Here is a 72,089-nt window from a genome sequence, read left to right on the forward strand (position 1 = left end):
CTTGATAACTTTTTTTTAAAAAAGAACGCATAAAATTTGCAAAATCTCATCGGTTCTTTATTTGAAACGTTAGATTGGTCCATGACATTTACTTTTTGAAGATAATTTCATTTAAATGTTGACCGCGGCTGCGTCTTAGGTGGTCCATTCGGAAAGTCCAATTTTGGGCAACTTTTTCGAGCATTTCGGCCGGAATAGCCCGAATTTCTTCGGAAATGTTGTCTTCCAAAGCTGGAATAGTTGCTGGCTTATTTCTGTAGACTTTAGACTTGACGTAGCCCCACAAAAAATAGTCTAAAGGCGTCAAATCGCATGATCTTGGTGGCCAACTTACCGGTCCATTTCTTGAGATGAATTGTTCTCCGAAGTTTTCCCTCAAAATGGCCATAGAATCGCGAGCTGTGTGGCATGTAGCGCCATCTTGTTGAAACCACATGTCAACCAAGTTCAGTTCTTCCATTTTTGGCAACAAAAAGTTTGTTAGCATCGAACGATAGCGATCGCCATTCACCGTAACGTTGCGTCCAACAGCATCTTTGAAAAAATACGGTCCAATGATTCCACCAGCGTACAAACCACACCAAACAGTGCATTTTTCGGGATGGATGGGCAGTTCTTGAACGGCTTCTGGTTGCTCTTCACTCCAAATGCGGCAATTTTGCTTATTTACGTAGCCATTCAACCAGAAATGAGCCTCATCGCTGAACAAAATTTGTCGATAAAAAAGCGGATTTTCTGCCACTGATTTTGGTAATAAAATTCAATGATTTGCAAGCGTTGCTCGTTAGTAAGTCTATTCATGATGAAATGTCAAAGCATACTGAGCATCTTTCTCTTTGACACCATGTCTGAAATCCCACGTGATCTGTCAAATACTAATGCATGAAAATCCTAACCTCAAAAGAATCACCCTTTATAACTATAGACCGATATGGACCAATTTTGTTATGGTTGTTAGCGGCCATATACTAACACCACGTTCCAAATTTGAACCGGACCGGATGAATTTTGCTCTTCCAAGAGGCTCCGGAGGTCAAATCTGGAGAACGGTTTATATGGGGGCTATATATAATTGTGAACCGATGTGGACCAATTTATGCATGGTTGTTAGAGACCATATACTAACACACTGTTCCAAATTTCAACCGGATCGTATGAAATTTGCTTCTCTTAGAGGCTCCGCAAGCCAAATCTGAGGATCAGTTTATATGGGGGCTATATATAATTATGGACCGATATCGACCAATTTTTGCATGGTTAGTTGCAGCCACATAGTAACACCACGTACCAAATTTAAACCGGATCGGATGAAATATGCTTCTCTTAGAAGCTCCGCAAGCCAAATCTTTGGGTCCATTTATATGGGGACTATACGTAAAAGTAGTCCGATATGGCCCTTTTGCAATACCATCCGACCTACATCAATAGCAACTACTTATGCCAAGTTTCCAGTCGATAGCTTGTTTCGTTCAGAAGTTAGCGTGATTTCAACAGACGGACGGACGGACATGCTTAGATCGACTCAGACTTTCACCACGACCCAGGAGGGTATAAAAATGGTGAAGCCTCCAAGGTACTAAAGCCAATTCAGCTACGTTCTAGTTCATGAAATTTATTCTGTTTATAGTTAAGATTTCTCCAATATGAATATTGATATTAAGCATTTTTTGTGTGCGTTAGTAAAATGAACTAAAAAACGGAAAATTATAAACATATCAAATATAAAGATTTACTAAAATCCCACAAAATAATTCAGAAATGCGCCCATCGTAGGACGCTAAAGAAATTTCCCTCAGTTTGAATGCAAAAAAAATTTTTTTTTGATTCAATCACCAAGTTAATTTATCAAATAAATCTTTTAATTGAATTGAAGTTAATTGAAAGTCAATTAAAATTTTAATTGAACCAATTAAAAAATTAATTGATGCTAGTAATATTTGTGATTGATTTTTGTTTCAAATAAAAAGAATTGTTGAATCAATTAAATTTGTTATTGAATATTTTTTAAAAGTCAATTAAGACTTTAATTGGAAAATTTTTCGTGAAATTTTTTTCTGTGTATGTATTTGATTTCAGCAATTATGAAAATGTTTGCCGAGTAGAGGACATTTCAGAGACAAAAATGTTCTGTTCCCCGTTCAAAAAAAAAAAAAAAACAACAGTTTGCTGTGGAAACATTTTGGGGTGATCATACTCCTTCTCTGCGTGTGTTGCGCGAAATCACCATCCTCTCTTTAAACATATTAAACAAAAAATTTTCCCCAATTGCCACTTATTCATTAGCTCCATCTTATTATACCCTTCACCACTACTGTGGTACAGGGTATAATAAGTTTGTGCATTTGTATGTAACGCCAAGAAGGAAAAGTCTGAGACCCATCGTTTAGTATACCGATCGTCTTAGAATTAAATTCTGAGTTGATTTAGCGATGTCCGTCTGTCTGTCTGTCCGTCTGTCTGTTGATGTATTTTTGTGTGCAAAGTACAGCTCGCAGTTTTAGTCCGATTGTCCTAAAATTAGGTATAGGGTCCTGTTTCGGCTCAAAGACGATCCCTATTGATTTTGGAAAAAATCGGTTCAGATTTAGATATAGCTGCCATATATATTTTTCACCGATCTGGTCATAATTGGCGTGTATATCAACCGATCTTCTTCAAATTCCGTACATCCGAATATTTTATGAGTCTCGAAAAACTTGCAAAATATCAGCCAAATCGGTTCAGATTTAGATATAGCTCCCATATATATTTTTCGCCCGATTTACACTCATTTGCCCATAGAGGCCAAGTTTTTGCTCCGATTTAGTTGAAATTTTGCACAGAGAGTAGAATTAGCATTGTAGCTATGCGTGCCAAATTTGGTTGAAATCGGTTCAGATTTAGATATAGCTCCCATATATAGCTTTCGCCCGATTTACACTCAAATGACCACAGAGGCCAATATTATGCTCCGATTTAGTTGAAATTTTGCACAGGGAGTATAATTAGCATTGTAGCTATGCGTGCCAAATTTGGTTGAAATCGGTTCAGATTTAGGTATAGCTCCCATATATAGCTTTGGCCCGATTTACATTTATATGACCACAGAGGCCAATTTTTAACTCCGATTTAGTTGACATTTTGCACAGGGAGTAGAATTAGCATTGTAGTTATGCGTGCCAAATTTGGTTGAAATCGGTTCAGATTTAGATATAGCTCCCATATATAGTTTTCGCCCGATTTACACTCATATGACCACAGAGGCCAATTTTTAACTCCGATTTAGTTGAAATTTTGCACAGGGAGTAGAATTAGCATTGTTGCTATGCGTGCCAAATTTGGTTGAAATCGGTTCAGATTTAGATATAGCTCCCATATATATGTTTTTCTGATTTCGACAAAAATGGTCAAAATACCAATATTTTCCTTGTAAAATCGCCACTTCTTAGTCGAAAAGTTGTAAAAATGACTCTAATTTTCCCAAGTTTATAATACATATATATCGAGTGATAAATCATTAATAAATTTTTGCGAAGTTTCATTAAAATTGCTTCAGATTTAAATGTTTTCCATATTTTTATACCCACCACCATAGAATGGTGACGGGGTATAATAAGTTTGTCATTCCGTTTGTAACGCATCGAAATATCGATTTCCGACTATATAAAGTATATATATTCTTGATCAGGGAGAAATTCTAAGACGATATAAGCATGTCCGTCTGTCCGTCTGTCTGTCTGTCTGTCTGGCTGTCTGTTGTAATCACGCTACAGCATTCAATAATGGAGCTATCGTCCTGAAATTTGGCACAGAATCGTCTTTTGTCTGCGCGCAGGTCAAGTTCGAAGATGGGCTATATCGGGCCATGTTTTGGTATAGCCCCCATATAAACCGAACTCCCGATTTGGGGTCTTTCGCTTATAGAAACCGTAGTTTTCATCCAATTTGCGCGAAATTGAAAATCTAGAGATATTTTGGGACCTTGAAGAGGTGTGCCAAAAATGGTGAGTGTCGGTCCATGTTTTGGTATAGCCCCCATATAAACCGACCTCCCGATTTGGGGTCTTTCGCTTATAGAAACCGTAGTTTTCATCCAATTTGCGCGAAATTGAAAATCTAGAGGTATTTTGGGACCTTGAAGAGGTGTGCCAAAAATGGTGAGTGTCGGTCCATGTTTTGGTATAGAATCCGTAGTTTTTATCCAATTTGCCTCAATTTCAAATTCTAGAGGTATTTTAGAACCATAAAGAGGTGTGCCAAAAATGGTGAGTAGCGGTCCATGTTTTGGTATAGTCCCCATATAAACCGATCTCCCGATTTTTCTTTTTGGGCTTATAGAATTCGTAGTTTTTATCCAATTTGCCGGAAATTTAGAACTAAATCCAGAATCTGATATAGTCCTCATAGGTGAAATCTTTAAATTTATCATCGGGAAGTGTCCTCAAGTCCTCAAGCCCTCCTGAAATTTCAAAGGAAACCCTAATAATTGGTTCATGGTGGTGGGTATTTAAGATTCGGCCCGGCCGAACTTACTGCTGTATATACTTGTTTTTACTAACATTGTGTTCCATCCTAGTGCATTAGCAGACTTAAATTTTGAGTCTATAAATTTTGTAGAAGTCTATCAAATTCTGTCCAGATCGAGTGATATTTAAATGTACGTATTTGGGACAAACCTTTATATATAGACCCCAATACATTTGACGGATGTGATATGGTATCGACAATTTAGATCTACAGAGTGGTGCAGGGTATAATATAGTCGGCCCCGCCCGACTTTAGACTTTCCTTACTTGTTTAAATTGCAAATGTGAAAGCAAATGTTCCTTTTACTCATTGCGGAAATCCTTTTACTTTCAATTAATCATTGCCAGAACTCTACCAGCCAATTACTAGACAATTTGTTCAGATATTTCATCGCAATCCTTGAGTAATTTGGATTTATTGTATACAATTAACTACCTATTTGTTATCTATCTTCGTTGTCTATCTCTTTGGGGCGAGATAAGTCCCCATAATATTTCTATCCATTTGTTGAAGAGATATTCAACTAAACATCAAAATGTTCTGTGTTTTGTTGTTTTAAGTTAATTTGATATGATTTACCAAAATCATAATAATAAGAGCAACAACAACTGCAATGACTCAAAATTGTATAAACAGTAACATTTGTAAGTAAGGCAGCGTCGTCACAGTACTCTGTCTGCTATTCGGTTAAATATGTAGTGACACAGTAGGAAGAATTCAATCAAAAATAATTTATTTACAGAACAAAAACAAATATTAATCATTAAAAAACACTTTATTGTGTTTCAAAATATTACAAATTAAGATCTATACACCTTAACAAGGGTTTGAAACAATTGTCGAACCACTCTGATTGACGTATCTTCAAAACATGTATTCCGAACGCATCAAATTTTAGACACAATTCTTTTTTACACCCTCCACCATAGGATAGGGGGTATATTAACTTTGTCATTCCGTTTGTAACACATCGAAATATTGCTCTAAGACCCCATAAAATCTATATATTCTGGGTCGTGGTGAAATTCTGAGTCGATCTAAGCATGTCCGTCCGTCTGTTGAAATCACGCTAACTTCCGAACGAAACAAGCTATCGACTTGAAACTTGGCACAACTAGTTGTTATTGATGTAGGTCGGATCGTATTGCAAATTGGTCATATCGCTCGACTTTTACGTATAGCCCCATATAAACCGACGCTCAGATTTGGCTTGCGGAGCCTCTTGGAGGAGTAAAATTCCGATCCGGTTGAAATTTGGTACATGGTATTGATATATGGTCTCTAACAACCGTGCAAAAATTGGTCCACATCGGTCCATAATTATATATAGCCCCCATATAAACCGATCCCCCGATTTGGCTTTCGGAGCCCCTAAGAAAGCAAATTTCATCCGATCCAGCTAAAATTTGCTACTTGGTGTTAGTATATGGTCTGTAACAACCATGCAAAAATTGGTTCACATCGGTCTGAAGCAATTCGAAGCCCAATTCATGAATTTTTACACTTTTTTCTTCTTCATATGGGACGTGTTGCCGCGATTTCGACCTTCAAACGCTCCAATAACGCCAAACAATAGTCACTGTTGATGGTTTTTCCCTTCTCAAGATAATCGATAAAAATTATTCCATGCGCATCCCAAAAAACAGAGGCCATTACTTTGCCAGCGTACTTTTGAGTCTTTCCACACTTCGGAGACGGTTCACCGGTAACCACCTCTTTCAGGCGTCCTCTGCGTTCACCGTCCTCCGTGCTCATTTCACCACGCTTGAATTTTGCAGACCAATCAATTATTGCTGATTTCCCTGGTGCAGAGTCCGGAAACTCATTATCAAGCCAAGTTTTTGCTTCCACCGTATTTTTTCCCTTCAGAAAACAGTATTTTATCAAAACACGAAATTCCTTTTTTTCCATTTTTTTTTTCACAATAACAAAACACGCTCTATCTCACAAACTAATTGACTTACAGACGTCAAATTTTGACACGCATCATTTGAAGGTTGGGACTATATAAAAATAATATGCATTTAATACTAGCGACGCCGTCTATGTGTCAGACCGGGGACTTATCAGCCAACCTGTTATATATAGCCCCCATATAAACCGATCTCCAGATTTGACCACCGGAGTCCCTTGGAAGAGCAAATTTCACTCGATCTGGTTGAAATTTGGTACGTGGTGTTTGTATGTGGTCTCTAACAACCATGCAAAAATTGGTTCATACTGATCTTAATTATATATAACCCCCACATTTGACCTACGGAGCTATTGGAGGAGCAAAATTCATCCGACCCGGTTGAAATATGGTACGTGGTGAAATTTTGTACATTGCGCTAGTATATGGCCGCTAACAACCATCGTTCTATTGGTCCATAATTATATATAGCCCCCATATAAACTGATCCACCGATTTGGCTTGCGGAGCCTCTAAGAGAACCATCTGATCCGTCTGAAATTTGGTACATGGTGTTAGTATATGGTCTCTAACAGCCATGCCAAAATTGGTCCATATCGGTCCATAATTATATATAGCCCCCATATAAGCCGATCCCCAGATTTGGCTTGCGTAGCCTCTAAGAGAACCAAATTTCATCCAATCCGGCTGAAATTTGGTACATGGTGTTAGTATATGGTCTCTAATAACCATGCCAAAATTGGTCCATATCGGTCCATAATTATATATAGCCCCCATATAAGCCGATCCCCAGATTTGACCTCCGGAGCCTCTTAGAGGAGCAAAATTCATCCGATCCGGTTGAAATTTGGAACGTGGTGTTAGAATGTGGTCTCCAACAAACACGCAAGAATTGGTCCATATCGGTCCATAATTATATATAGCCCCCATATAAACCCTTCCCTAGATTTGATCCGGGAACCTCTTAGAGGAGCAAAATTCATCCGATCCGGTTGAAATTTGCAACGTGGTGTTAGTATAAGGCCGCTAATAACCATGCCAAATTGGTCCATATCGGTCTATAGTTATATATAGGCGATCCCCAATCACACAAAAATTGGTCCTTATCGGTTCATAATCATGGTTGGCACTCGAGCCAATAATGATCTACCAAATTTTTATTTTTATAGAAAACATTGTCAAAATGTTATATCTATAGAAAATATAGTCAAAATTTTATTTATATAGAAAACTTTGTCAAAATTTTATTTCTATAGAAAATTTTTTGTCAAAATATTATTTCTATAGAAAATTTTGTCAAAATTTTATTTCTATAGAAAATTTTATCCAAATTTTATTTCTATAGAAATTTTTTTTCCAAATTTTACTTCTATAGAAAATGTTGTCAAAATTTTGTTTTGTCAAAATTTTATTTCTATAGAAACTTTAAACTTAACTATATATATATGTGGTATATATTACGGTGTTAGGAAATTTTAAGATACCTTGCCATCCGCAAGTGTTACCGCAACCCAAGTAATTCGATTGTGGATGACAGTCTTCAGTAGAAGTTTCTACGCAATCCATGGTGCAGGGTACATAAGCTTCGGCCTGGCCGAACTTACGGCCGTATATACAATTGAGAAGACGGTGTTAAGAAGTTTTAAGATACCTTGCTATCGGCAAGTGTTACCGCAACCCAAGTAATTCGTGGATGAGTCTTGTTGAGATATTCATAACAGGCGGCCGAAAATTTTATCTGCCCAGTCCTTCAATACTGTCTTTAAGACATTTACCAGCAAAGATTCGCATTTATTTTTACCCCACGGGGGCCCTTCAGTTCTGGTGGCCAATCGATGGTGTAAATTTGCAGCTGACATCTTTGGCAAGTAAATCCGATAATTTTGTTTATTTACAAAATGCACAATTTATAATAGCATGCCGCTTGTGATTTTCCATCGAAGTATGCAATCGCCCTATCACGTTTGAATTCCATCACGAATAACTTTATTTCTGTATGTGGCCAAACTTAGTCCCCTTGGTGCATTGTCCGTCATGGATGCATCCCAGTTTCGATTAAGTACTAAATAAAATTTTCAGCGGTGGTTTATTTCCTCTCAGTAATGCTGGTGATTTTCCGAGTGTTTCCAAGTTACTCTGGGTGCTGTAAACGCAGCTTAAAACGCCGTTCGAGTTCAGCCATAAACGAAAGGTGCCCTGTCATTGAAATAAACATTCGAGTATACACTCAAAAGTGAACTCTCTATTTCACTAAAGCCAATTTAACTTTATTTTAGTTCATAGAATTATTATGTTTGGAGAAAGTTTTCTTTACTTTAATAATTTTTTGTGTACGTTAGTTAAATTAACTAAACCCGAGGAAAAACATATACTCAAATGAAGCATAAAGATTAACTAAATTCGTGTCTTCCACAAAATAGTTCAGAATTTCTTTAAATTTGTAAGTTTTACCAAAAATGCGTCCATCATGAACTTCATATGTCACTAAAGACATTCTTGCAATTTTAAACTCCAAGTTTTTCCTTCAAACTACAAAATGTTCTTTAACAAGTGACAAAATTTAGTTATGTCTAATAAATTTTTTTGAATTTGTCGAAAAATATTTACTTATTTTTATGACATCGGCGTGATGCCAACGTTTGTAATACTGTTTAGTTAAAATTTTCTACAAATATTCAAAATTTTCTAAAATTAACCGAAAGTTTTCCTCCTGGTGGGTTCGCTGGTTTTTCAGTGTAATCGGGCAGCATTGCCCAGCAAAAAAATTTGCAAGTTCTTCCAAGAGCACAACTTTAAAAGCACTTCCAGAAGATATACTCCCAATGATGTTCTTTATTTTAACTACACAGGAAGTTATTTTCATTCAAATTTTTATAAAATGTTTTTTTTTTTCATATTTTTAATGGGTAATTTTAACTTTTTTGTTTTAAATAGGTTAAAAACAGAGTAAGAATTCATAAAATGGTACAAATCATTTAAATTTTGTCGAAAAAATCCTAAATCCAATCTGAACAAATTGTGCATTTTTGAAAATATTTGAGTTCAAACGTTTCCGACATGCGTTAGAGTCCATTAAAAATTATAAAAAATTATAAAAATTGTTTATTTGACAAAATATCACAGAATTTTTAACTTACATCCAAAACATTGAATTCGGATCACACCTAAAGAAGTGATGCAAATTCAGTGCACCGGCTGTTGAAATGGAGGACTTCCATCCTATGACAAGCCCATGTTAAATTCATCGCTTCTGCGTCAATTTTGCACCACTTCCGGATCCAAAAAGAACATTTTCATTACTTTCTTGGCGACGCTTTTTTACTGGGTGATTGATAAGAGAGATATTAACGATAATAAGCGGAAAAGGTTAAATAAGTCTAAAATAAGAGGCTCCCATCTGTTTTATTTCAGTGCTCTATCTGCTATATTGATATTTTTTTCTCTAAAAGATTCCTTAGCATAACACACCGTTCGAGCCATCGTGGTTCAATAGTTACCATGCCCGCCTTGCTTACATGGGGTTTCGACCGAACACCAAAAATTTTGACAAAATTTTCTATAGAAATAAAATTTTGACAAAATTTTCTATAGAAATAAAATTTGGACAAAATTTTCTATAGAAATAAAATTTTGACAAAATTTTCTATAGAAATAAAATTTTGAGAAAATTTTCTATAAAAATAAAATTTTGACAAAATTTTGTATAGAAATAAAAGTCCTCTATAGAAATAAATTTAAAAAAAAAAGTTTTTCAGCGGTGGAATATGTCCTCTCAGTAATGCTAGTGATATTTCGGAGTGTTTCAAATCTTCTCTAAGTGGTTTCACCGCAATGTGGAACGCCGTTCGGACACAATTATAAAACGGAGGTCCCTTTTCATTCAGCTAAAGTCTCAGTGATAAGAGAGAAGTTCACCGCTGTGATATCAAAATGGACTAATGGTCTAAATGAGTCTGAAATATCGGGCTGCCTCTGTACCTAACCTAATATTTTCTCTTTGTGATCCAATAATTATTGTGATAATTGTAGTCGAATCGGCAAAAAGAAGATTTTTTACTTCGTGGATGTATCCTTTCCTTTGTATATCCCAAACGAAGAGATTAAATCTTCCCACTGTGCCAATTTTTTCTCCGTTTTCAAAAATTTTGAAAATCTTTAAAGACAGGCATTGTTTTTGCCCACTTATTGTAATTTATACAGTTTCAACAATCTTAGTCAGCTCTATTTCTAAGACTGACGTATAGACATAGCCAGACAGAGACGAAGTTATGGAGAATAATGAAAAGATGGACGGATAATCGTCACAGTAGAAAAAGTTTGCAAATAACGAAGACATGGAGAAGAGCAGCAAAAGGATACAAATTTGCCGTCTCGCATTCTTTAGAGTTAAGTCTAGTGAAACAATTTTGACAGGCGTTCATTGTTTTTCATTTATGAGATTTATGATATAATGATTGGTGTCTGTTTCATGGCAATTAGACTGCAACTGAATGGGGCAACTTAAATTTAAATAAGCTTTGGTAAATACCAGTGAAATTATTCGAAAATATTTAAAATATCGGTATCGTAATTTGCTTTGAAAAATTATTTTCACATTTGGAACCGAAATGTGATAAAATATATCTCATATCTAATTATCTAAAACCTAATGCGGTAGAAATAATTTGATGGACGGACATATGAATAGACATAGCCAGAATGGAATTTCATTCTAATATGGAATGGGGTCACTCTCTCTATAAAAATAAATAGTTCAATCCCACAATTAGCTCATATTAAAAATTTTAATGATATCTAAAATAATTAATTTGGACGAAAAATCAGCCTGCATTGATATCAGGCTAACATAAATATAAAAGCTGCACTGAAAAAAATATTATCGTGAGTCCAAAGATTTAATTTCCCTAAAATAGCAATACGAATTTTGCTTAGCACAGAAGATGCATTTCTTTGATATAAAATTTTGTTTCCTTGTCCAAAAGTCGATAAACCTTTCAACGAAGTCGTTTTGTCCTTATAGTTATGTGATTCGGCTTAAAATTGGCCAAGTAACTTTGGCTTTAGTAATTCAGAGACATTTTTTCGAAATTAATTAAATATATTTTAAATTTATTGCCTTTTTGACTATAACACAATAATTCGTTCAAAATTAGGAAATGTTTTTCAAAACTTTATTTTAAAGACGTATTTACTTGAAAAACAAGTATATACAGCACTAAGTTCGGCTGGGCCGAATCTTAAATACCCACCACCATGAACCAAATATTAGGGTTTCCTTGAGGACACTTCCCGAAGATAAATTTAAAGATTTCACCTATGAGGACTATATCAGATTCTGGATTTATAAGATCCATTTTTGTTTGAGTTTTAGAGGAATTATTAACAACTCTTGTAAGTGTGCAAGAAAATTGTAAAATAACGTCTTGATTTGAAATCTTAAATCTGTAGAAGTAAAATTTGGAAATTTTGCATTGAGTTTCAAACAATTTTCATGATCAGTGCGCCTTCTACACCCTCAAGAAGTGAAGTCGGTCTATATGGAGGCATTACCAAATGGACCGATAAAAACTTAATCAGATACACGTGTTTGTGAGCCTAAAATACCAGAATATTTACAATTTCAGACAAATCAGATAAAAACTACGGTTTCTAGAAACCCAAGGGGTTAAATCGGGAGATCGTTCTTATGGGGGCTATAGTAAAATATGGACCGATACTCACCGTTTTCGGCACACCTTTTTATGGTCCTAAAATAAGTCTAGATTTCCAATTTCAGACAAATTGGATAAAAACTACGGTTTCTATAAGCCCAAGACCCCAAATCGGGAGGTAGTTTTATATGGGGACCATACCAAAATATGGACCGATACACACCATTTTCGGCACACCTCTTTGTGGTCCTAAAATACCTCTAGATTTCCAATTTCAGACAAATTGGATAAAAACTACGGTTTCTATAAGCCCAAGACTCCAAATCGGGAGGTCGTTTTATATGGGGACCATACCAAAACATGGACCGATACTCACAATTTTTGGCACACGTATTTGTGGTCCTACAATACCTCTAGATTTTCAATTTCAGGTAAATTGAATAAAAACTGCGGTTTCTATAAGCCCAAGAAATAAAATCGGGAGATCGGTCTATATGGGGGCTATACCAAAATATGGACCGATACTCACCATTTTTGGCACACCTCTTTATGGTCATAAAATACCTCTAGATTTCAAATTTCAGGCAAAGTGGATAAAAACTTCGATTTCTATAAGCCCAAGACCCCAAATCGGGAGGTCGGTTTATATAGGGACTATATCAAAACCTGGACCGATATAGCCCATTTTCGAACTTGACCTGCCTCCAGACAAAGGACGAGTTTGTGCAAAATTTCAGCACGATTGCTTCATGATTGAAGACTGTAGCGTGATTACAACAGACAGACAGACGGACATCGTTATATCGTCTTAGCTTTCAATAATGACGCTATGGTCCTGAAATGTGGCCCGGATTCTTTCTTTGTTTGCAGGCAGATCAAGTTCGAAGATGGATATATCGGTCTAGGTTTTGATATAGTCGCCTTATAAAGCGAACTCCCGATTTCGTCTTGCAGAACCTTTAGTTTTTATCCACTTTTCCTGAAATTGGAAATCCAAAAGTATTTTAGGACCATAAAGAGGTGTGCCGAAAATGGTGTGTATCGGTCCATGTTTTGGTATAGCCCCCATAAACACCGATCACCCGACTTTACTTCATGAGCTGAAGGGCCATAAACAGGTGTGCATATGATATAGCCCCTTCAAAAACAGCCCTCCGATTTGGGGTCTAGATTCTGTAGGTTTTCAGAACCGCAATTAAGTGTGCTGAGCCACCGAGGAGCAATGGTAAGCATGCCCGCCTTGCATACACAAAGTCTTGGGTTCGATTCCTGCTTCGACCGAACACCAAAAGTTTTTCGGCGGTGGATTATCCCACCTCAGTAACTCTCGTGACATTTCTGAGTGTTTCAAAGCTTTTTTAATTGGTTTCATTGCAATGTGGATCGCTGTTCGGACTCGGCTATAAAAAGGAGGTCCCTTGTCATTGAGCTTAACATGGAATCGGACAGCACTCAGTGATAGGAGAGAAGTTAAACGCTGTGGTATCACAATGGACTGAACAGTCTAAGTGAGCCTGATACATCGGGCTGCCACCTAACCTAGATGTGCTGAATATGGTGTGTAACTGTCCCTGTTTTTAGCATAGCCCCCATATAGATCGATCTCCCGATTTAACTCTTTGGGATTCTAGAAACCGTATTTTTTCCGATTTGCCTGAAATTTTAAATATATTGGTAAGTAGAATCTTTCAATGTATATTCGGCAAGCGTACTGGTTGAACTGATCTGTTTGGAAGAATATCTGTCGTCAAACCCCCTGAAATTGTATATAATATTAGGTTAGGTTAAAGTGGCAGCCCGATTAAATTTCAGGCTCACTTAGACTATTCAGTCCATTTTGATACCACATTTAACTAAAAGTACCTACACGCAAAGAAAAAAAAAACGTTTGGAAAACGTGTACCGAAAACGTTTTTCTTTTGTTAGAGTTTTTTGAATTGCTTCGAAAATTTTAAACTTTTATCACCAAAAAAATCGTTTGTTACAAAATTTTTATTTTTTTCAATAAAAAAAGTTATTTTTGAAACAACAACACAGTCGATTTCGTTTATATCAAACACTGTTCTTTTCTGACTTTAGGTCTTTAATAAGACACATTTTACAGTTCAAATTTTAATATACTACAATGTAATGTTGAACATTTTTTCGGAATCTTCCGAACATATCTGGAATATATGTACAAAAAAAAAACTTTGGTCGAAGCAGGGATCGAACCCACGACCCTTGGCATGCAAGTCGGACGTAGCAACCACTGCTCCACGGTGCCAAACTAAATATTTGTTTTTGTTAAATAAACTTTGTTTATTCGGTTCATGGGCGCCGCAAGCTATGCTATATAAATATAACTTATATGGATATTTATCTATTGATGACCATAACAGGTACATAGCTCAGTGGTTAGTGTGTTGGCTTACAAAGTGCATGGTCCGCGGTTCGATTCTTCGTCCAGGCGAAAGGTAAAAAAAATTTAAAAATTTTTAAAATCGTATAATTTCTTCTACATTGTTGGTATTACAGGAAAAGGTGTTAAGAACTAAAAAACCTCGTGGATGTGAGAAAGATGTGAGGGAAAATTAAATTAGCAAGAAAACAATGTTTTTTTTGAGTTAGTCTCTATGATATTGTTTTTACATCCTGGAAAAGAATAAACGTTTATCACAAAAGGTATATACTTTTCTTCCAAATACACTTCCTTACAGCGAAAAGCAAATGAGAAACGAACTTTGTTTGTCTAAAATTTCGTTTGGGAGGAAAGAATTATTTTTTTGCGTGTATTACATATGGGCACTTCTAGTCTTAACCACTGAACCTTCTCTATTATTTACTTTTGTGGAACCAACCAGATTGCTCCAAAAACATTAACAAACTGCTTAAGTTAACGTTTTCCAGGTCAGCCAGTAATCTAAAGCTAAAGGGTGATTCTTTTGAGGTTAGGATTTTCATGCATTAGTATTTGACAGATCACGTGGGATTTCAGACATGGTGTCAAAGAGAAAGATGCTCAGTATGCTTTGACATTTCATCATGAATAGACTTACTAACGAGCAACGCTTGCAAATCATTGAATTTTATTACCAAAATCAGTGTTCGGTTCGAAATGTGTTTCGCGCTTTACGTCCGATTTATGGTCTACATAATCGACCAAGTGAGCAAACAATTAATGCGATTGTGACCAAGTTTCGCACTCAGTTTACTTTATTGGACATTAAACCAACCACACGAATGCGTACAGTGCGTACAGAAGAGAATATTGCGTCTGTTTCTGAGAGTGTTGCTGAAGACCGTGAAATGTCGATTCGTCGCCGTTCGCAGCAATTGGGTTTGTGTTATTCGACCACATGGAAGATTTTACGCAAAGATCTTGGTGTAAAACCGTATAAAATACAGCTCGTGCAAGAACTGAAGCCGAACGATCTGCCACAACGTCGAATTTTCAGTGAATGGGCCCTAGAAAAGTTGGCAGAAAATCCGCTTTTTTATCGACAAATTTTGTTCAGCGATGAGGCTCATTTCTGGTTGAATGGCTACGTAAATAAGCAAAATTGCCGCATTTGGAGTGAAGAGCAACCAGAAGCCGTTCAAGAACTGCCCATGCATCCCGAAAAATGCACTGTTTGGTGTGGTTTGTACGCTGGTGGAATCATTGGACCGTATTTTTTCAAAGATGCTGTTGGACGCAACGTTACGGTGAATGGCGATCGCTATCGTTCGATGCTAACAAACTTTTTGTTGCCAAAAATGGAAGAACTGAACTTGGTTGACATGTGGTTTCAACAAGATGGCGCTACATGCCACACAGCTCGCGATTCTATGGCCATTTTGAGGGAAAACTTCGGAGAACAATTCATCTCAAGAAATGGACCGGTAAGTTGGCCACCAAGATCATGCGATTTGACGCCTTTAGACTATTTTTTGTGGGGCTACGTCAAGTCTAAAGTCTACAGAAATAAGCCAGCAACTATTCCAGCTTTGGAAGACAACATTTCCGAAGAAATTCGGGCTATTCCGGCCGAAATGCTCGAAAAAGTTGCCCAAAATTGGACTTTCCGAATGGACCACCTAAGACGCAGCCGCGGTCAACATTTAAATGAAATTATCTTCAAAAAGTAAATGTCATGGACCAATCTAACGTTTCAAATAAAGAACCGATGAGATTTTGCAAATTTTATGCGTTTTTTTTTTAAAAAAAGTTATCAAGCTCTTAACAAATCACCCTTTATATGCTCCTAAAATTCGCTTACGCCTTACACAAAAAGCCGGACACTCACACAAGATGTGTTTAATTGATTCCTTTTCCTCCACATCATGACAGCTTATACAACAGTCATTATACTTCGCACCTATAGTTTTTGCAAATTCGCCTATCAGGCAGCGACCCGTTATAACAGATATCAGGAGTGCTATCTGACGCCTTTGGAACACTAGCATATCTAGTGTGCGGTTTAAGTTTAAATGGGGCCATATTTGCTTGGTGTCGTTACAACCCTTGCAATTCTCCCATCGAATATTGGCCATCATAACAGCCTTCTCACGCAGTAAGAGCTTGCAGGTGGCCAGAGGCATACCAACAGATTCTAGTTCCCCTGGAATATGTAAGGTAGTTCCTAGCCTTGCTAACACATCTGCTTCGCAGTTCCCCGGTATGTTCCTATGGCCAGGCACCCATATTAGGTGAATATTGTACTGCTCAGCCATCTCGTTGAGCGATTTGCGGCAGTCTATGGCCGTTTTCGAGTTAAGGAACACAGAGTCCAAGGATTTTATTGCAGGTTGACTGTCTGAGTATATATTAATGCCAATATTCGTTGAAACATTACTTCTCAGCCAATTCACCACCTCTCTTATTGCCAATATTTCAGCCTGAAAAACACTACAGTGATTAGGTAATCTTTTCGCTATTCGAATTTCCAGATCTTTAGAATATACTCCGAACCCCACTTGTCCATTCAATTTGGAGCCATCAGTATAGAAATCTATATATCTTTTATTCCCCGGGGTCTGTGTACACCACGCCTCACTGTTGGGAATTAGAGTTTCAAATTTTTTGTCGAAAAGTGGTTTTGCCAGGGTGTAATCCACTACGTTAGGCACATCTGGCATTACTTTGAGGTCCGAACTATGACCGTACATATATTAAGTAAGCCGTATATATAATATTAAGTAAGCCGCTACGGAGATAAGTTTTCAGAAGAGACTAAGATTCGGCCAGGCCGAACTTACTGCTGTATATACTTGGTTTTACTGGAAGTCGAGTCTGAGTTTGCAAATTTAAGTCGTCGTTAACACTTAGACTAAAAAGACGAATAAATTAAAAATTATTTCCTAAAATCAATTTAAATGAGAATTGAGTCTTAAATGTGTCTTACTTCAATTCTCCGCTTCTTTGGCTCGGAATCAATACCAAAATAATTAGTGTAAAGGAACTGTGAACTGATATCTTTCAACAGCAATAGGATTCTATTCTGACCCCACACACATCCTTGTGCCATATTCAATTGGACTAAAACTACGACCTAGACTTGAATTACAAAATTGTGTTCACAGATGGACGGACATGGTTAGATCGACACAGGGGTCACCCCTGAGCATTATTGCCAAAGACACATGTGTCCATTTTGGTCTCCTTCTGGGATTCGATTAGTAGGAGATAATTCCCACTTAATTTCTCCACTAGAAGGCATTTACTGTTCAATGACCTAATTCATTTAGCTCGAATAATAAATAAAATAAAAGTTTTCCAAATATTTTATATTTTGAGTATATTAGCAAATTCTTATTCATTATTTTTACACAAATAACCGCATTTACAATTTTAATCTTTCGAACTTTTGGCTCAATACCCAATATTCGGAGAAAAAATATGGTTACTTTCCCCCACAGATTCCACTCAAAACTAACACAAACATTACATCTCTTCAACTTTCTCTTGCAGCTACATTCTAAAACCACAAAGCCTAGGTAATTGACTGGAAACGTGATCAGATTTCAATATTCATTGTCAACTTTAATGGCTTAAGTCTGGAAACAAATCTCATCTCATCACTGCTTTTTTTGTGTAAACTTGAACTGATGCCGCAATAACAAAACCCCACAAATGTACTAACAAAGGCTATGGTTTCGGAAAAAATAACAGCGACCGCCAAGTAATATCAGACAAAATAAAGCAAAAAAGGGCATAGCCATAGCAGGCAAAAAAATCAATAACTCGAAAAAAATGAAGAAAAAAACTCAACACAGCCTGACTACCATCTTGGAGCCCTTGTTCGATGGGAAGTGGAAATGAAATCAATGCATTCACAGGAAGCAACTGCAGGAGCAAACCAAAAAAAACTGAGGCGACAATAATACCCGAGAAATGATACCACCGAAAAGGAAGCCACTGGTGATGGAGACGACCAAATGGAGAGCAATGATGATGGCAATGTCGTATTGCCACATTGCTGCGATGACGGTATATCATTGCCCCTCTGCTAAATGTATTACTTATTGGGGTATTATCTGTGTTCTTTGTTTGCCTTTCTATTGCTAAATTCATGAGGAATTGTGATTGAATTTCCGTTTCGTATTTGGCATTGAAGTTCAATTGCTGTTTTATAGCGAGGAGGAACGTTAGTTCAGTTCTAGAAACATGCAGAAAGAAATAAGAGGACATTTTACTAAAACGTGACGAAAGACTACGAGAAAACTAAGCCAACTAAGGTTTGGGTCTCGATTACTGAGCTGCACGATGGCACCCAAACAGGTGGCTAATATACCAAGAAAATTATACATTTATTTCTGTAGAAAATTTTGTCAAAATCTTGTTTTTATATAAAATTTTAACAAAATTTTATTTCTACCAAAAATTTATTCAAAATTTTATTTCTCTGGAAATTTTTGTCAAAATTTTATTGCTATAGAAAATTTTGTTAAAATTTGATTTCCATAGACAATTTTGTCAAAATTTTACTCCTACCGAAAATTTTGTCAAACTTTTACTTCTATAGAAAATTTTGTTAAAATTTTATCAAAATTTTACTTCTATAGATTTTTTTTAAATTTGATTTCTATTGAAAATTTTGTCAAAATTTTATTTCTAAATTTTTTTTTTCAAAATTTTATTCCCATCCAAAATTTTGTCAAAATTTTATTTCTATAGAAAATTTTTTCAAAATTCTATTTTTATAGAAAATTTTGTTAAAATTTTACTTCTATAGAAAATTTTGTTAAAATTTTATTTCTATTGAAAATTTTGTCAAAATTTTATTTCTAAAATTTTTTTTTCAAAATTTTTTTCCCATCCAAAATTTTGTCAAAATTTTATTTCTGTAGAAAATTTTGTCAAAATTTTATTTCTTTAGAAAATTTTGTCAAAATTTTATCGCTGTAGAAAATTTAGTCAAAATTTTATTTCTATAGAATATTTTGTCAAATTTTTATTTCTATAGAAAATTTTGTCAAAATTTTATTTTCATAGAAAAATTTTTGTCAAAACTTTATTTCTCTAGAAAATTTTGTCAAAATTTTATTTCTACAGAAAATTCTGTCAAAATTTTATTTCTATAGAAAGTTTTATCAAAATTCTATAGCAAATTTTGTCAACATAGAATATTCTGTCAAAAGTTTTGTCAAAATGTATTTATATAGAAAATTTTTCCAAAAATTTTATATCTATAGAAAATTTTGCCAAAATTTTATTTCTATAGAAAATTTTGTCAAAATTTTATTTCTATAGATAATTTTTGTCAAATTTTTATTTTGAGAGAAAATTTTTGTCAAAATTTTATTTCTATAGAAAATTTTTGTCAAAATTTTATTTCTATAGACAATTTTTGTCAAAATTTTATTTCTGTAGGAAATTTTGTCAAAATTTTATTTCTGTAGGAAATTTTGTCAAAATATTATTTCTATTGAAAATGTTGTCCAAATTTTATTTCTATAGAAAATTTTGTAAATTTTTTTTTCTATAGAAAATTTTGTCAAAATTTTATTTCTATAGAATATTTTGTCAAAATTATATTTTTATAGAAAATTTTGTCAAAATTTTATCTGTATAGAAAATTTTGTCAAAATTTTATCTCTATAGAATATTTTGTCAAAATTGTATTTCTATGGAAAATGTTGTCACAATTATATTTCTACAGAAAATTTTGTAAAGATTGTATTTCTATAGAAAATTTTTGTCAAAATTTTATTTCTATAGAAAAATTTGTCAAAATTTTATTTCTATAGAAAATGTTTTTCAAAATCATATTTTCCTAGAAAATGTTGTCGGAACTTTATTTCTATAGAAAATTTTGCCAGAATTTTATTCCTATAGAAAATTTTGCCAGAATTTTATTTCTATGGAAAATGTTGTCAAAATTTTATTTCTATAGAAAATTTTGCCAACATTTTATATCTATAGAAAATTTTGCCAAAATGTTATTCCTACAGAAAATTTTTGTCAAAATTTTATTTCAATAGAAAATTTTTGTCAAAATTTTATATCTATAGAAAAGTTGGTCATAATTTTATTTCTATAGAAAATTTTTGTCAAAATTTTATTTCAATAGAAAATTTTTGTCAAAATTTTATATCTATAGAAAATTTGGTCATAATTTTATTTCTATAGAAAATTTGGTCAAAATTTTATTTCTATAGAAAATTTTGTCAGAATTGTATTTCTATAGAAAATTTTGTCAAAATTTTATTTCTGTAGGAAATTTTGTCAAAAATTTATTTCTATTGAAAATTTTGTCCAAATTTTATTTCTATTGAAAATGTTGTCCAAATTTTATTTCTATAGAAATTTTTTCAAAATTTTATTTCTATTGAAAATTTTGTCACAATTTTATTTCTACTAGAAATTTTGTCAAAATTTCATTCTTATAGAAAATTTTGTCAAAATTTTATTTTATTAGAAAACTATGTCAATATTTTATTTCTATAGAAAATTTTGTCAAAATTTTATTTTTGTAGAATTTTTTTTCAATCATTTTATTTCTATAGAAAATTTTGTCAAAAATTTTATTTCTATAGAAAATTTAATCAATATTTTTTTTCTACATAAAATTTTGTCAAAATTTTATTTCTATAGAAAATTTTGTCAAAATTTTATTTCTATAGAAAATGTTGTTAAAATTTTATTTTTATAGAAGACGTTGTCAAAATGTTATTTCTATAGAAAATTTTGTCAAAATTTTATTTCTGTTGAAAATTTTACTTTCGTAGAAAATCTCTCTTTTCCTTTGCCACCATCAAATCATCGATTTGAATGAAGTTGGCTGGGTTTTATTTTGAGCGTGCTTCCTCTTCTTTCTTTCATTCGTTTTGTTTTGTTATTGTTGGTTTTTGTTCTTTAATCATTGTTGTTGTATTTTTGATTTCAGCTTAAAACCATACATTGACTAAACTACAAGTGTAGCTTAACCAACAGAGGAAAATAATGTTTGTCAAATTTATTTGGGCAAAGCCCTATAGACTGCAAGATGGTTGGATGGACGCACGATTCGGAATTACGACATTCCTCATCAGCATCCTCTACTTGCAGCAAAACTATCAACCAATTATCAGAATAAATTCAGGCAGTTCATTAAACCCAACAATAAACCACACTTGAACCCTCCGAAAAAAGGTTTTATATTGATAGCCGGCTATCAATCAGAAACCAACAATAACAAAACAAAACGAATGAAAAAAATTTTATTTCTATAGAAAATTTTATTATTTATTGTCAAAATTTTATTTCTATAGAAAATTTTGTCAAAATTGTTATTTCTATCGAAAATTTTGTAAAAAATTTATTTCTTTAGAAAATTTTGTCAACATTTTATTTCTATTAAAAATGTTGTCAAAGTTATATTTTTATAGAAAATTTTGTCACAATTTTATTTCTACTGAAAATTTTGTCAATTTTTTGTTTATAAAGAAAATTTTGTCAACATTTTATTTCTGTAGAAAATTGTGTACAAATTTTATTTCTATAGAAAATTTTGCCAGAATTTTATTGCTAGGAAAATTTTGTCAAAATTTTATTTCTATAGAAAATTTTCCCCAAATTTTATTTCCATTAAAAAATGTTGCCAAAATTTTATTTCCTTAGAAAATTTTTTCAAAATTTTATTTCTATAGAAAATTTTGTCTAAATTTTATTTCTATAGAAATTTTTTGTCAAAATTTTTATCCTATAGAAATTTTTTGTCAAAATTTTATTTCTATAGAAAATTTTTGTCAAAATTGTATATCAATAGAAAATTGTATAAAAATTTTATTTCTACAGAGAAGTTTGCCAACATTTTATGTCTATAGCAAATTTTGTAAAAATGTTATTTCTATAGAAAATTTAGTCAAAATTTTTTTTCTTTAGAAAATTTTCTTTCTATAGAAAAATCGTGATAATTTTATTTCTATAGAAAATTTTTTAAATACCCCTTAGGTGGAGAGGAATATTTTGGAAAATTTACCAAGATATATAAAATTCTACCAAATAGTATAAAATCGACAATTTTTTGTAGAATTCTACCAACTGTGACCATCGTGATTGTGATGGTCTATGGATAAAACTTGAAAGAAACACCCAGCGAAAGTGTTGGTAACAAGACTACGATACATTATGATGGGAAAAAATCGAGCAAGGGGGAGTGTACATCGTCCATATCTTGGTATAGCCCAAATATAGACCGATCTCCAGATTTGACATCTTGGGCTTCTACAAGTACATACTATTTTGGAATTGTCTCAGTACCATATTTAATTGCGAGGGTCAAGATATAAATGTAATTTCGCTATACCTACCTCATACACATAGTGATTGCAATAATTTTGTTATGGTATTTCTTTTCAAAGAAATCTTTTATAACTTTCATAGAATTTTTGCAAAAATTTTTGTTTGCACAATATCGTGGTTGTCTATTTTTTTGTGTGTGACATTTGTGTGGTATGGCCATGTGTTGTTATTCCTTCTGCCATGGCAGTGTTACATTTTGAAAGTGCCTCAATTTTAGAAATTTACTACACAAATTGTTGGCAAAATCTACCTCCCAGACTAAATTCAATAACGTCGTGGTTCAACTTCAAGAGGGATGCTCAAACGGTGGTGGTGGCTTTCACAATAATTGTATGTCGCTATTGTGTTCGAGTCTATGCAATACCTTAGTTGTTGCTATTGCAGAGAAACGTGGACGAAATGAAACAATTGTGGTGTTTTTGCAATGGTGCTTTTTTCCCGAAACTGACTGTTGGAAATGTTTCGGTGTCTGGGGCGGCCACATTTCATTATAGAAATTGAAAGTTAAAGTTCAAGATAATAAAATGTACTGTTTTGTTCTCCGTTGGCTTCCTATTGGGGACACAAATGTGCCATATGTCCATGGGTTATGACAAAATAACTTTTTCCTTGCTACGCCAAAGTGTCAAAATATTGTTTGTCTTTCGTTGAGACTTTCAAGGGAATGCAGTAATTTTCCGATTGCTGAGTAAGATAAACTTTACGTGAAATATAAAAAAGTGTTTACTTTAATCAAGAGCATCTATGGCATATGAAAAGTGTTTCTTATTTGGAATAATGAAAATTGAAAATAAGAGGTTACCAACTTGGGTGAGCTAGGAGGGATATATCATAAGAGGGTGCTTAATGGCGAGATGAGAACTCGGCTATGAATTCACAAACCCGAAATAAATCCCAATACTAAAAATAAGATATAGCCCATTATGCCTACAGGGAACAATAACGAATTTTGGAGAGTTATCCCTATTGGAAGCGCAAATTTCATCTGATCCGGTTGGTATTTGGTACATGAATTCAATCGGATTTAGATATACATCCAGTATATCTAAATCTGGAATGTAATGTAACAATATAAAGCGCAAAGGTATTATACCCTCCACAATATGATGGGGGGTTGGGTATATAATTCTATTTGTAACACATTGAAATATTGGTCGCAGATATTGGTCGTGGTGAAATTCTGAGTCGATCTAACGAATGTCCTTCTATTGGAATAACGCTAACTTCCGAACGAAACACGCCGCCGACGCGAAACTTGGCACAATTTGTTATGTAGGTCGGATGGTATTCAAATTGACCAAATCAGACCACTCTTAAGCGTAGCCCAAGAGGCATGCGGAGCCTTTTGTTTTTGGAAAACTAAAGTTTTGAAAATGTCCAATCCAAATATGGCAAAAAGCCATATCTAAAGTAGTCTAAATCATTTTTAGCCATGTTCCATTATCACTATTTTGAACTCGTACATTTTTAGCCATGTTCTATTGCCACTATTGTGAATTCGTACATACTAAAAACAATCTACAATAACAATAATAATCTAGAATACGGTTTCTGAGAAATTAAAAAAAAAAAAAAAAACAAGTATATACAGCAGTAAGTTCGGCCGGACCGAATCTTAAATACCCACCACCATGAATCAAATATAATAGTTTCCTTTGAAAATTTCAGGCGGGTTTGATGACAGATATTTTCCCAAGCAGATTAGTTCAACCAGTACGCTTCCCACAGATAAATGTAAAGATTTTACCTATAAAGACTAGATCAGATTCTGATTTTATAAGAACCCTTTTTATACCCTCCACCATAGGGAGGTATATCAGGTTAGGTTAGGTGGCAGCCCGATGTATCAAGCTCACTTGGACTATTCAGTCCATTGTGAGACCACATTGGTGAACTTCTCTCTTATCACTGAGTGCTGCCCTCCTTGCAGTGAAACCACTTAGAGAAGCTTTCAAAACCCTCAGAAATGTCACCAGCATTACTGAGGTGGGATAATCCACCGCTGAAAAACTGTTTGGTGTTCGGTCGAAGCAGGAATCGAACCCACCACCTTGTGTATGCAAGGCGGGCATTCTAACCATTGCACCACGGTGGCTCCCATGGGCGGTATATTAACTTTGTCATTCCGTTTGTAACACATCGAAATATTGCTCTAAGACCCCATAAAGTATATATATTCTGAGTCGTGGTGAAATTCTGAGTCGATCTGAGCATGTCCGTCCGTTTGTTGAAATCACGCTAACTTCCGAACGAAACAAGCTATCGACTTGAAACTTGGCACAAGTAGTTGTTATTGATGTAGGTCAGATGGTTTGCAAATGGGCCATATCGGTCCACGGTCCACGTATAGCCCCCATATAAACGGACCCCCAAATTTGGCTTGTGATTGCTCAAAAAGAAGCAAATTTCATCCGATCCGGCTGAAATTTGGTACATGGTGTTAGTATATGGTCTCTAACAACCCTGCAAAACTTGGTCGACATCGGTCCATAATTATATATAGCCCCCATATAAACCGATCACCAGATTTGACCTCCGGAGCCTCTTAGAGGAGCAAAAGTCACCCGATCCGATTGAAATTTGGTACGTGGTGTTAGTATATTGTCTCCAACAACCATACCAAAATTGGTCCATATCGGTCCATAATTATATATAGCCCCCATATAAGCCGATCCCCATATTTGATCTCCGGAGCCTCTTAGAGGAGCAAAATTCATCCGATCCGGTTGAAATTTAGTACGTGGTGTTAGTATATGGTCTCTAACAACCATGCAAGAATTGGTCCATATCGGTCCATAATAATATATAGCCCCCATATAAATCGATCCCCAGATTTGTCCTCCGGAGCCTCTTGGAGGAGCAAAATTCATCCGATCCGGTTGAAATTTGGAACACGGTGTTAGAATGTTGTCTCTAAGAAACACGCAAGAACTGTTCCATTTCGGTCCATAATTATTTATAGCCCCCATATAAACCGTTCCCCAGATGTGATCTCCGGAGCCTCTTGGAGGAGCAAAATTCATCCGATCCGGTTGAAATTTGGAACACGGTGTTAGAATGTGGTCTCTAAGAAACACGCAAGAATTGGTCCATATCGGTCCATAATTATATATAGCCTTCATATAAACCGTTCCCCAGATTTGATCTCCGGAGCCTTTTGGAGGAGCAATATTCATCCGATCCGGTTGAAATTTGGAACACGATGTTAGAATGTGGTCTCTAAGAAACACGCAAGAATTGGTCCATAATTATATATAGCCCCCATATAAGCCGATCCCCACATTTGACCTCCGGAGCCTCTTAGAGGAGCAAAAGTCACCCGATACGATTGAAATTTGGTACGTAGTGTTAGTATATGGTCTCTAACAACCATGCAAGAATTGGTCCATATCGGTCGATAATTATATATAGCCCCCATATAAGCCGATCTCCATATTTGACCTCCGGAGCCTCTTAGAAGAGCAAAAGTCCGATTGAAATTTGGTACGTGGTGTTAGTATATTGTCTCCAACAACCATACCAAAATTGGTCCATATCGGTTAATAATTATATATAGCCATCATATAAGCCGATCCCCATATTTGACCTCCGGAGCCTCTTGCAATATTCATCCGATCCGGTTGAAATTTGGTACGTGGTGTTAGTATATGGTATCTAACAACCATGCAAGAATTGGTCCATATCGGTCCATAATTATATATAGCCCCCATATAAATCGATCCCCAGATTTGTCCTCCGGAGCCTCTTCGAGGAGCAAAATTCATCCGATCCGGTTGAAATTTGGAACACGGTGTTAGAATGTGGTCTCTAAGAAACACGCAAGAATTGGTCCATATTGGTCCATAATTATATATAGCCCCCATATAAATCGATCCCCAGATTTGATCTCCGGAGCCTCTTGGAGGAGCAAAATTCATCCGATCCGGTTGAAATTTGCAACGTGGTGTTAGTATAAGGCCGCTAATAACCATGCCAAAATTGGACCATATCGGTATATAGTTATATATAGCCGATCCCCAATCACACAAAAATTGGTCCATATCGGTTCATAATCATGGTTGCCACTCGAGCCAAAAATAATTTACCAAAATTTTATTTTTAGAGAAAACATTGTCAAAATGTTATTCTATAGGAAATTTTGTCAAAATTTTATTTCTATAGAAAATTTTGTCAAAATTTTATTTCTATAGAATTTTTTTCCAAATTTTATTTCTATAGAAAATTTTTTCCAAATTTTACTTCTATAGAAAATGTTGTCAAAATTTTATTTCTATAGAAACTTTAAACTTAATTATATACGTATTTAATCGGCCTTTTTAGTTTAACATATACCACGTATGGACTATGTGGTATATATTACGGTGTTAGCAAGTTTTAAGATACCTTGCCACCGGCAAGTGTTACCGCAACCCAAGTAATTCGATTGTGAATGACAGTCTTCAGTAGAAGTTTCTACGCAATCCATGGTGGAGGGTACATAAGCTTCGGCCTGGCCGAACTTACGGCCGTATATACTTGTTTAGTTTTAGAGGCAATTACAATTTTTAAAAACCATAGGACTTCAACCGGGAGTTCGGTGTAATGGGGGCTATACCAAAACATGGAAGGATACACACAGTATTCAGGACATCTAATTGTAGTTCTAGAATCTAGACCCCCCAAATCGGAGGGCCGGTTTATAAGGGGGCTATATCAAAAACTGTACCGATACACAATATATTCGGCACACTTTTTATGGTCATGGAATACCTCTAGATTTCCAATATTAAACAAATTGGGTAAAAACTACGGATTCTAGAAGCCCAAGAAGTAAAATCGGGAGATCGGTCTATATGGGGCTATATCAAAACATGGACCGATACACCCCATTTTCTACACACCTCTTTATGGTCTATAATACCTCTAGATTTCCAATTTTAGGCAAATGGGATAGAAAATATACTTTCTAGACGCCCAAGAAGAAAAATCGGGAAATCGGTCCATATGGAGCTATACCAAAACATGGACTAATAGGCACCATTTTCAGTACACTTTTTGATGGTCCAAAATAACTCTAGATTTCCAATTTCAGGCAAATTGGATAAAAACTACAGTTATTATAAGCCCAAGACCCCAAATCGGGAAGTTGGTTTATATGGGGACTATATCAAACCTTGGACCGATATAGCCCATCTTCGCACTTGACCTGCCTGCAAACAAAAGACGAATCTGGGCCAAATTTCATGACGATAGCTCCATTATTGAAGGCTGTAGCGTGATTACAACAGACAGACAGACGGACAGACGGACATGCTTATATCGTCTTAGAATTTCTCCCTGATCAAGAATATATATATATATATATATATATATATATATATATATATATATATATATATATATATATATATATATATATATATATATATATATATATATATATATATATATATATATATATATATATATATATATATATATATATATATATATATATATATATATATATATATATATATATATATATATATATATATATATATATATACTTTATGTAGTCGGAAATCGATATTTCGATGTGTTACGAACGGAATGACAAACTTATTATACCCCGTCACCATTCTATGGTTGTGGGTATAAAAAATGGTGAACTTGTTTCCTATAAAATTCACTTTTTATACTTAGCGTACTTACTTGTACTTGGAGAAATCGATATGTTGTATATTCACTCCAACAACCATCCAAAAATTGGTCCATAATTATATATATCGTCCATACATGATAACTTCTGTGACCTCTTGGAGGAGTACTCATGCCATCGGCAAAAGTTACCATAATCTAATTAATGAGATTGTGGATGACAGCCGCTAGTAGAATGTTATATGCAACTCATGGTGGAGATTTGGCCTGATCGCTCAAAAGCACAAAATGTTAGAAATAACATAAAATTTTAGAATCAGTATAGAATCAGAACCAGAACCATTTTTCAAATATCTGGATCCGGTTTTTGGAAAATAATCCTACAACGATGTTAGATATCCAATTTGAGCTAAAAATGTCTGTTGGTTTGGCTGTGGCGACGGATTCTTTTTTGATTTTTGTCAAATATTTGCCCAGTGTGACCATAGCATAAGTGAGCCTGATACATCGGGCTGCCACCTAACCTAACCTAGTGCCAATCTTACTCTCCACAATTACCACAGGCGCAAAATTCAACGGATTGAGATACGGAGATTTTGTTGGCTATTGAGAGGAAGAAATGAAAGCGGGAAACTTCGTTTTAAGTCCATGATCTACGACCGAAATGTTTGCTTGCCCGATCCATAATTTGGGATTGCTTCTGATTGGAGAAACCCAACTTCTGAACTGCAAGCGATGAGCTCTTGCACTTTTTGCAACTTGAATGACTTTAGCCAAAGTGGCAGCCCTATTAAGATTCAGGCTCACTTAGAATATTCAGTCCATTGTGATAAGGTTAGGTTAGGTTAAAGTGGCAGCCCGAAACTCAGTTTGTATTGCATCCGGTTTTAGATGAAATCTGGCCTTCAATTTTCGGATAATTTCTGGTGTGCTTACCGTACTTGTCGTTGTTGTTGTAATAGTTTTTAATGTAGTTTCATCCATTTTGTTCTATGCTTAGGTAGTTCAATTAGTAGCCAGATCAAGGAACTCTGCGAAAAGGATGGGGTGTGTCCACAGTGATCTGGTGGTGAGACGGGTAGGCTTAGCTGGACAATCGAAAAGGTGACGAGTGTCATGTGACCCTTGATTACATATGGGACACACGTCAGCTACGCTGCTATCAATAACTGATAGGTAGGAATTGAGGCGGCTGCACTTGCCAGATCTTAGTTGGGCCAAAACTACCCTGGTCTGCCGTGGTAGGTCTCACTCCTCCGATAATATGGGCGGTGGTTGGACTCCGAGAACATACGGATTAACCTTGTAGCTTCTCACGGCTTCAGCTACAGTATCCTCATGAATACTGTTCAGACCTGTTCAGACAGTCTGGTATGCTGCCTGATCTAGAGGCTCTCTTTTATAACGCTCTAAAAGGTGAAAATCAACCCTTACAGTCCTGGGTTGAGTATGTCAATCCACAAGATGGTGATTTGGATAACTGCTTCGATAGCAACCCAAGAAATACTGTTTTGACAATATGGATAAAATTTGCTTCTCTTAGAGGCTCCGCAAGCCAAATCGGGGGATCGGTTTATATGGGGGCTATATATAATTATGGACCGATGTGGACCAATTTTTGCACGGTTGTTAGAGATCATATGGTGACACCATGTATCAAATTTCAGCCGGATCGGATGAAATTTTCTTCTCTTAGAGGCTCCGCAAGCCAAATCTGGGGATCGGTTTATATGGGGGCTATATATAATTATATACCGATGTTGACCAATTTTGCATGGTTGTTAGAAACCATATACTAACACCATGTACCAAATTTCAGCCGGATCGGATGAAATTTGTTTCTCTTAAGGGCTCCGCAAACCAAATCGGGGGATCGGTTTATATGAGGTGTTATGAACCAATTTTTGCATGGTTGTTAGAGACCATATACTAACACTACGTACTAAATTTCAGCCCGATCGGATGAGTTAGCGTGACGGACGGACATGCTCAGATCGACACAGAATTTCACCACGACCCAGAATATATACTTTATGGGGTCTTAGAGCAATATTTCGATGTGTTACAAACGGAATGACAAAGTTAATATAGCCCCATCCTATGATGGAGCGTATAAAAATGTTCAGAATTTCTTCTATTCTAAATTAGGTTTTCAACAGTAGGTTTACGACTTTTGCGACATACGTATTATACCGTCGCAAAAGTCACAGTTTGTGACAGGCCAACCCTGCGTATTATACAATCTCGAAGACGTGGGGGTGGAATCGAGGACAGGTAAAGATTAAACAGTACGGGAGATATCATCCCACTCTGAGGAACTCCTTGTTTATCTCTACGGGGTTTTGATTTCTTGTCCCTGAATTCCACGTACGACTGGCGTCCGCACAGATAATTCAGAACCCAACGCTTGGTTCCTGCCGGTAAGGACGTATTCTGGATGTCCTCGAATAGTGTGACATGGTTGACCGTCCTATGACACGGTTTGGGCTGATTGAGTCTCATATTAATATGTGCTGAAATGGCATGCAAGGCAGTCGTCGTACTATGTATGTTACCTTACGTAGTCCATGTTGATGGTGGGCAACTGAAAGATTATCCACAAGTCTGGGGAGGAGTAGTGCCTCAAGTGTCTTGGCTACTGGCGAGAGAAGGGATATCGGTCTGTACGTTCCCCTTTACTCGAATCTTTGCCTGGTAGTTGAATCACTCTACCCATCTTCCAGGTATAATGAGTGATTCCACGGACAAATTGAGGAGTATGGTCAGGTACTCAACTCCCAGTATTCCCAGATGCTTCCGCATTAACTTTGAAATTCCGTCGGGGCCCAGCGCCTTGGATGGTTTTGCGCTGTTGATGACATTGGTAACTTCGGCAGTAGTAAATTGTGGTGTGTCCGAGCCGGACCACGTATGCGACGAGTGGCGTTCCTTTTCGCTCTATTACTCTCAGAATGCTCGACAAACTGTCGGTTGAAAAATCTGGCGCATCCCTTCGGATCAGTCACTGTCATGCCGCCAAAGGTGACAGCGATCCCGTACTGGTCGTCCACTTTTTAGATGTCATGGTAACTGCCAGTATAACGTTAATGACGCTGTTGATGACATTGGTAACTTCGGCAGTGGTAAATTGAGGTGTGTCATCGGCTCGGAGACCACGTATGCGACGAGTGGCGTTCCTTTTCGCTCTATTACTTTCAGAATGCTCGACAAACTGTCGGTTGAAAAATCTGGCGCATCCCTTCGGATCAGTCACTGTCATGCCGCCAAAGGTGACTGCGATCCCGTACTGGTCGTCCACTTTTTAGATGTCATGGTAACTGCCAATATAACGTTAATGAGTAATGGTACGAAAAACAAACGATTTATTCACATTTAACTGGCTGGAGGGTTCTAACGGTATCCTTTTCAAACCAAATATAAAGCAATCGCACTATGACGTTTGAAATACATCACAAATAACTTTATTTCTGATTGAAATAAATCAACATGCCTTTCTACGCTTGAAAAATCAATGGGATCAATCTGTTAGCTGTCAGACCAGAATTTTAGAAATGATATTGACTAGCATTTCATATAAGCCACATTGTAAATAGCTTGTCCCTCCATCCAATATTTTTTATTTCGAGAACTTTCGTCCTGATGTAAGAGAGTTAGGTTAGGCTCAGTGGCAGCCAGTTAGTTAGGTTCACTTAACCTATTCAGTCTATTGTTATACTACAGGTGGTACACTTCTCTCTTATGAATGAGTGCTTCCCTATATTTAAGCTCAATGACAAAGGACCTCCTTGTTATAGTCCGAACGGCGTTTAAAATTATGGCGAGGCCACTTAGAGAAGTTGTCAAATACACAGAAATGTAACCAACATTACTGAGAGAGGGTTTTCTACCGCGGAGAGGCCTTCCGATGTTCGGTCGAAACTAGAATGGAACCTATGAACCTTCGTATATGTTAACATACAAGGTGGGCATGATAACCATTGAACCAAGGTGGCTCCCAATGGATAGATTTGTGTTATGGAATTTCTGAAAAATATTGCGACCTTGCAAAGCGAACATCATCTCTTATCACTGAGTGCTGCCCGATTCCATGTTAATCTCAATGACAAGGAACCTCCGTTTTATAGCCGAGTCCGAACGGCGTTCCACATTGCAGTGAAACTACTTAGAGAAGCTTTGAAACCCTCAGAAATGTCACCAGCATTATGGAGGTGGGAAATATCCACCGCTGAAAAACTTTTTGGTGTTCGGTCGAAGCAGGAATCAAACCCACGACCTTGTGTTTGCAAGGCGGGCATGCTAACCATTGCACCACGGTGGCTCCCAAAGGAAGGGCTAGATCGTCTGAGAAAAAATTCCTGTTACCAACACTTTTGGTTATCTGAGAATTATAATCAAAAACAAAAGGTATACAGTTCTGTACGGTCTAAGACCCTCAAAAATAATAATTTAAAAGCTGACTTTGCTCATATTGGACGCAATTTAACAGGTTGGCTGATAAGTCCCCGGTCTGACACATAGATGGCGTCGCTAGTATTAAATGTATATTATTTTTATATAGTACCAACCTTCAAATGATTCGTTTCAAAATTTGACGTCTGTAAGTCAATTAGTTTGTGAGATAGAGCGTCTTTTGTGAAGCAACTTTTGTTATTGTGAAAAAAATGGAAAAAAAAGAATTTCATGTTTTGATAAAATATTGTTTTCTGAAGGGAAAAAAATACGCTGGAAGCAAAAACTTGGCTTGATAATGAGTTTCCGGACTCTGCCCCAGGGAAATCAACAATAATTGATTGATATGCAAAATTCAAGCGTGGTGAAATGAGCAGGGAGGACGGTGAACGCAGTGGACGCCCGAAAGAGGTAGTTACCGACGAAAACATAAAAAAAAAACACAAAATGATTTTGATTGACCGTAAATGAAGTTGATCGTGTTGATGTATCTGAGCGGTGTTTGCAGCTGTTAACTCGTAATACACCCGAGTTTTTCCGTCGATATGTGACAATGGATGAAACATGGCTCCATCACTACACTCCTGAGTCCAATCGACAGTCGGCTGAGTAGACAGCGACTGGTGAACCGTCTCCAAAGCGTGGACAGAATCAAAAGTCCGCTGGCAAAGTAATGACCTCTGTTTTTTGGGATGCGCATGGAGTAATTTTTATCGATTATCAACAATGACTATTATATGGCGTTATTGGAGCGTTCGAAATCGCGGCAAAACGTCCCCATATGAGGAAGAAAAAAGTGCTGTTCCACCAAGACAACGCACCGTGCCACACGTCATAGAGAACGATGGCATAAATTCATGAATTGGGCTTCAAATTGCCCAGCGACTTTTTCTTGTTCTCAGACCTCAAAAAGATGCTCGCAGGGAAAAATTTGGCTGCAATGAAGAGGTGATCGCCGAAATTGAGGCCTATTTTGAGGCAAACCCGAAGGAGTACTACCAAAATGGTATCAAAAAATTGGAAGGTCGTTATAATCGTTGTATCGCTCTTGAAGGGAACTATGTTGAATAATAAAAACGAATTTTGACAAAAAAAATGTGTTTTTCTTTGTTAGACCGGGGACTTATCAGCCAACCTGTTATTTTCTCAGAGATTATCTTTAGTCTGGCTAAGCAATGGGCATATCCGTTCAAATTCATAGATAGAACACCACCAAATTGTTTTATAAACCAATCGATTTTTAGTCACTTTATGCCTAACAATCTTGGGCCCCCTTTTTCTCGAATTACAAAACGGGTTGAGAGTCATTTACTGTCAGTGTTCCATTTCTGGAGGTTATTTTTCTGCCTCATTGTTGTTGTTGTTCGTGTTTTTTTCTGTTTGCCAACTCTAAACCAAACTAAACAATAATGATGCTGTTGACTTTGTTGGAGTTTTCGTTCGTTGTTTTACCATATTCTATTTTCATTACATGACCTATGTATCGGTTTGCTGCATTTTCATGCACCGTTGACTAACGTCCATACTTTAATGCTGATGTCGATGGAGATGATGATGACGTTGATCCTGTACTGCATTACAGGCCAACACTGAACTCCAACGATGACAATAAGAACAATGACGAAAAAAAAACAACTGAATTGCCTTTGGAGTTGGATTCGGATATACACTTCAATCGTTGTTGTTTGAATTATTTTTTTGTGTCCATTTTATTTTCACATCTACCTGAACCTTTTGTGCGCTTTTAATTTTCCTGTTTTATTTCCGCTTTCACGATTCCGATCTCAAACAGATTGGAATGAGTTGTTTGTACACAGATAATTGTTACATGGAGTCATGCTCTGATAGACCTCTGAGAAGGATGTTGGGTGTTGGGCTTTAGGCTGATGATGACGATGACTTCGTCTCGTGAGTGAATGAATGAATGAATGAATGGTGAAGTCTCTGCCGCCAAGTTATCATTGACACGAGAAAAAAAACTCTGAACAATACAAACAGGAGTATATATTGAGGCATATGTATGATGGTTGCTGCACAATGGAGAAGTATAGAATGCGGAGTGTATTAACATTACCAATATATTGGTTTCTCGTCAAATGACTAAAGTTATTACCAGTCGGAAGGACTCGGATAAAAATGTGATAACCAACCCAGTTCCAAAGATGTTGCCTTTCGTTTCATTATACCCTTCAACACTACTGTGGTACAGGGTATAATAAGTTTGTGCATTTGTTTGTAACGTCAAGAAGGTCATCGTTTAGTATACCGATCGTCTTAGAAATGAATTCTGAGTCGATTTAGCTATGGCCGTCCGTCTGTCTGTCTGTTCATGTATTTTGTGTGCAAAGTACAGGTCGCAGTTTAAGTCCGATCGTCTTCAAATTTAGCACATGGTCTTTTTACTTGACAAAGACAATCGATTCAGATTTAGATATAGCTGTCATATATATTTATCACCGATGTGGCTATAATTGGCGTGTTTATCAACCGATCTTCTTCAAATTCCGTACATCCGAATATTTTAAGAGTCTCGAAATACTTGCAAAATATCAGCCAAATCGGTTCAGATTTAGATATAGTTCCCATATATATCTTTCGCCCAATGTAGACACATATGACCGAAGTTTAACACCGATTTACGTGAAATTTTGCACAAGGAATAGAATTCACATTCTAATATTGCGTGTTAAATTTGGTTGGAATCGGTTCAGTTTTAGATATAGCTCCCATATATATCTTTCGTCCGATTTAGACTCATATGAACACAGAGGCCAAAGTTTACTGCCGATTTACGTGAAATTTTGCACAAAGAGTAGAATTGACATTCTACCAATACTTGCAAAATTTGGTTCAAATCGTTTCAGATTTAGATATAGCTCCTATATATATCTTTCGCCCGATTTAGACTCATATTAAAGTAGAGGCTACATTTTAACACCTGTTCACGTAAAATTTTGCACAGAGAGTCAAATTGATATTCTACCAATCCGTGCAAAATTTGGTAGAATTTGGTACAGATTTAGATATAGGCCCCATATCTATCTTTCGCCCGATTTAGACTCATATGACCATAGAGGCCAAAGTTTTACTCTTATTTATGTGAGTCTATGCACAGGGAGTAGAATTAATATTTTAGCTATCTATGCCAAATTTGGTTAAAACAGTTCAGATTTAGATACAGCTCTCCCGATATGGATTTAATTGGACCTGGAGGCCATATATATGTTTCTCCCGATGTAGATTCATATAACAACCGGAGACCAAATTTTCATTTCGATTTACTTGAACATTTTACCTGAGAGTAGAATTATGATTTTAGCTTTGTGTACCAAATTTAGTTCAAATTGGTATAGATGTGGACATAGCTCCCATATAGTATAGTTGGGAAAATATGGTAAAAAATGCCTATTTTAATGCATTACGTTTTATTGTACACAGAAGAAAGATTCTATTTAACTGTGTCGAATTTTATCCACATCGGTTCAGATTTACATAAAGCCAACGTGGTGCAATGGTTAGCATACCCGCCTTGCATACACAAGGTCGTGGGTTCGATTCCTGCTTCGATCGAACACCAAAAAGTTTTCCAGCGGTGGATTATCCCACCTCAGTAATGCTGGTGACATTTCTGAGGGTTTCAAATCTTCTCTAAGTGGTTTCACTGCAATGTGGAACGCCGTTCGGAGTCGGATATAAAAAGAAGGTCCCTTGTCATTGAGCTTAACATGGAATCGTCAACACTCAGTGATAAGAGAGAAGTTCATCAATATGGTATCACCACTGCTAAGGAGCAAAAACAAAAATTCCTTAAATTGTCCTCTAAATGGTGATACGGTCAAAATTTGGTCAAGGGAAAACGCGTGTAAATCGGTGAAATCGTTTATTTAAAAAATCAAATTAAATTTCTTTTTCAAGTTCAATTAGTATAAAATTCAGGAAAAATATTCAGTTAGGCTTTCGCTTTTCCAAATCCGAATTGCCGGGCCTCACGCTTGACACCTGCCATCAGATTTTTTACAGCCACCTTGTCCACCTTCTTCGCCGCAGAAAGCCAGTTTGCCTTGAACTGCTGCTCGTCCTTAGCAGTTTTTTGGTCTTCTTTAGGTTTCGCTTGACAATAGCCCAGTATTTCTCAATTGGGCGGAGCTCTGGCGTGTTGGGAGGGTTCTTGTCCTTGGGAACCACCTGCACGTTGTTGGCGGCGTACCACTCCATGGCCTTTTTACCGTAATGGCAAGATGCCAAATCCGGCCAAAACAGTACGGAACAACCGTGTTTCTTCAGGAAAGGCAGCAGACGTTTATTCAAACACTCTTTCACGTAAATTTCTTGGTTGACAGTCTCGCAAGCTATGAAAATGCTGCTTTTCAAGCCACAGGTACAGATGGCTTGCCAAACCAGATATTTCTTTGCGAACTTTGACAGTTTTATGTGCTTGAAAATATCTGCTACCTTTCCCCTTCCTTTTGCTGTATAAAACTCCTGTCCCGGAAGCTGGTTGTAGTCGGCTTTGACGTAGGTTTCGTCGTCCATTACCACGCAGTCAAACTTCGTCAGCATCGTCGTGTACAGCCTCCGGGATCGTGCTTTGGCCGTCGTATTTTGTTTATCATCGCGATTTGGAGTCACTACCTTCTTGTAAGTCGATAGTCCGGCTCGTTTTTTGGCTCGATGCACGGTTGTAGACGATACACCCAGCTTATTTGCGGCATCTCTGAGAGAGAGGTTAGGGTTTCGCTTGAAACTACCGGCAACTCTCTTTGTCGTCTCAGCGGCTTCCGGTTTTCGATTTCCCCCCGATCTAGACTTCCTGACTGTCGACAAACGTTCCCCAAACACTTTAATTACATTTGTAACGGTTGATTTGGCAACTTTTAGCGATTTTGCCAGCTTTGCGTGCGAGTAGCTCGGATTTTCGCGATGCGCGAGCAAAATTTTGATACGCTGCTCTTCTTGCTTGGACGGCATTTTGAAAACTGAAGAGTGAATTCCAAAATCAAAATAGGAGCAACATTCTACACACACACCTTCAAAATGAGGGGTGTTCAGGTTTTTAAATGCAAAATTGAAAGAAATACGTCAAGTTTATATTGACCAAATTTTGACCTATCACCCTTTAATAACGCTACAGCCTTCAATAATGGCGCTATCGTCCTGAAATTTGGCACAGCTTCGTCTTTTGGTTGCAGGCAGGTCAAGTTCGAGAGGGCTATATCGGTCCAAGTTTTGATATAGTCCCCATATAAACCGATTTCTCGATTTGGGATCTTGGGCTTATAAAAACCGTAGTTATTATCCAATTTGCCTGAAATTGAAAATCTATAGGTACTTGAGGACCATAAAAAGGTGTGCCGAAAATGGTGCTCATCAGTCCATGTTTTGGTATAGCCCCCATATAGACCGATCTCCCGATTTTACTTCTTGGGCGTCTAGAAACTGTATTTTCTCGCCGATGTGCCTGAAATTGAAAATCTAGAGGTACTTTAGTACCAAACATTGGAGTAGCGAAAATGGCGCATATTGGTCCGTCTTTTGGTATAGCCCCCATATAGACCGATCTACCGATTTTACTTCTTGGGCGTCTAGAAACTGTATTTACTATCCCATTTGCCTGAAATTGAAAATCTAGAGGTATTTTGGGACCACAAATAGGTGTGTCGCAAATGGGGTGTATCGGTCGATGTTTTGGTGTAGCCCTCATATAGACCGATCTCCCGACTTTACGTCTTTTTAAATCCGTAGTTTTTATTCAATTTGCCTGAAGTTGGAGAGGTATATTGGGACCATCAAAAGGTATGCCGAAAATGGTGCTTATTGGTCCATGTTTGGATATAGCCCCCCCCCCCATTCTCGACTATACTTCTTGGGCTTTTTACCCAATTGGTCTGAAATTGGAATTGTAGAGGTATTTGAGGACTATTAAGAGGTGTGTCGAAAATGGTGAGTATTATTCCATGTTTTGGTGTAGCCTCCATATAGACCTAATTCTCAAATTTATTTCTTGTGCAGCTAGAATATGTAGTTTTCATCCACTTTGCCTGAAATTGGAAACCCAGAAGTATTTTAGAACCACAAATATTTCAGCCGAATATGGTGTGTCGCGAGCCATGTTTTGATATACCCTCGATCTACCTCATTGGGCTTCTAGATTTGCCCGAAAATATATCTTAGAGCTTCAAAAGTCTGTATCGCATTTATTTTTACCGGTCCAGTTGGTAAGGCATTAATATAGACCGATTTCACTTCTTGAGGGTATAGCAGGCGCACTGATCATAAAAATTGCATCAAACTGAAAGTAAAAGTTCCAGATTTTACTCCTCGTAATCATTTAAATAATGGCGCTACAAAATCTACAAATTTAAGATTTTAAAATAGAGGCTTTCTTTCATCAGTTATACGACATGTTTATGTTTTCTCTAAAACTCACAACAAAATTGGTTCTTATAAATCCAGAATCTGGTCTAGGTGGAATCTTTAAATTTATCTTCGGGAAGCGTGCTGCTTGAACTTATCTGCTTGGGAGAATATCTGTCATCAAAGCCCCTGAAATTCTATATATTATCAAGTAACCCGCCACGACTAAGAGTTTTCAAAGTTAACTATTATATTTGATCAATGGCGGTGGGTATTTAAGATTCGGCCCGGCCGAACTTACTACTGTATATACTTGTTTTTTTTTTGATAACCCATACCCATTGTGCATGAGAGACCACATTTTGCATGGGGCCATATTAAAATCATTTATATTTTGTTTTGTATTCGCACTCTATGTAGTTGGTTTTATTTTCATTTTGTAGCATTTGAACTGCAATGCCAAAACACATATTGCAAAAAAAAAAAAAAAACATAAACCAACATTGAATCCTAAGGACTTATGCATCAACGTATATACCTTAAATGTCAATAATGGTGGATTTTTGCTTTAAGCAGCCTCAAAAATCTTTTTCTATTCAATTTTGCCTGTTTTCAGTCATGAAAAGCTGTACCGTCTATAAGCTTTAAATGGGAATATTCTTTCTTGGACATTAGCCATTAAGATAAGCTTTAGACATAGAGATTTTCTTTTTTTATATGGATGATGAGAAGGTGGGCAGGTTTGTCGATTATACCTCTTAAGATCTAAAGGATGTTTTGAGGTATATTTTATGTTTCTTTTTTGCTTCCTGATTTCTGTTCTATGTTCTCACTGAGATGATTTTTTTGTGCAAGGCCCTTTTTTGTCTAGTATTCTATTAAAGTTTGCCTTTGTATGTTGTAGCTGGGGTAGTAAATATTTGCATAAAAAGGTCAGTAGCACCTTGTACGAGAGGTGGAGTTTTTCTTATTTTTTTTTTTTTTTGATTCAACCATGCCAAGATGTTGTTTCTGCTCTTAAGTGTTTGTCATATAAAAGTTGTGGTGAATATTGGAATTCATGTGTGAGAATTTTTCCCCTGGGTTTCTATCTTTAATCTTATGAAAGGATTTGTTTTAAAGAATTTTCAATCCTTTTTATTGCTTCATTTAAAAAGCATGTTTCTTCTTTTTAATATAAATTCTTGAATCATGTACCCCAGTAGAATTAACAAGTAAATGTAAAAATTAGGGAGAAGAAACCAATAGGTCTACAATGCCAAATATGAAATTTGAATGCGACTGGAATTTGGAATAATGGAATTTCCAAACATATTCAATTAAAAATTTAATTCATTAAATTCAAAGTTCTACTAAAGGCTACTGTTCTGGCAAGATATCTTAAAACTTGTAAAATTGTAAGTTAGACAACATGCAGTATTGTCTAAATAGACATCACATCAAGTATAACAAAAAAAAAAATAATTTTTGGATTCAATCACGATATTAATTGATCCTATTAATTTTTAATTGCAATGCAATTAATTTTAGTTGCAAATTATAGATCCAATATATCCAACCATTTTTTGTGTAGAATATTATATTGCCAGTTGAGGTCGATTGTGTCATTTCTTCCTTTTATTATACCCTACAACATAGGATGGGGGGTATATTAACATTGTCATTCCGTTTGTAACACATCGAAATATTGTTCTTAGACCCCATAAAGAATATATATATTCTAGGTCGTGGTGAAATTCTGAGTCGATCTAAGCACGTCCGTCCGTCAGTTGAAATCACGCTAACCTCCGCATGAAACACGCTATCGAATTGAAACTTGGCATAAGTAGTTGTTATTGATGTAAGTCGGATAGTATTGCAAATGGGCCATATTGGACCACTTTTACGTATAGCACCCATATAAACCGACCGCCAGATTTGACTTGCGGATCCTCTTAGAGAAGCAAATTTCATCCGATCCGGTTAATATTTGGTACGTTATGTTAGTATATGGTCTCCAACAATCATGCAAAAATTGGTCCATATCGGTCCATAATTATATATAGCCCCCATATATACCGATCCCCAGATTTGACTTGCGAAGCCTCTTAGAGAAGAAAATTTCATCCGATCCGGTTGAAATTTGGTACGTGGTGTTAGTATACGGTCTCTAAAAACCATGAAAAGTTGGTCCATATCATTCATCCGATCCGGTTGAAATTTAGTACGAGCTCTAAGTATATGGTATCTATCTACCATGCAAAAATTGGTTCATATCGATCCATAATTATATATAGCCCACATAAAACCGATCCCCAAATTTGACCTCCGGAACCTCTTGGAGGAGCAAAATTCATCCGATTCGGTTGAAATTTGGCACATTAAGCTAGTATATGGCCGCTAACAACCATGCCAAAATTGGTCCATATCGTTCTATAGTTATATATAGCTTATCCCCAATTACACAAAAATTGGTTCATATCGCCAAAAATAAACTACCAACATTTTATTTCTATATTATTTGTCAAGATTTTATTTCTATAGAAAATTTTGTCAAACTGAATTATAAACGTATTTAATCGGCCCTTTTTTTAATATGTACTCCGTATGGACTAACTTACAATTTAAGAAGATTTAAGATACCTTGCCATCGGCAAGTGTTACCGCAATCCAATTAATTCGATTGTGGATGACAGTCTGTAGTAGAAGTTTCTACGCAATCCATGGTGGAGGATACATAAGATACGGCCTGGCCGAACTTACGACCGTTTTTTCATAGTTGTTTTTTTCATAGTTACTAGAGGTTATAGATTAACAGCATGAACTAAATTTCAATCAGATCAAATGAAATGTGTACATCCATAAAGCTCCGGATCAAGTTTTGCATGGTTGTTATCCGGTTTCAACCAGATAAGATGAAAATTGATCTACCAAAAGGTACCGCAAGCCAAGTCTGGGTTTCGGAATGACAAAGTTAATATACCCCCATCCTACACTGAAAAAAAGCATGCCCGGTTCTAAAGATTTTGTCCTTAGTTTAACAATTTTGGTATTGATTCCGAGCCAAAGAAGCAGAGAATTCAAGTAAGGATACTTTTAAGACACAATTTTCTTTTAAATTTGGGTTTTGTGTACTTGCTTCTAGGAAGCAAATTTTAATTTTTCGATTTTTCAGATTTTTTCCTTCATATGCTATGAAAGTCCTTTAAAATTAAGTTAACGACAACTTTATTTTCCAAATTCAGAGTCGACTTCTAGTAGAAATTATGCTATAATTCAAGTAAAAAACTTCTTTAAAATAAAGTGTTGAAAACCATGTCCTATTTTTTTAACGATTTTTTGCTTTGTAGTCAAGATGCAAAAAGACAAGAAATTTAAAGACAATTTCATTAATTTTAAAGAATTTTTCTGAATTATGAAAGTCAAGTTGACCTTAGCCCAATTTTTTTTTTCTTTCACGTTATGATTTAAGTCAAATCACTTTTCTATAAGGACAATACTACTTCATTGAAAATTTTATCGACTTTTGGACAAGGAAAGAAACTTTAGATTAGAGAAATGCGTCTTCTATGCTGAGCAAAATTTGCATTTGTATTTTAAGGACATGCAATCTTTGGCCTCACGACAATATTTTTTTCAGTGTTTGATCGATGGTATAATTAATTTGATCAATTAATTCCTGATTGAAGGCAAAGAAGTATTTAACCAAATTGTTGAACCAACCAAATCTTAGAATTTTCCCCTCAGCGAAATCTAATGAAAATTTTGGGCGAATAGTGTCTTTTTTATTTACCTTTAAGAAGGAACCCGGTAGTCTCTATATAAGGACTATTAAACCAGGGACCCATATAAACAAAATTGGTCATACTATCCATCTGTAATTCTGAGAAATAAAATCCATTTGTAATTCAAATTTCAGATAAAACAAGTATATAAGGCCGTAAGTTCGGCCCGGCCGAAGCTTATGTACCCTCCACCATGGATTGCGTAGAAACTTCTACTGAAGCCAATGGCAATGTATCTTAAAACTTCCTAACACCGTAAACTAAAAAAGGACGATTAAATACGCATATAATTAAGTTTAAAGTTTCTATAGAAATAAAATTTTGACAAAATAAAATTTTGACAACATTTTCTATAGAAGTAAAATTTTGACAAAATTTTCTATAGAAATAAAATTTTCATAAAATTTTCTATAGAAATAAAATTTTCATAAAATTTTCTATAGAAATAAAATTTTGACAAAATTTTCTATAGAAATAAAATTTTGACAATGTTTTCTATAAAAATAAAATTTTGGTAGATTATTTTTGGCTCGAGTGGCAACCATGATTATGAACCGATATGGACCAATTTTTGTGTGATTGGGGATCGGCTATATATAACTATAGACCGATATGGACCAATTTTGGCATGGTTATTGGCGGCCTTATACTAACACCACGTTGCAAATTTTAACCGGATCGGATGAATTTTGCCCCTCCAAGAGGCTCCGGAGATCAAATCTGGGGAACGGTTTATATGGGGGCTATATATAATTATGGACCGATATGGACCAATTCTTGCGCGTTTGTTAGAGACCACATTCTAACACCATGTTCCAAATTTCAACCGGATCGGATGAATTTTGCTCCTCCAAGAGGCTCCGGAAGTCAAATCTGAGGATCGATTTATATGGGGGCAATATATAATTATGGACCGATATGGACCAATTCTTGCATGGTTGTAGAGACCATATACTAACACCACGTACCAAAATTCAAACGGATCGGATGAATTTTGCTCCTCTAAGAGGCTCCGGAGGTCAAATGTGGGGATCGGCTTATATGAGGGCTATATATAATTATGGGCCGATGTGGACAAATTTTTGCATGGTTGTTAAAGACCATATACTTACACCATGTAATAAATTTCAGCCGGATCGGATGAAATCTGGTTCTCTTAGAGGCTCCGCAAGCCAAATCGGGGGATCGGTTTATATGGGGGCTATATGTAATTATGGACCAATATGGACCAATTTTTTAGAGATCATATACTAACACCATGCACCAAATTTCAGCCGGGTCGGATGAAATTTGCTTCTCTTAGAGCAATCGCAAGCCAAATTTGGGGGTCCGTTTCTATGGAGGCTATACGTAAAAGTGGACCGATATGGCCCATTTGCAATACCATCCGACCTACATCAATAACAACTACTTGTTTCGTTCGGAAGTTAGCGTGATTTCAACAGACGGACGGACATGCTCAGATCGACTCAGAATTTCACCATATTTCACAATATTTCGATGTGTTACAAACGGAATGACAAAGTTAATATACCTCCATCCAATGGTTGAGGGTATAAAAATGCGACAATTATATTGGTATGGTGATGTGGGTATAATAAGTGTGCTATACAGATTTTAACATATCGCAATATCGATTCACGACTATACAAAGTGGTTGACATGTATGCACAGGTTGTTATTATTTATAATCCGCTTGCCTGAAAGCTGACAGATTTATTCCAGTGAAAGTTAATTTTATTGTTTACAAATTTACAAAAGCATTTTGATCCACTACATTCAGAAATAAAGTTGTCCGTGATGTAATTAAAGCGTGATAGTGTCATTGCTTTATATTCGCCTGGAAAACCAAAAGTGAATACCGTGATACTGGCCGTGTTGCATCGCGTTCAAAAAGTAGAGGAACATACATAAGAGAAGGAGGCATACACAAGGTCGTGGGTTCGATTCCTGCTTCGACCGAACACCAAAAAGTTTTTCAGAGGTGGATTATCCCACCTCAGTAATGCTGGTGACATTTCTGAGGGTTTCAAAGCTTCTCTAAGTGGTTTCACTGCAAGTCCCTTGTCATTGAGCTTAACATGGAATCGGGCAGCACTCAGTGATAAGAGAGAAGTTCACCAATGTGGTATCACAATGGACTGAATAGTCTAAGTGAGCCTGATACATCGGGCTGCCAACTAACCTAACCTAACCTAACCTAAGAGAAGTCAAAAGTCGAGCGAAGCCGACTATATTGTACACTGTTCGTTGAATCTCAAGGGGTAAAATGTGGGTATTCTACCCATATTTCCCAAACGAACGAACATATGTGTATATGGGTATTTAAATCTGCACAAAATTGACCAAATTTTACTAAAACATTAAGTGTACTCGTACTCTCTGTGCCAAAATTCAAAAAATTTTCGGAGTACAATTTTCGCAACCGTGGGCAAAGTTGTCAAAATCGGACAAAAAATATATATGGGAGCTATGTCTAAATCTGAATCTTTAAAATTTCACACAAATCGAAGTAAAACTATGGCCTCTGTGGTCACATGAGTGTAAATCGGGCGAATGATGTATATGGGAACTATGTCTAAATCTGAACCGACTACAACCAAATTTGCGACACTCCTTGTGGAAAACTTAAATCAAATCAGGGTAAAACACTGACATCTGGGGCCATATAAGTATATATCGGGAAATTATATATATGGAAGCTTTATCTAAATCTGAATCGATTTCTTCCAAAAGGGTTCTATTCTGGCCCAAAACACATACTTGTGTCAAGTTAAGTCGATTCGACTAAAACTATGACCTTTATTCACAGACAGATAGACAGACAGACGGATATAGTTATATGGTTAGATCGACTCAGGGGCCGGCCCTGAAAAGGATTGTCAAAGACACCGTGTGTCTATCTCGTCTCCTTCTGGGTGCTACAAACACCCAAACTTATTATGCCCTGTTCCACAGTTTGGCCCAGGGTATAGTAATTGTATGCGTTCCATACTGGTGGGTATTTAAGATTCGACCGTATATACCGGGTATATATAAATGCTTTTTAAATAAATCCACATTCACACCACCAAACAGCTCTATCAAATGTCCACTTTATTGTTGTTTGTCTGTATCGAACAAGTGAGTCATTAAGGATGTCAACACATGACATTTATTGCTGTCACCATTTGATATTTATTAACCTTCTTCTTCATTCTCTGGTACGTGATTGAGTTATAATTTCAAGGGTGTCATCAATTTTTTTTTGTTTGTTTGCTATCCTTGATGGTGTTATTTAATGTGGTCGATTTGTATGGACCACTAAATAGCCAAGACCATTGTCATAGGAACGAACCTCCTCCAACTGTCACATTTAAATATGCCTTCAGAATATTCAAACCCACAAAAACTCCCTCTCATATAGCGGAAGCTCTCTAACACGTACACAAACATAAACATACATACAGTGACCAAGAGCAACAATAACTACTAATTTGCGGGCAAATGTCAAACGATTAGTGTCAATTGTTTTAACAAATCTATTTATTTTGTTGTGGGAGTGTGGATAGAGGTCTGTCTTTGTGAGTGTGCGGTTACGTGTGAACAAGATTGTTCACCCCCTTGTACATTCGTTTTGACCAACACCGTGGTTTAGGATATGGGCGATGGGTTATATTCAATTGGTCCTACTGTCATTGACCACTTAATTTGGTGTGTCCGTCTGCCTCAAATATTTGATTTCAGTTACAGAGAATACCTAATGCTTGATATTATGTGGTTTTTCCTTATGCTCCATCTCTCTCTCTCTCTATCTATCTATGTTACGAATATGTGGGAGAGTTGTGGGTAAGTTGGATTGTGTATACAAGAATGTGAGCGGGGTTTCTCATTTGTTGGCATGCCCCTATAATGTCAATTAATTTATGATGTTTTCACGTGGTCACTCCTAATGAGACATTTATATATTTCAGTCAAATTTATTTATAAAGCTATAGGTTAGGTTAGGTTAGGTTATGTGGCAGCCCGATGTATCAGGCTCACTTAGACTATTCAGTCCATTGTGATACCACAGTGGTGAACTTCTCTCTCTATACGTGGGATATCTTTACGCTAAGCTTTACGTGTTAAATGAAGCCGTATGGACACAAATATATATGGTTTTAAATTTAGCAGATCAGAATATCTTTTTTAAATTGTTTTAATTATGAAGACTTATCATCTAAACCAACCGGAATGAATAAGAGGTGGGTGACTCATTTGTGAAATATAATATATAACAAGTATATACGGTCGTAAGTTCGGTCTGGCCGAATCTTATGTACCCTTCATCATGGATTGCATAGAAACTTGTCCTAAAGACTGTCATCCACAATCGAATTACTTGGATTGGGGTAACACTTGCCGATGGCAAGGTGTCTTAAAACTTCTTAATACCGTCTTCTAAATTGTAAGTTAGTCCATACGGGGTACATATTAAACAAAAAAAAACAAGTATATACGGCCGTAAGTTCGGCCAGGCCGAAGCTTATGTACCCTCCATAATGGATTGCGTAGAAACTTCTTCTAAACACTGCCATCCACAATCGAATTACTTAAGTTGCGGTAACGCTTGCCGATGCAAGTATCTTAAAACCTCCTAACACCATCTTCTAAATTGTATGTAAGTCCATACGTGGTATATATTAAATCAAAAAAGATCGATCCAATACGTATATAATTCAGTTTGACATAGTAGACATAAAATTTTGACAAAATTTTCTACAGAAATAAAATTTTAACAACATTTTCTACAGAAATAAAATTTTCACAAAATTTTCTATAGAAATAAAAATTTTGACAAAATTTTCTATAGAAAAAAATTTAGACAAAAATTTCTACAGAAATAAAATATTAACAAAATTTTCTATAGAAATAAACTTTTGACAAAATATTCTATAGAAATAAAATCTTGGTAGATTATTTTTGGCTCGAGTGGCAACCATGATTATGAACCGAATAAAATTTGAACAAAATTATCTATAGAAATAAAATTTTGACAAAATTTTCTATAGAAATAAAATTTTGACAAAATTTTCTGTAGAAATAAAATTTTGACAAAATTTTCTATATAAATAAAATTTTGGTAGATTATTTTTGGCTCTAGTGGCAACCACGATTATGAATCGATATGGACCAATTTTTGTGTGATTGGACCAATTTTGTTATGGTCGTTAGCGACCATATACTAAAACCACGTTCCTAATTTGAACCGGATCGGATGAATTTTGCTCCTCCAAGATGCTCCGGAGGTCAAATCTGGAGAACGTTTTATATGGGGGCTATATATAATTATGGACCGATATGGACCAATTCTGGCACGGTTGTTATTGATCATATACTAACACCATGTTCAAAATTACAACCGGATTGGATGAAATTTGCTTCTTTTGGAGACTTCGCAAGCAAAATCTGGGGATCGGCTTATATGGGGGCTATATATAACTATGAACCGATGTGGACCAATTTCTGCATGGTTATTAGAGACCATATAACAATATCATGTACCAAATTTCAGGCGGATCGGATGAAATTTGCTTCTCTTTGAGGCTCCGCAACCCAAATCCGGGGATCGGTTTACATGGGCGCTATATATAATTATGGACCGATGTGGACCAATTTTTGCACGGTTTTTAGATACCATATACCAATACCATGTACCAAATTTCAGCCGGATCGGATGCAATTTGCTTCTCTATGAGGCTTCGCAAGCCAAATCTGGAGATCGGTTTATATGGGGTCTATATATAATTATGGACCGATGTGGACCAATTTTTGCATGGTTGTTAGAGACCGTATACAAACATCATGTACCAAATTTCAGCCGGATCGGATGAAATTTGCTTCTCTTTGAGGCTCCGCAAGCCAAATCTGGGGATCGGTTTATATGGGGGCTATATATAATTATGGACCGATGTGGACCAATTTCTGCATGATTGTTAGAGACCATTTACCAACACCATGTACCAAATTTCAGCCGGATCGGATGAAATATGCTTCTCTTAGAGGCTCCACAAGCCAAATCTGGGGATCGGTTTATATGGGGGCTATATATAATTATGGACCGATGTGAACCAATTTTTGCATGGTTGTTAGAGACCATATACGAACACCATGTACCAAATTTCAGCCGGATCGGATGAAATAGGCTTCTGTTAGAGGCTCCACAAGCCAAATCTGAGGGTCCCTTTATATGGGGGCTATATATAATTATGGACCGATGTGGACCAATTTTTGCATGGTTGTTAGAGACCGTATACCAACAACGTATACCAAATTTCAGCCGGATCGGATAAAATATGCTTCTTTTAGAGGCTCCACAAGCCAAATCTGAGGGTCCCTTTATATGGGGGCTATACGTAAAAGTGGACCGATATGGTCCATTTTCAATACCACCTGACCTACAGCGATAACAACTACTTGTGCCAAGTTTCAAGACGATGGCTTGTTTCGTTCGGAAGTTAGCGTGATTTCAACAGACGGACGGACGGACGGACATGCTTAGATCGACTCAGAATTTCACCACGACCCAGAATATATATACTTTATGGGGTCTTAGAGCAATATTTCGATGTGTTACAAACGGAATGACAAAGTTAATATACCCCCATCCTATGATGGAGGGTATAAAAAACCCGATTAAATACATATAAAATTTGACAAAATTTTCTATATAGTATATACGGCCGTAAGTTCGGCCAGGCCGAATCTTATGTACCCTCCACCATGGATTGCGTAGAAACTTCTACGATAGACTGTCATCCAAAAATTTCAACTCACTCGGATGAAATTTGCTCCTCCAAGAGGCTCCAAAACCAAATCTCGGGATCGGTTTATATGGGGGCTATAAATGATTATGGACTGATTTGGACCACTTTTGGCATGGTTGTTAAATATCATATACTACCACCACGAACCAAATTTCAACCAGATCGGATGAATTTTGCTTCTCCAAAAGACACCGGAGGTCAAATCTGGGGATCGGTTTATATGGGGCCTATATATAATTATGGACCGATATCGACCAATTTTTGCATGGGTGTTTGAGGCTAAATATTAACATCACGTACCAAATTTCAACTGAATCAGATGAATTTTGGTCTTCCGAGAGGCTCCGGAGGTCAAATCTGGTGATCGGTTTATATGGGGGATATATGTAATTATGGACCGATATGGACCAATTTTCGCATGGTCATTAGAGACCATATACTAACACCATATACCAAATTTCAGCCGGATCGGATAAAATTTGCTTCTCTTAGAGGCTCCGCAAGCCAAATCGGGGGATCGGTTTATATGGGGGCTATATATAATTGTGGACCGATGTGAACCAATTTTTGCATGGTTGTTAGAAACCATATACTAACACCATGTACCAAATTTCAGCCGGATCGGACGAAATTTGCTTCTCTTAGATGCCTCGCAAGCCAAATTTGTGGGTCCGTTTATATGGGGGCTATATGTAAAAGTGGACCGATATGGTCCATTTGCAATACCATCCGACCTACATCAATAATAACTACTTGTGCCAAGTTTCAAGTCGATAGTTTGCTTCGTTCGGAAGTTACCGTGATTTCAACAGACGGACGGACGGACATGCTTAGATCGACTCAGAATTTCACCACGACCCAGAATATATATGTTTTATGGGGTCTAAGATCAATATTTCAATATACACAGCGTCATCTCTGATGCAACTCCAGAACGCACTATCCAATTTCCACGGTTTTGCATTCGTTAGAAATGTCTTGGGCTCTGTGAGGTTTATAACATAGCAAAGAAAATTCAAGAAAAGTTTGAACGGAAAAGCGGGAATTTTTTTTTTTACATTCAGCGCATATTACAAACATTTATAATTTGAATTCATCGCAGGGTAATCATGTGAAAATTAGGGTGAAATAGGGTACCTCATTTTCTGATATCTGATGGCAGAAGGGGACATCCACCTTGCCCGAATTTTTCAAAATTGGTCCAAAATTCTACGATTTGGGTTAAATTTCCAAGGTTAGGGGTGATGTCTAGACAAAGACCCGATACTTTATTTTTCGATATTTGGTCGCGGAGGTGGACCACCCCTTTATACGATTTTTGTTTAAAATACATAAATTCTCTGATTTCCTTGAGATTTACAATAGAACACGCCGTGAGGTTATGAATTTATTATGGGATACCTGATTTTTTAATATTTGGAAGAGAAGGGGGAACTTCCCCTTGCCGGACTTTTTGAAAATTGGAACAAAATTATCCGATTTGCTTGAAATTTTCATGGAAGGTTGAAGGATACATCTAGACATAGAACAGATACTTTATTTTTCGATATTTAGTTGAGGTGGGGGCCTCTTCTTCGTCCGACTTTTTTTAAAGCACAGTGAAAAAACTAAAATTTGTCGACTTTTGCTATGGTCACACTGGGCAAATATTTGACAGGAATCGAAAAAGAATCCTTCGTCACAGCCAATCCTGCAATCAATTTGAGCTCATATTGGATATATAACATCATGGCAGGATTATTTTCCAAAAACCGTGTCCATATGTTTGGAAAATGTTTCTGGAAAAATGTTTGATACTCATTTTGGTCAAATATTTGCCTAGTGTGACCATAGCCTTACTGAAATTATACGGAGAATTTGGGGGAGGTTATGAAATTTATATGAGGTGTATGATTTTTTAATATTTGGTCGGGAAAATATAAAAGGGCACTGGGAGACCTAATTTTTCCTCAAGTACATACCGTGAAACAATTAAACTTTTCCAATTTACTTGAAATTTACAGAGGATGTGGGGTAGGTTATATTATTACAATGGATATCTGATTTTGTGATTTTCGGAAGGGAAGAGCGGCCTCCCCATCTACACAATATACGCTATATCATTTTTCCACATTGGGACGGAGAGGAAGATCTCCTCTAAAACTGAAAAAAAACTAGAATTCTCAAGTTTACTTGAAATTTGCGAAAGCCGTAGGGGAAGGTTATGAAATCAATATGGTGTACTTGATTTTTGGGTATTTGGACGGGAATCTTTTTCTTGCCACACACTATGAAACATGAAGTTAAGTTTACAAATTTTCCTGGAATTTGCGGAGAAAGTAAAGTATCTTTACAAAAAATATTGGACGGTATGTTGAGGAGAAGTATACCTCCCCTTGACAAACCACGCCTCAAATTCACAGATTGTCCAACGATTTGAATATAGAACAATTAAAAAAACAAAAAAAATTGGTTGAAAAGGGACATCCCCTACCCGACGGTCTGTTTTACATCTACTCAAGCGCCCTATTTCTATATAAAAAGGGTGATACGGTCAAAATTTGTTCAAGGGAAAACGCGTGTAAATCGGTGAAATCGTTTATTTAAAAAATCAAATTAAATTTCTTTTTCAAGTTCAATTAGTATAAAATTCAGGAAAAATATTCAGTTAGGCTTTCGCTTTTCCAAATCCGAATTGGCGGGCCTCACGCTTGACACCTGCCATCAGATTTTGTACAGCCACCTTGTCCACCTTCTTCGCCGCAGAAAGCCAGTTTGCCTTGAACTGCTGCTCGTCCTTAGCATTTTTTTTTTGGTCTTCTTTAGGTTCCGCTTGACAATCGCCCAGTATTTCTCAATTGGGCGGAGCTCTGGCGTGTTGGGAGGGTTCTTGTCCTTGGGAACCACCTGCACGTTGTTGGCGGCGTACCACTCCATGGCCTTTTTACCGTAATGGCAAGATGCCAAATCTGGCCAAAACAGTACGGAACAACCGTGTTTCTTCAGGAAAGGCAGCAGACGTTTATTCAAACACTCTTTCACGTAAATTTCTTGGTTGACAGTCCCGGAAGCTATGAAAATGCTGCTTTTCAAGCCACAGGTACAGATGGCTTGCCAAACCAGATATTTCTTTGCGAACTTTGACAGTTTTATGTGCTTGAAAATATCTGCTACCTTTCCCCTTCCTTTTGCCGTATAAAACTCCTGTCCCGGAAGCTGCTTGTAGTCGGCTTTGACGTAGGTTTCGTCGTCCATTACCACGCAGTCAAACTTCATCAGCATCGTCGTGTGCAGCCTCCGGGATCGCGCTTTGGCCGTCGTATTTTTTTTATCATCGCGATTTGGAGTCACTACCTTCTTGTAAGTCGATAGTTCGGCTCGTTTTTTGGCTCGATGCACGGTAGTAGACGATACACCCAGCTTATTTGCGGCATCTCGGAGAGAGAGGTTAGGGTTTCGCTTGAAACTACCGGCAACTCTCTTTGTCGTCTCAGCGGCTTCCGGTTTTCGATTTCCCCCCGATCCAGACTTCCTGGCTGTCGACAAACGTTCCCCAAACACTTTAATTACATTTGTAACGGTTGATTTGGCAACTTTTAGCGATTTTGCCAGCTTTGCGTGCGAGTAGCTCGGATTTTCGCGATGCGCGAGCAAAATTTTGATACGCTGCTCTTCTTGCTTGGACGGCATTTTGACAACTGAAGAGTGAATTCCAAAATCAAATGTCAACCTGATCGGATAAAATTGCCCCTGCAAGAGGTTTCGCAAACCAAATCTGGTGGTGGGTTTATATAGGGGCTATACCGATATAGCCCATTTGCAATACCATCAGACATATACATTAATAGCAACTACTTATACCAAGTTTCAATACGATAGGTGTTTTCGTTCGGAAGTTAATGTGATTTCAATAAACTGACGGACCGACATTGCAAGATCGACTCAGAATTTTACCGCGACCCAAAATATACAGTCTGTAAAAAAAGTTGTATACCAATCAATTTTAAATAAATTGTGAAACGACATGCAAAATATGAAGTACAAATACATGTGCTATACCTTAAAAACTTGAGATCCGTGCTACAAAGAAAATTAATTTAGATTTATTTCTGTTTAGAGAAATAACTAGCAAAAACAAGTTAATTTCACTTAACAAAAAAAAAAAAAAAAAAAACTTGTGCACAAAAATAAATATTACAAGTTTTTAATATTTTTTAGGAAGAAAATGAAATATTACACATACAATTAAACGCCAAATGCAACTAACGAAAATTACAATTATCTTCATATATAAATAAAGGGTGGTTAAAATTTCAAGGGCCGATGTTGATTTTGAATAAAACACAAACTATTTAGGAAATTATTGTAATTTTATTTTATTATGATATATTGGTATTATTCAATTATGTATGGAACAAAATATCGGCCAAATGGGCGCCGCGACCTCGGTGGCACACCTTCATCCGATGGTCCAAATTTTCGATGACGCTGAGGCATAATGGAGGTTCTATGCCGTTAATGTGCCGAATTATTTCATCCTTTAGCTCTTGAATTGTTGCTGGCTTATCGACGAACACCTTTTCTTTCAAACAACCCCAAAGAAAAAAGTCCAACGGTGTCAAAGCACATGATCTTGGCGGCCAATTGACATCGCCATTACGTGAGATAACACGGCCATTGAATTTGTGGCGCAAAAGAGCCATTGTTTCGTTAGCTGTGGCACCGTCCTGCTGAAACCACATATCGTCCACATCCATATCTTCCAATTCGGGCCATAAAAAGTTCGTTATCATCTCACGATAGCGAACACCATTCACAGTAACTGCCTGACTGGCCTCATTTTGGAACAAATACGACCCGATGATGCCGCCAGCCCATAAACCGCACCAAACAGTCATTCTTTGTGGGTGCATTGGTTTTTCGACAATCACTCCTGGATTCTCATTCGCCCAAATGCGGCAATTCTGTTTATTGGCGAATCCACTGAGGTGAAAATGTGCCTCATCACTGAAGATGATTTTCTTCGAAAATTGATCATCCACTATTGCCATTTCTTGGAACCATTTAACACGTTGTTGGATTGTGTATCTCTCCATGGTTCAAATTGAGTAAGTCTGAAATAGAGAAATGTCAAATAAAATTCGGAAAAAAACTTGGCGTTTAGGTGTGGTTCACATTCAACATCGGCCCTTACAATTTAACCACCCTTTATATCGTATGCAGGTGGCCCAAATTTTGGGATCGGTTTATATGGGGACTATAAAAAAGATTAAAAACAAATATAAAAAGATAATAAAATTAAATAATTTGCAAGTGTTGTTGGTTTGTACGACGATTGTCGGCCCAATTGGTGAGGTGGTTAGATAGTGAAACAAAACACGAAACGAATGTTTTAAATCAGTGTTGCTTCGCTCTTTATATTTTGTATGGTCTGAGACCAATATTTCGATGCATTACAAACGGAATGACAAAGTTAGTATATCTCTATTGGAATATATAGCAATATATTCCACATCATAGAGGAAATCTAGAAAGAATATCTTAAATTCTATTTTTACCTTTATTCCAAAGATGGTTCACATCACCTTTATTCCAAAGATGGTTCACATCGCGTCGTGTTTGAGATTCGTGCACTTAAATGGTATTTCACTGACGCTCACTCAGAATGGAACAATGCCAACTTACGTACGATATTTGTAATCGAACTTTCACACACTTCCGATATGAAAATCTGTAGTCCCGCACAATCAATTGTGCAATCAACATAAGGTAACAGGTTGGCTGATAAGTCCCCGGTCTAACAAAGAAAAACACATTTTTTTTTTGTCAAAATTCGTTTTTATTATTCAACATAGTTCCCTTTAAGAGCGATACAACGATTATAACGAACTTCCAATTTTTTAATACCATTTTGGTAGTATTCCTTCGGTTTTGTCTCAAAATAGGCTTCAGTTTCGGCGATCACCTACCTCTTCATTGCAGCCAAATGTTTTCCCTGCGAGCATCCTTTTAAGGTCTGAGAACAAGAAAATGTCGCTGGGGGCCAGATCTGGAGAATACGGTGGGTGGGGAAGCAATTCGAAGCCCAATTCATGAATTTTTGCCATCGTTCTCAATGACTTGTGGCACGGTGCGTTGTCTTGGTGGAACAACACTTTTTATACCCTCCCCCATACGATGGGGGGTATATTTACTTTGTCATTCCGTTTGTAACACATCGAAATATTGCTGTAAGACCCCATAAAGTATATATATTCTGGGTCGTGGTGAAATTCTGAGTCGATCTGAGCATGTCCGTCCGTCCGTCCGTCTCTTGAAATCACGCTAACTTCCGAACGAAACAAGCTATCGACTTGAAACTTGGCACAAGTAGTGGTTATTGATGTAGGTCGGATGGTATTGCAAATGGGCCATATCGGTTCACTTTTACGTATAGCCCCCATATAAACGGACCCCAAATTTGGCTTGCAGAGCCTATAAGACAAGCATATTTCATCCGATCCGGCTGAAATTTGGTGCATGGTGTTGGTATACGGTCTCTAACACCCATGCAAAAATTGGTCCATATCGGTCAATAATTATATATAGCCCCCATATAAACCGATCCCCCGATTTGGCTTGTTGAGCCTCAATGAGAAGCATATGTCATCCGAACCGGCTGAAATTTGGTACATGGTATTAGTATATGGTCCTTAACATACTTGCAAAAATTGGTCCACATCGGTCCATAATTATATATAGCCCCCCATATAAACCTATCCCCAGATTTGAACTCCGGAGCCTCTTAGAGGAGCAGAATTCATCCGATCCAGTTGAAATTTGGTACGTGGTGTTAGTATATGGTCTCTAACAACCATGTAAAAATTGGTCCATATTGGTCCATAATTATATATAGCCCCCATATAAACCGATTCCCAGATTTGGTTTGCGGATTCTCTAAGAGAAGCAAATTTCATCCGATTCGGCTGCAATTTGGTACATGGTATTAGTATATAGTCTCTAACAACCATTCAAAAATTTGTCCATATTAGTCCATAATTATATATAGCTCCCATATAAACCGATCCCCAGATTTGAACTCCGGAGCTTCTTAGAGGAGCAGAATTCATCCGATCCAGTTGAAATTTGGTACGTGGTGTTAGTATATGGTCTCTAACAACCATGTAAAAATTGATCCTTATTGGTCCATAGTTATATATAGCCCCCATATAAACCGATTCCCAGATTTGGTTTGCGGATTCTCTAAGAGAAGCAAATTTCATCCGATTCGGCTGCAATTTGGTACATGGTATTAGTATATAGTCTCTAACAACCATTCAAAAATTTGTCAATATTAGTCCATAATTATATATAGCCCCCATATAAACCGATCCCCAGATTTGAACTCCGGAGCCTCTTGGAGGAGCAAAATTCATCCGATCCGGTTCAAATTTGCAACGTGGTGTTAGTATATGGCCGCTAATAACCATGCCAAAATTGGTCCATATCGGTCTATAGTTATATATAGCCGATCCCCAATCACACAAAAATTGGTCCATATCGGTTCATAATCGTGGTTGCCATTCGAGCCAAAAATAATCTAGCAAAATTTTATTTCTATAGAAAATTTTGTCAAAATTTTATTCCCATAGAAAATTTTGTAAAATTTTATTTCTATAGAAAATTTTGGCAAAATGTTATTTATATAGAAAATTTAGTTAAGATCGTATTTCTATAGAAGATTTTGTCCAAATTTTACTTCTATAGAAAATTTTGCCAAACTTAATTATATACGTATTTAATCAACCTTTTTAAGTTTAATATATACCGCGTATGGACTACGTGGTATATATTACGGTATTAGGAAGTTTTAGGATACCTTGCCATCGGCAAGTGTTACCGCAACCCAAGTAATTCGATTGTGGATGACAGTCTTCAGTAGAAGTTTCTACGTAATCCATGGTGGAGGGTACATAAGCTTCGGCCTGGCCGAATTTACGGCCGTATATACTTTTTTCTTCTTCATATGGGGCCGTTTTGCCGCGATTTCGACCTTCAAACGCTCCAATAACGCCATATAATAGTCACTGTTGATGGTTTTTCCCTTCTCAAGATAATCGATAAAAATTATTCTATGCGCATCCCAACGCATTGCCAACGGACTTTTGAGTCTTTCCACGCTTCGGAGACGGTTCACCGGTCGCTGTCCACGCAGCCGACTGTCGATTGGACTCAGGAGTGTAGTGATGGAGCTATGTTTCATCCATTGTCACATATCGACGGAAAAACTCGGGTGTATTACGAGTTAACAGCTGCAAACACCGCTCAGAATCATCAACACGTTGTTGTTTTTGGTCAAATGTGAGCTCGCGCGGCACCCATTTTGCACAGAGCTTCCGCATATCCAAATATTGATGAATGATATGACCAACACGTTCCTTTGATATCTTTAAGGCCTCTGCTATCTCGATCAACTTCATTTTACGGTCATTCAAAATCATTTTGTGGATTTTTTTGATGTTTTCGTCGGTAACCACCTCTTTCGGGCGTCCACTGCGTTCACCGATCTCCGTGCTCATTTCATCACGCTTAAATTTTGCATACCAATCAATTATTGTTGATTTCACTGGGACAGAGTCCGGAAACTCATTATCAAGCCAAGTTTTTGCTTCCACCGCATTTTTTCCCTTCAGAAAACAGTATTTTTATCAAAACACGAAATTCCCTTTTTTCCATTTTTTCACAATAACAAAAGTTGCTTCACAAAAGACGATCTATCTCACAAACTAATTGACTTACAGACGTCAAAATATGCATAAAATAATATGCATTAAATACTAGCGACGCCATCAATGTGTCAGACCGGGACTTATCAGCCAACCTGTTACTCACGCATAGAAACATCGGGACTAATGACAAATCTAATGACCCATATGTAACCTCCTGTTCTGCCAAAATTCTCCTCACTTCATAAAATGAAGGTGACTTCTATTTTTTTTTTTTTTTACCAAATAGTATAAAGTGAGCAAAACATTTTGTTCGTTTGGAACAGGCAGGAACAAAACAAAAAAATTTCGTAATAGTAACCCGATTGTAATTTAATTAAAACAATAAATTCTGTAATATAAACTATTAAACTTGCAATCTGCACTTGGTCCACGTGACATGAGATTAACAAATGTGTTAAATATTTCGAATATCAACCAAATGATTGTGGAGCTTCACATAAAAATCCTTTGGGAAATGCCAAAATCTCGCTTTTAGTTCATCAAACGAATGTTGAGATTAAGTAAATGAAAAAATTCCAGTCAGTTTTTTCTCTGATCATTGTTGTCAACATGATGCGAACTCCTGGAGATTTGCATATGAATTTTTGAATGCATCAAAAGTATTATAGATTTAATCCCATGATGGATGGAGTGCTTGCACCTGTAGTTACACAAAAGTAAGCTTTTGTCGAAAGTGTTTCGGTGAATGTTGATTGCAATCTGTTCACGCCTCGTGGTACAAATCGCTTGCCACACTGTTTGGTGAAATTTTGATCACTTTGTGTCATTGTTTTTTTTTTTTTTTTGTTACTCTCTCAAAAGTATTATTGGTCGAAGTTTAACTGCCACTTTTTGGCTTTCCTAAAGGACTTTTACCAAAGTTCATTTAGGCGTGGAAATCTCTTTTTTGTTTTACCTTGTGTACCTTACCCAAGGGGTAAGGTACACTATTTTCATACTCACAAAGAATTTTAAGTAAATCAAACTGAAACTCTGCCTTTTGAGGCCATATAGGTGCACTGAAAAAAATATTGTAGTGAGGCCAAAGATTACATGTCCTTAAAATACGAATGCGAATTTTGCTTAGCATAGAAGACGCTTTGCTGCAAAGTGTTTTCCTTGCTCAAAAATCGATCAATTTTTCTGTTTGTCGGTTTGTCCCTATAGATAAGTGATTCGACTTCAAAATGAGTATCTTAACATGAAAAAAAATTTGGGTTGCCTAAAGTCAACTTGGCGTTAATAATTCAGAAAAATTCTTTAAATTAATGAAATCTCCTTTAAATTTGTTGACTTTTTTATACCCACCACAATGGGAGTGGGTATAAATTGATTTAAGACTCGAAATTGATCTAAGACTCCATAAAGAATATAGTTTGGGTCGTGTAGTGCGTTGTCCGTCCGTTTGTTGAAATCATGCTAACTTCCGAACGAAACAAGCTATCGACTTGAAACTTGGTACAAGTTGTTGCTATTGAAGTCGTTGGGTGATATTGCAACTGGGTCATATCGGACCACTTTTACTTTTTTTGTCAAAATGTTACTTCTATAGCAAATTTTGTCAAAATTTTATTTCTATAGCAAATTTTGTCAAAATTTTATTTCTATAGAAAATTTTGTCAAAATTTTATTACGATAGAAAATTTTGTCAAAATTTTATTTCTATAGTAAATTTTGTCAAAATTTTATTTCTACAGCAAATTTTGTCAAATTTTATTTCTATAGCAAATTTTGTCAAAATTTTATTTCTATTGCAAATTTTGCCAAAATTTTATTTCAATAGAAAATTTTGTCAGAATTTTATTTCTATAGAAAATGTTGTCAAAATTTTATTTCTATAGAAAATTTTGTCAAATTTGTATTTCTATAGAAAATTTTGTCAAAATTGTAATTCTATAGAAAATTTTGTCAAAATTTTATTTCTATAGCAAATTTTGTACAAATTTTATTTCTATAGAAAATTTTGTCAAAATTTATTTCTGTAGCAAATTTTGTCAAAATTTTATTTCTATAGAAAATTTTGTCAAAATTTTGTTTCTATATAAAATTTTGTCAAAATTTATTTCTGTAGCAAATTTTGTCAAAATTTTATATCTATAGAAAATTTTGTCAAAATTTTATTTCTATAGAAATTTTGTCAAAATTTTATTTCTATAGAAAATGTTGTCAAAATTTTAGTTCTATAGAAAATGTTGTCAAAATTGTATTTCTATAGAAATTTTGTCAAAATTTTATTTCTATAGAAAATTTTGTCAAAATTTTATTTCTATAGAAAATTTTGTCAAAATTTTATTTCTATAGAAATTTTGTCAAAATTTTATTTCTATAGAAATTTTGTCAAAATTTTATTTCTATAGCAAATTTTGTCAAAATTTTATTTCTATAGAAAATTTGGTCAAAATTTTATTTATATAAAAAATTTTGTCAAAATTTTATTTCTATAGCAAATTTTGTCAAAATTTTATTTCTATAGAAAATTTGGTCAAAATTTTATTTCTATAAAAAATTTTGTCAAAATTTTATTTCTATAGAAAAATTGGTCAAAATTTTATTTATATAAAAAATTTTGTCAAAATTTTATTTCTATAGAAAATTTTGTCAAAATTTTATTTCTATAACATAGAAAATTTTGTCAAAATTTTATTTCTATAACATAGAAAATTTTGTCAAAATTTTATTTCTATAGCAAATTTTGTCAAAATTTTTTTTCTACAGCAAATTTTGTCAAATTTTATTTCTATAGCAAGTTTTGTCAAAATTTTATTTCTATTGCAAATTTTGCCAAAACTTTATTTCAATAGAAAATTTTGTCAAAATTTTATTTCTATAGAAAATTTTGTCAGAATTTTATTTTTATAGAAAACTAGCGTAACCCGGCCCGCTTCGCTGCGCCTTCCGAAGCGTATTTGGAGGAACATTTTGCATTAACTTAGTCAACTATATCCTTCGTGCTGAAAACAAATTCGAAAAGATTTGAATTCTTTTAAACAAATCGGACTACTTGATTTTTCGTTTATAGGTACAAATACGGCGGGAGAGGGTCTACCCTTTCCTCCATTTTTTTAATAATGTTCTGTATTCAAGTAGTTGGACAATCTTCTATATTTCTTGTGAATTTTAAGTGGGGTTTGTCAAGGAAAGGTATCCTTCTCCTCAACATATCTGAAAATTAAGCACTATATTATAATAACATACAAAGAATGACTGTTTCCCATCCAATAAATCGGAAAAATCAAAAGTAGTAAAAAATTTTACCACATTAACATTTGCTAAAATGTTGGAAAATGATGCACCCTCTACGTTGGCTGCCAATTTCATGTAAATTTAAGTTCTTTACTAAAAAGAAGTCTGGCAGAAGCCTGTACAAAAATCATAAAATTATGTACCGAGTTCCCATTTACGGACAACCCTATACTTTCATCTTAAGAAAAAAAAAAAACGGAACCATCTCTTTACTAAAAAGAAGACTAAAAAGAAGTCTGGCAGAAGCCTGTGCCAAAATCAGAAAATTATGTACCGAGTTCCCATTTACGGACAACCCTCTACTTTCAATTTAAGTAAATAAAAAAAAAAAAAAACGGACAAAAGGGAACCCTCTCCCCACCTTCGCTCCACTCCGACCTGATATTGGACTATCACGTACCCTATATTAATTTCGCAACTCAATGGTCCCTATAAATTCTATCGAAGTAAATCGATAAAGTTTATTTAAATTTCCCCTTCCCCAACCAGATATCGAAAAATCATTTAGTAATTTAAAAATTATGTATAAATTTAATCACCTCCTGCCACGTCCCTGTAAATTTCAAGTAGATCGGAGATGTTTAAATTTTGCTCTATTGTTTTAAAGGGACGTCACTTTACCCGATACAATATCGACACCCCTAACCTTCCGTGAAAATACTTGAAACTTTCCTTCAAGTGTGGGGAAGGAAGGTTGCCTCTTCGTTCATAACCTTCCCCCACTGCCTTTGTAAATTTCAAGAAAACTTAAATTTTTTTGTAGTTTTAGAGGAGGACCTCCTCCCCTACCAAATATCGAAAAGTGATTTAGCGTATCTTTTGTAAACGTCCCAGAAAATGTCAAGCAAATTATAAGCCTAAAGGGGCGGCCTCTCTTCCGTCCAAATATCACAAAATCAGGTATCAACTATTACGGTTGACGGAGGTTACGATCTCTCCCCAGTCCTCTGTAAATTTCAAGAAACTCGGTAAGGTTTAATTGTTTCTCTGTATGTACTTAAGAGAAGCGGATGTCTCCCTATGTCCTTTTATTTTTATTAACAGGAACTTGATATAAATTTCGTAACCCATTTTTTCTGTAAAATTTCAAAATTCGGCGGAGTTTAGTTTTGTTTGAACTTTCAAAAAAAAATTTTGGGCAAAGGGGTGGTCCCCCTCCCCGACCAAATATCGAAAAATAATGTAGCGGATTTTTGTCTACATGCCAACCCCAACATTCAATGAAAATTTCAAGCAAATCGCACAATTTTGTTCCAAGTTTCAAAAAGTATGGCAAGCGGGAGGTCCCCCTCCCCATCCACATATGGAATCATCGGGTACCCCATATTAATTCCATAACCTCACCACATGTTCTCTGTAAATCTCAGATAATTTAGAGAATTTTAGTTTTTTTCACTGTACTTTAAAGAAAGTCGAACAAAGGAAAGGCCCCCCTCCGCCACCAAATATCGAAATAAAAAGTAGCGGATCTTTGTCTAGATGCCAACCCCAATCTTCAACGAAAATTTCAACCAAATCGGTCAACTTTGGTCCAATTTTCAAAAAGTCCGACAAAGGGGAGGTCCCCCTCCGCGACCAGGTGTCGCGGAGGTCCCCTATTTTCACCACATGAACGCCCCCTACGATCTCTGAAAGTTTCAAGTAAATCGGTTCAGCCGTTTCGGAGCCAACTCGGTACATACAAACAAACAAACAAACAAACAAACAAGTAAACAAACATAGATTGAATTTTATATATATATATATAGATTTTGTCGAACTGCATTATATACGTAATTAATCGGCAATTGTTTGGTTAATATAGCCCCCATATGGACTAACTTACAATTTAGAAGTCGGTGTTAAGTAAGTTTTAAGATACCTTGCCACCGGCAAGTGTTAGGTTAGGTTAGGTTAGGTGGCAGCCCGATGTATCAGGCTCACTTAGACTATTCAGTCCATTGTGATACCACATTGGTGAACTTCTCTCTTATCACTGAGTGCTGCCCGATTCCATGTTAAGCTCAATGACAAGGGACCTCCTTTTTATAGCCGAGTCCGAACGGCGTTCCACATTGCAGTGAAACCACTTAGAGAAGCTTTGAAACCCTCAGAAATGTCACCAGCATTACTGAGGTGGGATAATCCACCGCTGAAAAACGTTTTGGTGTTCGGTCGAAGCAGGAATCGAACCCACGACCATATGTGTATGCAAGGCGGGCATGCTAACCATTGCACCACGGTGGCTCAAGTGTTAACGCAACCCAATTTTGAAATTATTTTCATATCGGTTCGTAATTGTTTATAGACTGGCCAAGAACTGAATTATATAGATATTTAATTTGCCGTTTTTTGTCTAACATATACCCCATATAGACAAACTAAAAATTTGGAATACGAATTTTTAAGATACCTTGTTATCGGCAAGTGTTAGAGCAGTCCAAGTAATACGATTGTTGATAACAGTCTTTACTAGTAGTTTCTACGCAATCCATAGTGGAGGGTATATAAGATTACTTATTTTTTATACCCACCACCATAAAATGGTGACGGGGGTATAATAAGTTTGTCATTCCGTTTGTAACACATCGAAATATCGATTTCCGACTATATAAAGTATATATATTCTTGATCAGGGAGAAATTCTAAGACGATATAACGATGTCCGTCTGTCCGTCTGTCTGTCTGTCTGTCTGTCTGTCTGTTGTAATCACGCTATAGTCTTCAATAATGAAGCAATCGTGCTGAAATTTTGCACAAACTCGTCTTTCGTCTGCAGGCAGGTCAAGTTCGAAGATGGGCTATATCGGTCCAGGTTTTGATATAGCCCCCATATAAACCGACCTCCCGATTTGGGGCCTTGGGCTTATAGAAATCGTAGTTTTTATCCAATTTGCCTGAAATTTGAAATCTAGAGGTATTTTATGACCATAAAGAGGTGTGCCAAAAATGGTGTGTATCGGTCCATGTTTTGGTATAGCCCCCATGTAGACCGATCTCCCGATTTTACTTCTTGGGCTTATAGAAATCGTACTTTTTATCCAATTTGCATGAAATTTGAAATCTAGAGGTATTTTATGACCATAAATACGTGTGCCAAAAATGGTGAGTATCGGTCCATGTTTTGGTATAGCCCCCATATAGACCGATCTCCCGGTTTTACTTCTTGGGCTTATAGAAACCGCAGTTTTTGTTCAATTTACCTGAAATTGGAAATCTAGAGGTATTGTAGGACCACAAATACGTGTGCCAAAAATTGGGAGTATCGGTCCATGTTTTGGTATGGTCCGAAAATAAAGAGGGGTGCCGAAAATGGTGAGTATCGGTCCATATTTTGGTGTAGCCCCCATATAGACCGATTTCCCGATTTTACTTCTTGGGCTTCTGGAATCTTGGAAGTTTTTATCCTATTTGCCTGAAATTGGAAATCTAGAGGTATTTTCGGGTCATAAAGAGGTATGTCGAAAACGGTGAGTATCGGTCCATATTTTAGTATAGCCCCCATAAGAATGATCTCCCGATTTAACTCCTTGGGTTTCTAGAAGCCGTAGTTTTTATCTGATTTGCCTGAAATTGTAAATATTCTGGTATTTTAGGCTCACAAAAACGTGTATCGGATTAAGTTTTTATCGGTCCATTCGGTAATGCCTCCATATAGACCGACTTCACTTCTTGAGGGTGTAGAAGGCGCACTGATCATGAAAATTGCTTGAAACTCAATGTAGAATTTCCAGATTTTACTTCTACAGATTTAAGATATCAAATCAAGACGTTATTTTATAATTTTCTTGCACACTTACAAGAGATGTTATTGATTCCTCTAAAACTCAAACAAAAATGGCTCTTATAAATCCAGAATCTGATATAATCCTCATAGGTGAAATCTTTAAATTTATCTTCGGGAAGTGCCCTAAAGTCCTCAAGCCCTCCTGAAATTTCAAAGGAAACCCTAATATTTGGTTCATGGTGGTGGGTATTTAAGATTCGGCCCGGCCGAACTTACTGCTGTATATACTTGTTCTTAAATACTTTGGAATCCTTCAGGGATCATGTTTTCTAAACTAACTTTTTTTCTTTTTCCATGTTCACCAACCAAAAATAACATTTTGCTCTTGAAATATGTTAGGGGTGATCATATTCCTTATCTGCGTGCAAATTAACCTTTTTTAACTAACCTCGAGTTTAAAACGCCTTAAATGAAATTTTGTGTAAAGTAAAAAAACTTTTTATCCGAGAAATTCGTTTATGCTACGCTTGTTTTCTTGTGACATTTTTTTTTTGCATTTTTTTCATAGGACATTTTCCAATTCCAATAGAGCGGGAAATACCCCTTATTTTACTATTTGTCTTTGGAATATTAAATCGGCTCTCTATGATGAGTACTTAAGCATATTTTCTTCTTACTTTATCGCTTCCTCTTTTGTTTGTATTCGAGTCACTAGTTTTCCACTTTAAGAAGTTTTATTCGTTCGTTTATTGTTTGCGACTTATTTTTCCATTTTAATGCCTCCTCCAGAAAATCTTCATTCATTCTCTTTGTGTGCGTTACGTTAATCTTAAATAGGAAATGAAGAAGAAGTAGAAGGCCTGAACCGACCAAAGTTTACGTACTTTGTGTACTTAAGGAAACCACTTATGAAGTCCTTAAATAATCAATGAGATTTCCAAAAGATAAGGAAATGAAAACTATGTTAAGAACTTTGTGACCAAGAACAAAAAAAAACCCGACCTAAAGAAATGAAAGCAAAAAAAAAACATGATGTTCTTTGAAAAGATTTTAGTGGTTTCTAAGTCATGCATATTTATATAGGCAAGCATAATAAGCATCAGAGGTCTATTTACATTTTGATTGGGGTTGTAATCATGCAAATAAAATTGTGAAATATATACTTTACGCCTACTATGATTATTATGAAATGCTTAAATCGATCGATTGCCTTAGATATTGTTCCTGAACTCAGGTTAGGTTAGGTTAAAGTGGCAGCCCGATTAAGATTCAGGCTCACTTAGACTATTCAGTCCATTGTGATACCACATTAACTAAAATTACCTATTACATATGGGCACTTCTAGTTTTAAACGCTGAACCTTCTTGATTATTTTTCTTTGTTGAACCAACCAGATTGTTCCAAAAACATTAGCAGACTGCTTAAGTTAACGTTTTCCAGGTCCGCCAGTAATCTAAAGCTATATGCTCCCAAAATTCGCTTACGCCTTACACAAAAAGCAGGACACTCACACAAGATTCGCTTACGCCTTACACAAAAAGCAGGACACTCACACAAGAGGTGTTTAATTGATTCCTTTTCCTCCGCATCATGACAGCTCATACAATAGTCATTATACTTCTCGCCTATAGTTTTTGCAAAATCGCCTATCAGCAGCGACCCGTTATAGCAGATATCAGGAGTGATATCTGACGTCTCGAGAACACTAGCAAATCTAGTGTGCGGTTTAAGTTTCAATGGGGCCATATTTGCTTGGTGTCGTTACAGCCCTTGCAATTCTCCCATCGAACATTTGCCATCATAACAGCCTTCTCACGCAGCATGAACTTGCAGGTAGCCAGGGGCATACCAACAGATTCTAGTTCCCCTGGAATATGTAAGGTAGTCCCTAGCCTTGCCAACTCATCCGCTTCGCAGTTCCCCGGTATGTTCCTATGGCCAGGCACCCATATTAGGTGAATATTGTACTGCTCAGCCATCTCATTGAGAGATTTGCGGCAGTCGATGGAAGTTTTCGAGTTGAGGAACACAGAGTCCAAGGATTTTATTGCAGGTTGACTGTCTGAGTATATATTAATGCCAATATTGCTTGGAGCATTACATCTCAGCCAATTCACCACTTCTCTTATTGCTAATATTTCAGCCTGAAAAACACTACAGTGATTAGGTAATCTTTTCGCTATTCGAAGTTCCAGATCTTTAGAATATACTCCGAACCCCACTTGTCCATTCAATTTGGAGCCATCTGTATAGAAATCTATATATCTTTTATTCCCCGGGGTCTGTGTACACCACGCCTCGCTGTTGGGAATTAGAGTTTCAAACTTTTTGTCGAAAAGTGGTTTTGCCAGGGTGTAATCCACTACGTTAGACACATCTGGCATTACTTTGAGTACCGAACTATGACCGTACATTTTTTCCGACCACAGCGATAGCTCGCGCAACCGCACAGCCGTTGTTGCAACTGACTGTTTGGCCAAAATGTCTAAAGGCAATAGATGCAGCATGACATTAAGGTAGTCTGTTTCTGTCTTACTAAATGCGCCTGAGATACATAAGCTCGCCATACGCTGAACTTTATCTAAACAAGTCGGTTTCTGAAGTGCCGGCCACCAGACTACAACACCATATAGCATTATAGGTCTAACTACTGCCGTGTATATCCAATGCACAATTTTTGGTTTTAGTCCCCACTTTTTCCCTATTGCCTTTTTGCACGAGTACAAAGCTACCGTGGCTTTTCTCACCTCTCTTCAATATTAAGCCTAAAATTCAGCTTCCTGTCCAAAATAACGCCAAGGTATTTTGCACACTCACCAAAGGGAATTTCAGTACCCCCTAAGGAAATGGGCCTAACCGTGGGAGTTTTGCGATCTTTCCTGAACTTACTGTACGATAAGTTTATGCATTGGTCATCCAATGGGAAATTTGAAATAATTTATTGAAACGTAAAGTTTAAATCGATCGATTGTCTTAAATCTAGTTCTTGGGCGGATGGCTATATTGGTCCTCGTTTGGATATATGGACACCCCGATTTGGTTTCTTGAGAATCTATTTACCGATTTAAAGGGTGATACGGTCAAAATTTGGTCAATATAAACTTGACGTATTTCTTTCAATTTTGCATATAAAAACCTGAACACCCCTTATTTTGAAGGTGTGTGTGTGTAAAATGTTGCTCCTATTTTGATTTTGGAATTCACTCTTCAGTTGTCAAAATGCCGTCCAAGCAAGAAGAGCAGCGTATCAAAATTTTGCTCGCGCATCGCGAAAATCCGAGCTACTCGCACGCAAAGCTGGCAAAATCGCTAAAAGTTGCCAAATCAACCGTTACAAATGTAATTAAAGTGTTTGGGGAACGTTTGTCGACAGTCAGGAAGTCTAGATCGGGGGGAAATCGAAAACCGGAAGCCGCTGAGACGACAAAGATAGTTGCCGGTAGTTTCAAGCGAAACCCTAACCTCTCTCTCCGAGATGCCGCAAATAGGCTGGGTGTATCGTCTACAACCGTGCATCGAGCCAAAAAACGAGCCGGACTATCGACTTACAAGAAGATAGTGACTCCAAATCACGATGATAAACAAAATACGACGGCCAAAGCGCGATCCCGGAGGCTGTACACGACGATGCTGACGAAGTTTGACTGCGTGGTACGTCAAAGCCGACAACAAGCAGCTTCCGGGACAGGAGTTTTATACGGCAAAAGGAAGGCGAAAGGTAGCAGATATTTTCAAGCACATAAAACTGTCAAAGTTCGCAAAGAAATATCTGGTTTGGCAAGCCATCTGTACCTGTGGCTTGAAAAGCAGCATTTTCATAGCTTCCGGGACTGTCAACCAAGAAATTTACGTGAAAGAGTGTTTGAATAAACGTCTGCTGCCTTTCCTGAAGAAACACGGTTGTTCCGTACTGTTTTGGCCGGATTTGGCATCTTGCCATTACGGTAAAAAGGCCATGGAGTGGTAAGCCGCCAACAACGTGCAGGTGGTTCCCAAGGACAAGAACCCTCCCAACACGCCAGAGCTCCGCCCAATTGAGAAATACTGGGCTATTGTCAAGCGGAACCTAAAGAAGACCAAAAAAACTGCTAAGGACGAGCAGCAGTTCAAGGCAAACTGGCTTTCTGCGGCGAAGAAGGTGGACAAGGTGGCTGTACAAAATCTGATGGCAGGTGTCAAGCGTAAGGCCCGGCAATTCGGATTTGGAAAAGCGAAAGCCTAACTGAATATTTTTCCTGAATTTTATACTAATTGAACTTGAAAAAGAAATTTAATTTGATTTTTTAAATAAACGATTTCACCGATTTACACGCGTTTTCCCTTGACCAAATTTTGACCGTATCACCCTTTACCTAAAATTGGACTCCTAAAGGTATTTTAGATCCATGAATGGGTTTGCCGAATATGCTGGATAGCGGGTCATATTCCGATATAGCCTTCATATGGACCTATCTCCTGATTACATGTTTCACACTTTTAGACACAGCAATTTTTAGCGGATTTGGCTGATATTGGTAATCTAGAGATATTTTTGATCCAAAATTAGGTGTGAAGAATATGGTATTTATGGGTCGATACAATGTTATAGCCTCCATATAGACCGATCTCCCCGTTTAATTTAATGGACTTCGAAAGGCCGTCTATAAGTGGTTTTGCTCTTGCATCAGAATCCCCAGTATACTACTGGTGTTCAAACTAGGGCTGTGGAGTCGCGGTCTGAAGTTTTTGCTGGAATCGGAGTCGTTGAAATTGTGCTCTACTCCGACTCCGGTGAAACAAAATTTGAAAAACACTTTATATTTTTGTAACTAAAAAAATATTTCGAAAAATTAGATTCCATTAGGGTTTTTAATCGAACAACGAAAAACAAAGTACTGGATATCAGGCCACTCAAAGTGTATTTATATGGGTGAAATTTCACGGTGATATAAAAAGTATGTTTTAGTAGAATATGGGCTGAATTGATCAATTGTATTGTCCATTTTTAACATAATAAAATATCGATTTTTGATCCTATATGTAATCTTGATAAAGGTACAATTTTAAGGCAATATAACAGTAGCACCTAACATTCTGAAATTTTGACAGGCATGTCGAGTTCGAAGATGGGTCATACGGACAATTTTGTGATATAGCACCTACATATAAACCCATCATCCGATTTGCTTTAAGAAATTTGTCCCAGTCTACAATTTTCATAAGATTTGTCAGAAATCTTGAATTTAGAGTTATTTGAGATCCATAATTAAATGCGGAAATTTCCCATCGGTCCAGATTTTGTATACAGAAATAATTACTTGAGAAATCTCCATATACACCCTGTAGTAGTTATACCCACCACCACCCTGCTGTAGTTATACCCACCACCATATCATAGAATGGTGACGGGGGTATAATAAGTTTGTCATTCCGTTTGAAACACATCGAAATATCGATTTCCGACTATATATATTCCACATCAGGGAGATATTCTAACACGACATAAGCATGTCAGTCTGTCTGTCTGGCTGTCTGTTTGACTGTTGTAATCACGCTACAGTCTTCAATAATGAAGCAATCGTGCTGAAATTTTGCACAAACTCGTCTTATCTGCAGGCAGGTCAAGTTCGAAGATGGGTTATATCGCTCCAGGTTTTGATATAGTCCCCATATAAACCAGGAGGTCGGATTTGGGGTCTTGGGCTTATAGAAATCGTAGTTTTTATCCAATTTGCCTGAAATTTGAAATCTATAGGTATTTTATGACCATAAAGAAGTGTGCGAAAATGGTGAGTATCGGTCCATGTTTTGGTATAGTCCCCATATAGACCGATCTCCCGATTTTAATTCTTGGGCTTATAGAAATCGTAGTTTTTATCCAATTTGCCTGAAATTGGAAATCTAGAGGTATTGTGGGACCACAAATATGTATGCCAAAAATTTTGAGCATCGGTCTATGTTTTGGTGTGGTCCAAAACATGGACCGATGCTCCATGCTACGGGCTTATAGAAACCGTAGTTTTTATCCAATATGCCTGAAATTGAAAATCTAGAGGTACTTGAGGACCATCAAATGGTGTGCCCAAAATGGTCCGTATCGTTCCATGTTTTGGTATAGCCCCCATATAGACCGATCTCCCGATTTTAAATCTTGGGTTTATAGAATCCATAGTTTATATATAATTTGCCTGAAATTGGAAATTTATAGGTACTTGAGGACCACAAAAAGGTGTGCCCAAAATTGTCCGTATCGTTCCATGTTTTGGTATAGCCTCCATATAGACCGATCTCCCGATTTTACATCTTGGGTTTATAGAATCCGTAGTTTATATACAATTTGCCTGAAATTGGAAATTTATAGGTACTTTAGGATCATAAAGAGGTGTGCCATAAATGGTGAGTATCGGTCCATGTTTTGGTATAGCCCCCATATAGACCGATATCCCGATTTTACTTCTTGGGCTTCTAGAGTCCGAAATTTTTATCCAATATTCCTGAAATTGGAAATCTAGAGGTATTTTCGGGCCATAAGGAGGTGTACCGAAAACGGTGAGTATCGGTCCATATTTTAGTATAGCCCCCATAAGAAAGATCTCCCGATTTAACTCCTTGGATTTCTAGAAACCGTAGTTTTTATCCGATTT

Source organism: Haematobia irritans, chromosome 3 (genome assembly GCF_050003625.1).
Source record: "Haematobia irritans isolate KBUSLIRL chromosome 3, ASM5000362v1, whole genome shotgun sequence".
Lineage (NCBI taxonomy): Eukaryota > Metazoa > Arthropoda > Insecta > Diptera > Muscidae > Haematobia > Haematobia irritans.